Source organism: Bombina bombina, chromosome 4 (genome assembly GCF_027579735.1).
Source record: "Bombina bombina isolate aBomBom1 chromosome 4, aBomBom1.pri, whole genome shotgun sequence".
Lineage (NCBI taxonomy): Eukaryota > Metazoa > Chordata > Amphibia > Anura > Bombinatoridae > Bombina > Bombina bombina.
In genome coordinates this window covers 964,423,780-964,495,868 of record NC_069502.1, presented here as the reverse complement: position 1 = coordinate 964,495,868, position 72,089 = coordinate 964,423,780, and positions in this window count along the sequence as shown.

The window sequence follows — 72,089 nt, the reverse complement described above, 5'->3', positions numbered from 1 at the left end:
TAAATTAATCCAACCAAAAAAAACAAGTTCTGTCCAGAGTACTGAAGCAAATAAATTATCTATTTAATGCCTTATTTTTAAATTAATGATAGCAACATCACAAAGAACATTGATAATATGAGACAATTTTTAAAGTTGCTTAAAATAGAATACTCATTCAGAATGTATAAATCATTAATTTTTTAACTGTCTCCCTTTAAGTATATTTTGAGTTCATGTCCATTTAAAGAGAAATTTCACAATAATGCTTGAAAAATCTGAAACCTAGGCACCTTCCTTTTGCTAAATTAGTATAACATATGAGTAAAGCATATTTAGATTAACTTCTGGATTGTTTTACACACTGACTGAAATATGTATTTTAAAGGATGTATTTCGGAGTCTTCAGCTTAGAGGGACATTAAGCTATATGTTATGTATGCATTTTGGATAAGATTATAATATTTGAACAACTTAATATGTTTTGGTATTCAATCATTAGATTGTAATTATATATATTCTTGGATTAAATACATATCTACATAGGCTATTTTGATGCTGATTGTTGGTTGCACATAGATGCCTTATGTAATTGACTAAGATATGTGCATTGATGTATCTTTTTCAAAGTATATTTAAAGACTGAATGTAATTCTATAGTACTTTCTAAATATGTTTAAATTCTTTTATGAATTTTTAAAAAATCAATACACAATATACTTTGTGAATGTCCCTTTAAGGACCAAAACATTTTGAATGTTGATTTAACATTGTCAAAATAAACTAAAGGGGAATGAAAATTATATATAGATATGTGATGTCTAACTCAAGAGGTAAGATTTTAAAAACTACATAATATTAATAACTATAGTTAAATCACTCCACTAGAAAATTAAATCTATTAACCTGGCATCCAATAACTCGCTTGTGAAAAATATGAAGTTAAATGACCTACCATTTTTAAATGTAAAAATTAAAAAAGTTTTGAAAATAATGTTTTGAGATACCTAAGGAAGATACAAGATCTTATAAAATTAATTTTACATTCAACAACACTGTCACTTTAATGTAATTGAACCACTTCCCCTTCTTAAAAGTGAAACAAAATAATTCTTTAAAAATTTTGACTACATATCCTAAATTTTTTTAACATCTAAGGATTTCAAAAGAAAAGCATCGATGGATCTCACTCCCCAATTAATTTAAAAAATATATTTTAATTTAATATTCTCTGAATCAGTGGATTTTCTAAAATTAATGCATTATTTGATCTTATGCATGTGCTTGTCAAATAGACAACTACCAGTCATGGGAGTCAAATTGTTTTTTATTGACAGATTATATGGATATTTATTATAATCTGTTCAAAAGAGTGTATTTAATAATAAAATGTTTATCATTACCATTTAAAAAATTAAAAGTTTCTTGAAAAAAAATAAAAAAAATATATTCCTGGAAGTCATCAGATGACAATCTGAAATTAAAAAAGAAAATTTTAACAAAGTTAATACACACATTGTCAAATATTCATAAAATACATTTACAATCATCTTGTGTCTATGCTCTAACTTTGTTCAACATTTTATCCAGATATTTATTAATTAAATTTAAAAATAAAGAAAATAAACATAAACCATTATATTGGGTAAGAAAAATTAAATTGAAATATCTGAATTTCTAATTATACATAATAATATATATCACATTTCAATAATATATATGTATGCTGAACATAAATGTAATATTTCATGTCCATTCAAATACCTCTATATCAACTATAATATGTATTCCTTTTTTCAGATTGTAATCCCTAAATATCTAATTATGAATTAAATATGACTAATGTATGTAAGTTACTAATATTCAACATTCTTCCTGTGATTCTTAACTAGCATGCATTGGTACACCAACCTGGATAATGCATGGTCTTTGAAAGTCAATTCAGGGGTAAACAGTTGATCTTCAATAGGTGTCTTATTCATCAGTTCATAAAATAGAGGACTGAAATACCATCTAAAAAAGTAAAATCATCTAAGTGTCTGATTGTGATCCCTAAATATCTAATTATGAATTAAATATGACTAAGGTATGTAAGCTACTAATATTCAACATTCTTCCTGTGATTCTTAACTAGCATGCATTGGTACACCAACCTGGATAATGCATGGTCTTTGAAAGTCAATTCAGGGGTAAACAGTTGATCTTTAATAGGTGTCTTATTCATCAGTTCATAAAATAGAGGACTGAAATACCATCTAAAAAAGTAAAATCATCTAAGTGTCTGATTGTGATCCCTAAATATCTAATTATGAATTAAATATGACTAATGTATGTAAGCTACTAATATTCAACATTCTTCCTGTGATTCTTAACTAGCATGCATTGGTACACCAACCTGGATAATGCATGGTCTTTGAAAGTCAATTCAGGGGTAAACAGTTGATCTTCAATAGGTGTCTTATTCATCATTTCAAAAATAGAGGACTGTGAAATACCATCTAAAAATTAGAAAATAATCTAAGTGTCTCCAATAGGATGCCTCCACAGCCTTATTCTATCAAATAGTTGGCACTTACCATGTGAACATGTCTTTGTATGGTTTTCAAGGTCAGCAGATTTGAAAGATAATGCCAGACATGATCCCATTGGTATACTTCAATTTCAATCTTGGCTTTTTCCACTGTCAGTCTGGGCAATCTTCACTGTCAGGCTTCTTATTCTTCCCTTTCAGTCTTTAGATTAAGTCAGCTCCCTAATGGCAGAAAAAGTTTAATAAAAATTACTACAAGTGTGTGAATCAGTTCTGTACCCCTCTACCACCCCCCATTTCATAATAAATTTCTGTCACTAGCTTACTAAGCATGTGTAGCATCTTGTGTTATGTTCTATCAAGTGTGAAGATGAGTCATATTGAGCATAACGAACCTCTAATGTGTGACATTGAACCATAGTCATGCTAGAGGATAGTTATGCTAGAGGATCCCTTTCTGAGTATTTACATTTTAAGTAATGTGTAAACTAAATACTAGTTTACAAAATGTATGCCATATGATGTATTTGTGTACAATTCATGCCAGCAACAGTCCATACATTTATACTTACCAGCTGAAGTCCTCTTTAAAAACCATGTGGCAAAGACTCGCTACAGGACCCAATGCCCAGAGCATCACCTAAATTAATAAATGAAACACATTTTTAGCATTTGATGAACAATCCTAACATGTTTGCACAATTCTCTACTTGTAATTTCCCTAGAGTTCACATCTATTGACAATACTCCAGTCTAACTTCTATTATTTACCGTCTAAAGTGGCGGTTGATGATGTCTGCTCTGACATTGAGCCCCTCGTCCCGGAATGGCCCCTCTAGAACAGGATCATCCTCCTCATCTCTGAGGAGGTTTCGGTGCGCCGGGACGTCCTGCAGCATCCCAGCCCGCTGTGCAATATTATGCAGGACGCTACAGGCTACAACGATCTTAGCCACCTTCTTTGGGTTGTACTGGAGGGCTCCTCCCGACCTGTCCAGGCACCTGAACCTCATCTTCAGGAGCCCGAACATCCGTTCAACCACCGCCCTGGTTCTCTTATGAGCCCTATTGTAGCACTCCTCAGACACATCAGTCGGGCTACGCAAGGGGGTAATGAGCCAAGGCCTGCTCATGTACCCAGAATCACCTATAAATTATGAACAGAACATAATTCAAACAGAATCCTCAAAATAGTATTTGGAGTCCAATAAAAATTTTTTTACACGATAATCCACTAACAAATGTTTAATTTGTAAAAGAATAATCTAGTTCAATATTATTCTCTATCTTCCCATTTCAGCTAAGACATGCTACATATGCATATTTCTCCTTAACCAGACCTTGTGTAAAATGGCAACTAAATGGTTACATTGCATTCTGTATCTGAGCATTTAAGGTAAGACATGCTACATATCTGCATTGAACTAAAAGTAGACATTAGCGGAAAGAGACAATGACATGGTTAAATTGCATTAGCTAATATCTTGCCATTTCAGCTAAGACATGCTACATATGCGTATTTCTCCTAAACCAGACCTTGTGTAAAATGGCAACTAAATGGTTACATTGCATTCTGTATCTGAGCATTTAAGGTAAGACATGCTACATATCTGCATTGAACTAAAAGTAGACATTAGCGGAAAGAGACAATGACATGGTTAAATTGCATTAGCTAATATCTTCCAATTTCAGCTAAGACATGCTACATATGCGTATTTCTCCTAAACCAAACCTTGTGTAAAATGGCAACTAAATGGTTACATTGCATTCTGTATCTGAGCATTTAAGGTAAGACATGCTACATATCTGCATTGAACTAAAAGTAGACATTAGCGGAAAGAGACAATGACATGGTTAAATTGCATTAGCTAATATCTTGCCATTTCAGCTAAGACATGCTACATATGCGTATTTCTCCTAAACCAAATCTTGTGTAAAATGCAAACTAAATGGTTACATTGCATTCTCTATCTGAGCATTTAAGGTAAGACATGCTACATATCTGCATTGAACTAAAAGTAGACATTAGCGGAAAGAGACAATGACATGGTTAAATTGCATTAGCTAATATCTTGCCATTTCAGCTAAGACATGCTACATATGCTTATTTCTCCTAAACCAAATCTTGTGTAAAATGCAAACTAAATGGTTACATTGCATTCTCTATCTGCGCATTTAAGGTAAGACATGCTACATATCTGCATTGAACTAAAAGTAGACATTAGCGGAAAGAGACAATGACATGGTTAAATTGCATTAGCTAATATCTTGCCATTTCAGCTAAGACATGCTACATATGCGTATTTCTCCTAAACCAAATCTTGTGTAAAATGCAAACTAAATGGTTACATTGCATTCTCTATCTGAGCATTTAAGGTAAGACATGCTACATATCTGCATTGAACTAAAAGTAGACATTAGCGGAAAGAGACAATGACATGGTTAAATTGCATTAGCTAATATCTTGCCATTTCAGCTAAGACATGCTACATATGCGTATTTCTCCTAAACCAAACCTTGTGTAAAATGCAAACTAAATGGTTACATTGCATTCTCTGAGCATTTAAGGTAAGACATGCTACATATCTGCATTGAACTAAAAGTAGACATTAGCGGGAAAATAAAATAAATGGTTAAATTGCATCCGATAGCTGAACATTACGCTAACATTTTAAAACTACAGTGGCAATTGTCAAACTAATTAACCATGTTGTGCACAAATACTCACCAACGAGATAACCAGGGGGCATTTGTCTTTCCTCAAACGGTCTCCACAGGGACGACAGAGAGAGGATGCGGGCATCATGACTAGCCCCTCCAAAATTCGCACACACATGCATAATCCTCATCCGTGCGTCACAAACATACTGCACGTTGAGGCTATGAAAATGTTTGCGATTTCTGAAGGGCAAGTCATCAATTGGAGCATGCAGCGCAATGTGGGTACAATCAATGGCTCCCAAGACATTGGGCAATTCAGCAATATCAAAGAATTCCCGCTTCAGGCGCCTCCAATCACCATCATTCTGTGGGAATCCTATGTATTGCTTACTGATACGTACCATGGCGTCCAGAAAGTTATCAAACACCACAGAGAATGTACCTTGAGCCAGGCCATGCATGTACATTTCTCCGGATTGAAAACTCCCGGAGGCCAGGACGTATAGACAACTTAGCATCTTACTCATGGCGGGAACAGCAGTCCTTATTCTTATACGTGGCTCCAAATGAGGTTTAAGAAGATCGTAAAGGCCAATGAGTTGTTCGCGATTGAGCCGATACTTATCATAAACCTCAAAGTCGCTCATGTTTTCCAAGGTGGGTCTCACCCTGTAGAAACGAGGACTGCGAACCAGATGACCCCTTCGTCTCAGTCTGAGCCGCCGAGGCTGCCTGATTCGATCAACAGCTAGTTCACCAATAGCAGCACCAGCAGTGTCTACCATGTCATCGTCATCCATCTTTCAAAACAGCGTAACAAGGTATGCACTTGATCTGATGTGGATCACAAGTGATGCTTTGGCCATGTTGTTTGGGGGATTTATAGTACAATTAGTCCAATGGTAGTGAGTTTGTAATGATTGCTAATTGTATTCACTTGTTTGTATGTGAGCGGCGCGAATGCTTTCACAGTGGGCGTTTTTTTGTTGTTTGCTGAAATGTTGTTTTCCAACAATGAATCTCAATGTGAAAGTGTCAAATATCACACATACAGTGCATGTTTGTAATGTTTGATCATATGCGTAATCAATATTTCTTAAACGCGATCTTATAGTAACAAACACACGTCCAGGCTAACATGAATGAAAGTGCATAGTTGTGTATAATGTGCATCGAATGTGATCGATCAATGTTGCTGCAATATTGTTTGTAAACAATAAAGTAACATCTGCCATCTGTAGTATTGTATATATAAGTGATTGCCGAGCAGTCAATATTGTACGCGTCCATTTAAAATTGCAATAATAATTCAGAACTTCCCGTCTGCCATCTGTAGTATTGTATATATAAGTGATTGCCGAGATGTCAATATTGTATGCGTCCCATTCAAATGGCACTAATACTGAATAACTTCCGGCTGTCATCTGTAGTATTGTATATATAAGTGATTGCCGAGCTGTCAATATTGTATGCGTCCCTTTCAAATCGCAATAATAATTCAGAACTTCCCGTCTGCCATCTGTAGTATTGTATATATAAGTGATTTCCGAGCTGTCAATATTGTATGCGTCCCTTTCAAATCGCAATAATAATTCAGAACTTCCCATCTGCCATCTGTAGTATTGTATATATAAGTGATTTCCGAGCTGTCAATATTGTATGCGTCCCTTTAAAATCGCAATAATAATTCAGAACTTCCCGTCTGCCATCTGTAGTATTGTATATATAAGTGATTGCCGAGCTGTCAATATTGTATGCGTCCCATTCAAATGGCACTAATACTGAATAACTTCCGGCTGTCATCTGTAGTATTGTATATATAAGTGATTTCCGAGCTGTCAATATTGTATGCGTCCCTTTCAAATCGCAATAATAATTCAGAACTTCCCGTCTGCCATCTGTAGTATTGTATATATAAGTGATTTCCGAGCTGTCAATATTGTATGCGTCCCTTTAAAATTGCAATAATAATTCAGAACTTCCCGTCTGCCATCTGTAGTATTGTATATATAAGTGATTGCCGAGATGTCAATATTGTATGCGTCCCATTCAAATGGCACTAATACTGAATAACTTCCGGCTGTCATCTGTAGTATTGTATATATAAGTGATTGCCGAGCTGTCAATATTGTATGCGTCCCTTTAAAATCGCAATAATAATTCAGAACTTCCCGTCTGCCATCTGTAGTATTGTGTATATAAGTGATTGCCGAGCTGTCAATATTGTATGCGTCCCATTCAAATGGCACTAATCCTGAATAACTTCCGGCTGTCATCTGTAGTATTATATATATATAAGTGATTTGCGATCTGACAATATTTATTGATTGTCCCATTCAAAGCTCCCTAATAATGCTGTTCCAAACTGTTATTTACGTATATGTTGTATTGTAGTATTGAGTGGTAAATTTCTGAAAGGGGCGTAACAGTCGTGAATCTGTGATGTGTATGGTTGAATCTTCTAATGACGTCATGATATTATTAACCTGCCTATGTAGTTCTGAAATCCTCATTGTGTTGTTGTATTGTGCTACATTGTTATTGTGTGCTGAATAAAATCTAAATGTGTGCTTTGTGGTTGCGTGATGGGTGATGCGTGTTATGTACATATACGTATATATTGTGATTGTGTCCCACATATGCTGACTTCTATATAGTGGTGTGGCATTGTTGTTCCTTCCCATAAAGTGACATCTGTAATCTGGTGTAATGATGTTCTTGTTGTACGTAATTCCTAATGGTTTCTGGTGATGGAATCATGATGTTAAAAGTACAGTAAAATCCATATGTTGTGTTTTGTGATTCCTAGAGAGAATGTAATGTGTTTTCCCCCCATCATTTGAATGCACATGTATGAGTGAATGTTAAAAGTAATGTATGTGCATCCATGACTGATCATGTGTTAAGCCTATGTAGATATGCTGTTGCTGCAAGCATATGAGTTGAATAAATGAAATGCAATAATAAAGGTAAATGAGAATTGTTTCCCATTGTGTAGTGTTTGTGAATCCTGAAAAGTTTAAATTATTTTTGTGTCCGTTTAAATGTAATATTTTGATAAAGAAAAGTTTGTTACTAGTGATTGTAGTTAATGTAATATAAAAGTCTGAAACAATTTAATGGTGTTGTGAATATTCAATAAGTACAATCCATAAATCCACCATAGGGAAATAGTCATCTCTTGATCTATTTATCATAGCTGGGTCTAACGCATAAAAGCATGTATTTTCTAGCGCTGGTATTTGGAGTTTTTCGGTCTACGCTATTTGCGTGCGTTAGGGAAATGTGGGTTTCGCGTGCACAAGCACATCTTCCCAATAGAAGTCAATGGAGGCTCTAAAATTTGGTAATTTTTTTTTTCAAAGACTGGTTTTCCTCGTAAAGTGAGTGACGTCATGAGCTTGTGTGAAAAAGTAACTAAATCGTGTTCTTTTTGTAATAAATAAATATTTTTTGTATGTCATGTGGTGTATATTGTTTGTATGCATTGATGAGTGTATATTTGTGATAATCTTATTAGTTAGATGTAGGTATATGAGGGTCTTTTCCCGTGTGTCAATGTAAGTCAATGGGAAAATGGATTTGTGTAGTTTTTTTTCTAACACCCGAGATCTAGCAACTTTGATCCTTTGTATTTTGATGAAAAATTATTAAATCATAAAAATAAATATAGTGTAGTGTTTGTATGAGTGTAAGTGTAGTTTGTGTAATATTTGTTTTGTGATTCGTGGATGTTTATTTTGTCGGTATATGTTTACTACTGGGTCTGAGGTGTCTGTAGAAATTTGAGCGTTGGGTGATTTTTGAGTGTCGGTAACTGAACTCTAAATACCAGAGTCCGTAAGAAACCAGCGTTAGGGGCCTCTAACGCTGGTTTTCACGGCTAACGCCAAACTCCAAATCTAGGCCAAAGTGAGCAATAGATTGTATTATCAAATTGAATTTGTTCTCTTGGTATCCTTTATTGAAGAGTTGAACTAAATAGACTCATAAGAAGCAATGCATGGCTAAGTGTTAGCTGGTAATTGGTGGCATATGCCTTTTGCCATTGACTCACCAGTTGTGTTCAGCTAGCTCACAGAAATACACTGCTGCTCCTAAGCCTACCTAGATTTACTCTTTAACAAATTATTAAAAGTGAACAAAGAAAATGTAATAAAATGTTTAATTTTGACTTTACTGTTCCTTTAAGCATATTCATTTCATATATATGAAGCATGTAGGATAGAACAATATGAATTAAATTAATATGTTCATCACAAATTCTACTAAAATAGGCTTGATATATTTCAACACAAACAGTAAAAATGTGTTTAGAACAAACTTTTTAGTAAATTTGTGTATATTGCTTATATTTCTGGCTAAAAGTCTAAGGCCTAGATTTAGAGTTCGGCGTTAGCCGTGAAAACCAGCGTTAGAGGCTCCTAACGCTGGTTTTAGGCTACCGCCGGTATTTGGAGTCAGTGATTAAAGGGTCTAACGCTCACTTTTCAGCCGCGACTTTTCCATACCGCAGATCCCCTTACGTCAATTGCGTATCCTATCTTTTCAATGGGATCTTCCTAACGCCGGTATTTAGAGTCGTTTCTGAAGTGAGCGTTAGAGCTCTAACAACAAAACTCCAGCCGCAGGAAAATAGCAGGAGTTAAGAGCTTTCTGGGCTAACGCCGGTTCATAAAGCTCTTAACTACTGTACCCTAAAGTACACTAACACCCATAAACTACCTATGCACCCCTAAACCGAGGTCCCCCCACATCGCCGCAACTCGATTACATTTTTTTAACCCCTAATCTGCCGACCGCCACCTACGTTATACTTATGTACCCCTAATCTGTTGCCCCTAACACCGCCGACCCCTGTATTATATTTATTAACCCCTAACCTGCCCCCCTCAACGTCGCCGCCAGCTACTTACAATAATTAACCCCTAATCTGCCGACCGCAAAGCGCCGCCACCTACGTTATCCTTATGTACCCCTAATCTGCTGCCCCTAACACCGCCGACCCCTATATTATATTTATTAACCCCTAACCTGCCCCCCACAATGTCGCCGACACCTGCCTACACTTATTAACCCCTAATCTGCCGAGAGGACCTGAGCGCTACTATAATAAAGTTATTAACCCCTTATCCGCCTCACTAACCCTATCATAAATAGTATTAACCCCTAATCTGCCCTCCCTAACATCGCCGACACCTAACTTCAAATATTAACCCCTAATCTGACGACCGGAGCTCACCGCTATTCTAATAAATGTATTAACCTCTAAAGCTAAGTCTAACCCTAACACTAACACCCCCCTAAGTTAAATATAATTTTAATCTAACGAAATTAATTAACTCTTATTAAATAAATTATTCCTATTTAAAGCTAAATACTTACCTGTAAAAAAAAATCCTAATATAGCTACAATATAAATAATAATTACATTGTAGCTATTTTAGGATTAATATTTATTTTACAGGCAACTTGGTAATTATTTTAACTAGGTACAATAGCTATTAAATAGTTAAGAACTATTTAATAGTTACCTAGTTAAAATAATAACAAAATTACCTGTAAAATAAGTCCTAACCTAAGTTATAATTAAACCTAACACTACCCTATCAATAAATTAATTAAATAAAATACCTACAATTACCTACAATTAACCTAACACTACACTATCAATAAATAAATTAAATACAATTGCTACAAATAACTACAATTACATAAACTAACTAAAGTACAAAAAATAAAAAAGAACTAAGTTACAAAAAATAAAAAAATATTTACAAACATAAGAAAAATATTACAACAATTTTAAACTAATTACACCTACTCTAAGCCCCCTAATAAAATAACAAAGACCCCCAAAATAAAAAAATGCCCTACCCTATTCTAAATTAATAGAGTTAAAAGCTCTTTTACCTTACCAGCCCTGAACAGGGCCCTTTGCGGGGCATGCCCCAAGAAAATCAGCTCTTTTGCCTGTAAAAAAAAACATACAATACCCCCCCCAACATTACAACCCACCACCCACATACCCCTAATCTAACCCAAACCCCCCTTAAATAAACCTAACACTAAGCCCCTGAAGATCTTCCTACCTTGTCTTCACCATCCAGGTATCACCGATCCGTCCTGGCATCCGGTGCTGAAGAGGTCCAGAAGAGGCTCCAAAGTCTTCCTCCTATCCGGCAAGAAGAGGACATCCGGACCGGCAAACATCTTCTCCAAGCGGCATCTTCGATCTTCTTCCATCCGGTGCGGAGCGGGTCCATCTTGAAGCAGCCGACGCGGATCCATCCTCTTCTTCCGGCGTCTCCCGACGAATGACGGTTCCTTTAAGGGACGTCATCCAAGATGGCGTACCTCGAATTCCGATTGGCTGATAGGATTCTATCAGCCAATCGGAATTAAGGTAGGAAAATTCTGATTGGCTGATGGAATCAGCCAATCAGAATCAAGTTCAATCCTATTGGCTGATCCAATCAGCCAATCAGATTGAGCTCGAATTCTATTGGCTGTTCCGATCTTGGATGACGTCCCTTAAAGGAACCGTCATTCGTCGGGAGACGCCGGAAGAAGAGGATGGATCCGCGTCGGCTGCTTCAAGATGGACCCGCTCCGCACCGGATGCCAGGACGGATCGGTGATACCTGGATGGTGAAGACAAGGTAGGAAGATCTTCAGGGGCTTAGTGTTAGGTTTATTTAAGGGGGGTTTGGGTTAGATTAGGGGTATGTGGGTGGTGGGTTGTAATGTTGGGGGGGTATTGTATGTTTTTTTTTACAGGCAAAAGAGCTGATTTTCTTGGGGCATGCCCCGCAAAGGGCCCTGTTCAGGGCTGGTAAGGTAAAAGAGCTTTTAACTCTATTAATTTAGAATAGGGTAGGGCATTTTTTTATTTTGGGGGTCTTTGTTATTTTATTAGGGGGCTTAGAGTAGGTGTAATTGGTTTAAAATTGTTGTAATATTTTTCTTATGTTTGTAAATATTTTTTTATTTTTTGTAACTTAGTTCTTTTTTATTTTTTGTACTTTAGTTAGTTTATGTAATTGTAGTTATTTGTAGCAATTGTATTTAATTTATTTATTGATAGTGTAGTGTTAGGTTAATTGTAGGTAATTGTAGGTATTTTATTTAATTAATTTATTGATAGGGTAGTGTTAGGTTTAATTATAACTTAGGTTAGGACTTATTTTACAGGTAATTTTGTTATTATTTTAACTAGGTAACTATTAAATAGTTCTTAACTATTTAATAGCTATTGTACCTAGTTAAAATAATTACCAAGTTGCCTGTAAAATAAATATTAATCCTAAAATAGCTACAATGTAATTATTATTTATATTGTAGCTATATTAGGATTTTTTTTTACAGGTAAGTATTTAGCTTTAAATAGGAATAATTTATTTAATAAGAGTTAATTAATTTCGTTAGATTAAAATTATATTTAATTTAGGGGGGTGTTAGTGTTAGGGTTAGACTTAGCTTTAGGGGTTAATACATTTATTAGAATAGCGGTGAGCTCCGGTCATCAGATTAGGGGTTAATAATTGAAGTTAGGTGTCGGCGATGTTAGGGAGGGCAGATTAGGGGTTAATACTATTTATGATAGGGTTAGTGAGGCGGATTAGGGGTTAATAACTTTATTATAGTAGCGCTCAGGTCCTCTCGGCAGATTAGGGGTTAATAAGTGTAGGCAGGTGTCGGCGACGTTGTGGGGGGCAGGTTAGGGGTTAATAAATATAATATAGGGGTCGGCGGTGTTAGGGGCAGCAGATTAGGGGTACATAGGGATAATGTAAGTTGCGGCGGTTTACGGAGCGGAAGATTAGGGGTTAATAATATAATGCAGGGGTCAGCGATAGCGGGGGCGGCAGATTAGGGGTTAATAAGTGTAAGGGTAGGGGTGTTTAGACTCGGGGTACATGTTAGAGTGTTAGGTGCAGACGTAGGAAGTGTTTCCCCATAGGAAACAATGGGGCTGCGTTAGGAGCTGAACGCTGCTTTTTTGCAGGTGTTAGGTTTTTTTTCAGCTCAAACAGCCCCATTGTTTCCTATGGGAGAATCGTGCACGAGCACGTTTTTGAGGCTGGCCGCGTCCGTAAGCAACTCTGGTATCGAGAGTTGCATTTGCGGTAAAAATGCTCTACGCTCCTTTTTTGGAGCCTAACGCAGCATTTTTTGGGACTCTCGATACCAGAGTTAATTTTATGGTGCGGCCAGAAAAAAGCCCGCATAGCGTTAACAGCCCATCTACCGCCAAACTCCAAATCTAGGCCTAAATGTATTAAATGTTATAAATATTTAGTAGCCCTTAATCCCATTTTATGGTTCTTTATACAGCTGTAATATTATTAACCAGGATTATTTGGTACGTGTGCCTATAGATGGCAGAATCGCACCACCAGCTCTAGTTTAGCTTGCTAATATAAAAATTCCTAAGGAATCACAAAGCCAAAATTGCTAGTGAGCTTAATAAAATAAGTTTCCATAACAACAAGATTTGAATAATACCATAAAATGCCACATTTTTCTTATCCCAAATGTAAAATTAATTGATTAATTGTAGAAGTAATAAAGTTCATATTACAGCAGTATGCTTTTGCGTTTTCCATTAGGCCACTTCTATGTAGGACAGAGACTTGTAATTTGTTGTATTTACAAGAAAATCTGCAAACTTTCTAAATCTAAATATTATTGTTAAAAGCAATTTTCTGGCAATTTAAATATGTCATCCTTATTTTTATCACTCAAGTATAAGCAATTTTTGTTATATATTGTTATATATGTTATCATATCATCTATTGATAAACAATATATTAATTTAAAGGGACATAGATTCATTTAAAGGGACACTGAATCCAATTTTTTTCTTTTGTGATTCAGATAGAGCACGCAATTTTAAGCAACTTTACTCCTATTATCAAATTTTCTTCCTTCTCTTGGAATCTTTATTTGAAAAGAAAGAATGTAAGTTTAGATGCTGGCCCATTTTTGGTGAACAACCTGGGTTGTTCTTGCTGATTGGTGGATTAATTTAACCGACCAATAAACAAGTGCTGTTCAGGGTTCTGATCCAAAAAAATAGCTTAGATGCCTTCTTTTTCAAATAAAGATAGCAAGAGAACGAAGAAAAATTGATAATAGGAGTAAATTAGAAAGTTGCTTAAAATTGCATGCTCTATCTGAATCACACAATATTTTTTTGGGGTTCAGTGTCCCTTTAAATAATTTAAGCACCATCTGCAATTGAGATGTGCATTTGTTTTTGTACGAATGCACATTTTTGACAAAATGTGGATTTTCATCATTAAAACGAAACAAATATCCAAATGAATGCATGAGGAAAATGAAAGCAAACAACAACAAAAAAAAAGGACGAACATCGTCAGTATTCCTTCGTTTGCTTTATTTTTTTTTTAAGGGGTTAATACTTACCTTAGCGTGCTTTTCACCTGTAACTTTGAAACAATTAAATTTGTTTTAACAAAAACAAATCTAAATGTTTAACTAAAATTCAGTTTTTGTTTAGTTTTAAACTAAACAAATACAGAATAGTGCAGCCAACAAATATTCAGGGAAACTAATTTCCTCGACTATTTGGAATGAAAATTTCATCCAAAATGAAAATTTCTTGGCTGCACATCTCTAATCAGCAATGTTGATCAAAAAATCTAAATCTGTGTCAAATGAAGAATGTTAAGCAAACAATCACTAGGGGGTGCTCACACTGTGTTGTTAATAAGGTGTTGGATCAAAAAGCACTTATAAAATAAATGGTAGATGACTGAAATTATATAAGCACAGGTTATGTATAATATTCAAACTCCATAATAAAAAATTCAGATTATCCTAGTTTTGTGAAGGAATAATCTAGATTTTATTAAAGAGACAGAGAAGATAATTTTGCATAACCTTTTCCTTTACTGCTCAACAGCCATTCAAAGCAACAGTAAATAATTTAAATATATTACATAGAAACAAAATAAATGAAGAAAGTGACCAATGAAAAACAACCCTGAATGGTGTGATCTAAAACAGACCAATCAGAAAAGTTTATCTAGGTACAAACTGTCTACAAAGTATCCCAACTGCCTCTTTGATGCTTGAGAAGAAGAAGTTGTTATGATCCTCATGAATTAATCCAAAAACTGAGGGGAAAAACATGAACAGGAAAAAGAAAAAAATACAGAAAAAAAAATTGTAACAATGTCCATCAAACAAAACTTGAAATGAAGAATGCAGTCCTGGAGACGAAGAAGAAATTCCACAAAACAAATCTTGATCTCGCAGAAAAACACCTGAATGAGTCGAAATTTCAGAATCCAGAATAGGACGGTGCTGGAGCTAAAAAATATAAAATAATTCATAAAATATATAAATATGAACAGGGTAAGGGTATAGGGAGGGAAAATAATCGTCTATATCTCTTTAATAAAATCTAGATTATTCCTTCACAAAGCTAGGATAATTGGAATTTTATTACAAGGACAGAGAGTCATATTTTGCAATTTTAAAGCTAAATAAGATCAGTCTAATAATAGATAAGGGATAGAATGAATAGATTTAAAATAAAATTGTCTAGAAACTGAATCTGAAGACCAATCAGCAACATTTAGAATTTCCTGAAGAGAAGCTGATTTACAAAAAACTTTTAAAGCAGCCACTCCTGATAAAGTGAGAGGAAAAAAAATGATCCACACCAGCCTCATTCATTACCCTTTAAACCCATCTACTAATAGTAGTAGAAGAGACAGGAAGATGAGGAGGCGAAAAATAAATTAAAAGTTTATTAGAGGAAGAAGAATTTCTAAAATATATAGTTCTACGTTCATATTCTTTGAGACAAAGAACCACACATAAAAGAGGACATTCAGAAAAATAAGGATAAAATATACAGGGAGTGCAGAATTATTAGGCAAATGAGTATTTTGACCACATCATCCTCTTTATGCATGTTGTCTTACTCCAAGCTGTATAGGCTCGAAAGCCTACTACCAATTAAGCATATTAGGTGATGTGCATCTCTGTAATGAGAAGGGGTGTGGTCTAATGACATCAACACCCTATATCAGGTGTGCATAATTATTAGGCAACTTCCTTTCCTTTGGCAGAATGGGTCAAAAGAAGGACTTGACAGGCTCAGAAAAGTCAAAAATAGTGAGATATCTTGCAGAGGGATGCAGCACTCTTAAAATTGCAAAGCTTTTGAAGCGTGATCATCGAACAATCAAGCGTTTCATTCAAAACAGTCAACAGGGTCGCAAGAAGCGTGTGGAAAAACCAAGGCGCAAAATAACTGCCCATGAACTGAGAAAAGTCAAGCGTGCAGCTGCCAAGATGCCACTTGCCACCAGTTTGGCCATATTTCAGAGCTGCAACATCACTGGAGTGCCCAAAAGCACAAGGTGTGCAATACTCAGAGACATGGCCAAGGTAAGAAAGGCTGAAAGACGACCACCACTGAACAAGACACACAAGCTGAAACGTCAAGACTGGGCCAAGAAATATCTCAAGACTGATTTTTCTAAGGTTTTATGGACTGATGAAATGAGAGTGAGTCTTGATGGGCCAGATGGATGGGCCCGTGGCTGGATTGGTAAAGGGCAGAGAGCTCCAGTCTGACTCAGATGCCAGCAAGGTGGAGGTGGAGTACTGGTTTGGGCTGGTATCATCAAAGATGAGCTTGTGGGGCTTTTTCGGGTTGAGGATGGAGTCAAGCTCAACTCCCAGTCCTACTGCCAGTTTCTGGAAGACACCTTCTTCAAGCAGTGGTACAGGAAGAAGTCTGCATCCTTCAAGAAAAACATGATTTTCATGCAGGACAATGCTCCATCACACGCGTCCAAGTACTCCACAGCGTGGCTGGCAAGAAAGGGTATAAAAGAAGAAAATCTAATGACATGGTCTCCTTGTTCACCTGATCTGAACCCCATTGAGAACCTGTTGTCCATCATCAAATGTGAGATTTACAAGGAGGGAAAACAGTACACCTCTCTGAACAGTGTCTGGGAGGCTGTGGTTGCTGCTGCATGCAATGTTGATGGTGAACAGATCAAAACACTGACAGAATCCATGGATGGCAGGCTTTTGAGTGTCCTTGCAAAGAAAGGTGGCTATATTGGTCACTGATTTGTTTTTGTTTTGTTTTTGAATGTCAGAAATGTATATTTGTGAATGTTGAGATGTTATATTGGTTTCACTGGTAAAAATAAATAATTGAAGTGGGTATATATTTGTTTTTTGTTAAGTTGCCTAATAATTATGCACAGTAATAGTCACCTGCACACACATATATCCCCCTAAAATAGCTATAACTAAAAACTACTTCCAAAACTATTCAGCTTTGATATTAATGAGTTTTTTGGGTTCATTGAGAACATGGTTGTTGTTCAATAATAAAATTAATCCTCAAAAATACAACTTTCCTAATAATTCTGCACTCCCTGTAGAAGAATACATAGATTTAGTTCTTCTAGAAATATTAAAAAATAACTCCTTAAGGAGAAAACATTTTAGATAAAAATTAAAATGGCCTTAACGTCAGAGACTCTTCAGCAAGATAATAGACACAGAAGAGTAGCCAGTTTACAAGAGAGCTGTTTGAGAGAAAGAGAATCGTTAGAAGGCAACAATTAAAAAAGAGAGAAAATTAACATCCCAAAAGAAAGATTGCTTTGCAGAAGGAGGTCTTTTAAGTTTAATAGACTTCATAAGTCTACAGACTGAAATATGCTGACCTATATTAGAATTATTAAGCAATTCATGACCAGCCGAAATAGTTGATCTATACACATTAATAAATCTATAGGTTAATCCTGACTAAAATAAAGAAGTAAGAAAATTTAAGATTTCCCTTAAAGGGGCTGAAAAGGGATTAAATTAAAATATTTTGGCAGCACCAGCTAGACCATTTAGACCATGAGGATAAGTAACATTTCCTAGTTCCTGGAGCACAGGAATCTTGTAATAATTTTTTAGCGGATGATAAAAGACCTTCAGAAGCCCAGGATCCCCTGAAATTGTCCATGCAATAAGTTGAAGAGAACCTTGAAGTACTAGGTCGTGAAAATCTCTGTTTGGGTTGGACAGTAGGTAAGACACTTTAGTAGTATAAGAGACAGGAAGATGAGGAGGCGAAAAATAAATACAATTTAAAAAAAAAAAAAAAAGGTTCCAATTTACTTCTTTTATCAAATCTGTTTTGTTCCCATGATATTCTTTGTTGAAGAGATAACTAGGTAGGTCAAAAAATATCGGGAGAGAAAAAGAGGTATTGATTATGGCACACTCATGTACAAGAGCCTACTAAATCGGAAAGGGTGTGGGAGGACTAATTCAAAATAAAATATAACTTTTAATAATACATTGTAAAAAACATAATATTGGTGTAATATATGCAATCTAATTATATACAACAGAGCAAGTAGAGAGGGGGGAAATACAAATATGTTCAAATAATGTATTTAATTAAGCAGGCAAATACTAGAGCTATTATCCATACTCCAACTACTTGTTAGGGTATAAATAAAGATCATAAAAAAAATCATCCAATAAGTTTTATAAGTAAGAAGAAAAAAGAAGAAGAATATAAAAACATGTGTTTGAAAAACACTTGGCGCACACTTCTCCTATGTTGGGATAAATCGAATATATTGAGGATTTTGAGCATATCCCTTTAAGACTTTAAAGCCACCTATCATGTAGTCTAGAGATCTACAGTGTAAGAACGAGGAGTAGCAGATGTAATGCTGCACTGTGTTACGTATTGCAACTGCCGGGGATAGTATATATCAATATATCACAGGGATGTTTAGCAGGCAGTCCCCACTAAGCAGCAGAGGCTTTTTCCAATCCGTAACTGTTCTATAGGTTTTAGGACTGTGATGTCGATTAAGGCCAGCAAAGTTAATCTACATAAGCAGAAGGATTTTGAGTATATCCGTCTCAAATAGCTTACAGCCTACCTAGTGTGTAGTCTAGAGATCTACAATATAAGAACAAGGAGCGGTAGGAGTTACACTGCGTTATATGTGGCATCTGCCAGAGATAAAATATATCAACAAGTTACAGCAATGTTTAGCAGAAAAATACTCCTACTAGGTAGTTAAGGCTTATTACGATCCGTAACTGTTCTATAGGTGCTAAGATGCCAATTAAGGCCAACAGAATTATACACAGATATGCTCTAAATTAGACTAAAAATGCATAGGAGAAGCAGTGTGAACTCCTGACGCACGTTCACACTGCCAATCAGCCAATCAGATTGAGCTCGCATTCTATTGGCTGATCGGAACAGCCAATAGAATGCGAGCTCAATCTGATTGGCTGATTGGATCAGCCAATCGGATTGAACTTGATTCTGATTGTCTGATTCCATCAGCCAATCAGAATATTCCTACCTTAATTCCGATTGGCTGATAGAATCCTATCAGCCAATCGGAATTCGAGGGACGCCATCTTGGATGACGTCCCTTAAAGGAACCGTCATTCTTCAGTTGGACGTCGCCGGAAGAAGATGGGTCTGCGGTGGAGGTCTTCAGGATGGAGCCGGTCGTCATCGGATGAAGATAGAAGATGCCGCTTGGATCAAGATGGTTGCCGGTCAGGATCGCCTCTTCTTCCCGGATAGGATGAAGACTTTGGAGCCTCTTCTGGACCTCTTCAGCCACCGGATGATGGATCGCCAACCCCCGCTTGGGTTGGATGAAGATTTTGGAGCCAGGACGGATCGGTGATACCTGGTGAGGTGAAGACAAGGTAGGATGATCTTCAGGGGCTTAGTGTTAGGTTTATTTAAGGGGGGTTTGAGTTAGATTAGGGGTATGTGGGTGGTGGGTTGTAATGTTGGGGGGGGGGTATTGTATGTTTTTTTTTTTACAGGCAAAAGAGCTGAATTTCTTGGGGCATGCCCCGCAAAGGGCCCTGTTCAGGGCTGGTAAGGTAAAAGAGCTTTTAACTTTAGTAATTTACAATAGGGTAGGGCATTTTTTATTTTGGGGGGCTTTGTTGTTTTGTTAGGGGGCTTAGAGTAGGTGTAATTAGTTTAAAATTGTTGTAATATTTTTCTTATGTTTGTAAATATTTTTTTATTTTTTGTAACTTAGTTCTTTTTTATTTTTTGTACTTTAGCTAGTTTATTTAATTGTATTTATTTGTAGGAATTGTATTTAATTAATTTATTGATAGTGTAGTGTTAGGTTAATTGTAGGTAATTGTAGGTAGTTTATTTAATTAATTTATTGATAGTTTAATTGTAACTTAGGTTAGTATTTATTTTACAGGTAATTTTGTAATTATTTTAACTATTTTAGCTATTAAATAGTTCTTAACTATTTAATAGCTATTGTACCTGGTTAAAATAAATACAAAGTTACCTGTAAAATAAATATAAATCCTAAAATAGCTATAATATAATTATAATTTATATTGTAGCTATATTAGGATTTATTTTACAGGTAAGTATTTAGCTTTAAATAGGAATAATTTATTTAATAAGAGTTAATTAATTTAGTTAGATGTAAATTATATTTAACTTAGGGGGGTGTTAGTGTTAGGGTTAGACTTAGCTTTAGGGGTTAATACATTTATTAGAGTAGCGGTGAGCTCCAGTCGGCAGATTAGGGGTTAATAATTGAAGTTAGGTGTCGGCGATGTTAGGGAGGGCAGATTAGGGGTTAATACTATTTATTATAGGGTTAGTGATGCGGATTAGGGGTTAATAACTTTATTATAGTAGCGCTCAGGTCCGCTCGGCAGATTAGGGGTTAATAAGTGTAGGCAGGTGGAGGCGACGTTGAGGGGGGCAGATTAGGGGTTAATAAATATAATACAGGGGTCGGCGGTGTTAGGGGGAGCAGATTAGGGGTACATAGGGATAACGTAGGTGGCGGTCGGCAGATTAGGGGTTAAAAAATTTTATTCAAGTGTCGGCGATGTGGGGGGACCTCGGTTTAGGGGTACATAGGTAGTTTATGGGTGTTAGTGTACTTTAGAGTACAGTAGTTAAGAGTTTTAGAAACCGGCGTTAGCCCAGAAAGCTCTTAACTACTGACTTTTTTCCTGCGGCTGGAGTTTTGTCGTTAGATGTCTAACGCTCACTTCAGCCACGACTCAAAATACCGGAGTTAGAAAAATCCCATTGAAAAGATAGGATACGCAATTGACGTAAGGGGATCTGCGGTATGGAAAAGTCGCGGCTGAAAAGTGAGTGACTCCAAATACCGGCGGTAGCCTAAAACCAGCGTTAGGAGCCTCTAACGCTGGTTTTCATGGCTACCGCCAAACTCCAAATCTAGGCCTATGTGAGACAGAATGACACACTGTTTTGAGTGTCTTCTCCAGATCACACTATGGGTAATAATTTTCACACTGTGAAAGGTAGTCACAAATGGGTTGTAGGGTGGCTATACAGCAACATTCTGACATTTTTTTTAATAATAAAATCATATAAACTAATTGTGAAAAAAATATTGGGAGGAGTATTTAAGTAATCCCATTGATATAAATGGGGCGTGTGCATTCTACGGACTCCATGGAAAATAGTGCTGGTCTTCAAATTTTTCCAGGGCTGCTTTTTATGCCCAGTCTGGCCCTGGCTTACAAAAAAATATACAAAGAAAATAAAGAAAGAAAATTTTATAATAGAAGTAAAGAAGTCGTTTAAAATGTCATGCTCTGTCTGCCTGAATCTTGAAAGAAAATGTTTCATGTTCCTTTAACTATGTGTTTAACTTCGCTACAGGGGTTAACCACATATGTATAGACAAGCAATAGTGTAATGAGAAATGGCTCTTTCACATTAGTGCACTTTCTTTTTGTGGTTTTATGTCCCAAAAATACAGCTTATTATATAGGTTTTAACCCTATGGGGCCGAATTATCAATTACTGTCCGACATGATACGATGCAGCTAGGGATGGGCGAATGTTTCGCAACATTCGAAAAACGGCACGAATTTTAACACATTCGTTCGTTCGAATAGAATTTCGAATGTTTTTCGATTTTAGAATATTCGGTTTCGAATTTTACGATTACATTCGAAAATATTCGAATTCGAAAAATTCGAATTTAGATTGTAATAGTATTTCTAATGCTTTTTCTTTAAATGTAATATTCGAATTATGCAATACGTGTATTCGAATTCGAAAAATTCGAATTTAGATTGTAATAGTATTTCTAATGCTTTTTCTTTAAATGTAATATTCGAATTATGCAATACGTGTATTCGAATTTGAAAAATTCGAATTTAGATTGTAATAGTATTTCTAATGCTTTTTCTTTAAAATGTAATATTCGAATTATGCAATATTCGAATTTGAAAAATTCGAATTTAGATTGTAATAGTATATCTAATGCTTTTTCTTTAAATGTAATATTCGAATTATGCAATATTCAAATTCGAAAAATTCGAATTTAGATTGTAATAGTATTTCTAATGCTTTTTCTTTAAATGTAATATTCGAATTATGCAATATTCGAATTCGAAAAATTCGAATTTAGATTGTAATAGTATTTCTAATGCTTTTTCTTTAAATGTAATATTCGAATTATGCAATACGTGTATTCGAATTCGAAAAATTCGAATTTAGATTGTAATAGTATTTCTAATACTTTTTCTTTAAATGTAATATTCGAATTATGCAATATTCGAATTCGAAAAATTCGAATTTAGATTGTAATAGTATTTCTAATGCTTTTTCTTTAAATGTAATATTCGAATTATGCAATACGTGTATTCGAATTCGAAAAATTCGAATTTAGATTGTAATAATATTTCTAATGCTTTTTCTTTAAATGTAATATTCGAATTATGCAATATTCGAATTCGAAAAATTCGAATTTAGATTGTAATAGTATTTCTAATGCTTTTTCTTTAAATGTAATATTCGAATTATGCAATACGTGTATTCGAATTCGAAAAATTCGAAATTAGATTGTAATAGTATTTCTAATGCTTTTTCTTTAAATGTAATATTCGAATTATGCAATACGTGTATTCGAATTTGAAAAATTCAAATTTAGATTGTAATAGTATTTCTAATGCTTTTAAATGTAATATTCGAATTATGCAATATTCGAATTAGAAAAATTCGAATTTATATTCGAATTTGAAAAATTCTAATTTATATTCAAATTCGAAAAATTTGAATTTCAAATGTAGACATTCGATATAATTATAAACATTCGAATTCGAAAGTGACATTCAAAAACTGTAAATAACATTCGATTTTCGAATTTTTAAGAATATTCGTTCTTATCGAAATTCGAATTTCGGTAATAACATTCGTTCTACATTCGAAATTCGAAAATTTGCACAATCGCCCATCCCTAGATGCAGCGTATCATGTCCGACAGACATCGCTGAATGCCGACAGAATATGATGTCAGCATTTAACATTGCACAAGCAGTTCTAGTGAACTGCCGCCCCCTGCAAATTCGCGGCCAATCTAGCAGGGGGTGTCAATCAGCCCGATCGTATAGGATATGCCTCAGAGCAGGCGGACCAGTTATGGAGCAGCGGTCTTAAGACCGATGCTTCATAACTGCTGTTTCCAGCGAGCCTTGATAAATCGGCCCCTATGTTTTTACTTAATAGGCAATTAATAAACAATCTATGAGGGTTATTTATCAAGCCGTCAACTGCAAATACGCTTATGTTCGATGCTGGCAGATATCCCATTGATTTCTATGGTTGAAAACAAGTAACGTTTACACCTAACACCCTAACATAAGCCCCGAGTCTAAACACCCCTAATCTGCCACCCCCGACATCGCCGCCACCTAAATAAAATGTATTAACTCCTATTCCGCCTCTCCCGGACCCCTCCGCAACTAAATAAATATATTAACCCCTATCCCGCTGCACCCGTACCCCGCCGCAACTGTAATAAAATTATTAACCCCTAAACCCCTATCCTCCAACATCACTACCACTAACTAAACTGATTAACCCCTAAACCGCCAACCCCCCCACATCGCCAAAAACTAAATGAAGCTATTAACCCCTAAACCTAACAAGCCGCTAACTTATTATAATTACCTCATCCCTATCTTATAATAAATTAAAACTTACCTTTAGAATTAAAATAAACTATATTAAACTATTAATCAACCTAGATGAAGACTTCTGCCCGCTTGGATGAAGACTTCGGCCCGCTTGGATGAAGACTTCTGCCGGCTTCGGTGAGGACTTCTGCCGCTTGTATGAGGATGGATGTCTGGTCTTCGAAAAGTGGATCGTCGGTGGTTAGTGTTAGGTTTTTTTAAGGGTTTATTGGGTGGGTTTTATTTTAGGTTAGGGACTTTGGGCAGAAAAAGAGCTAAATGCCCTTTTAAGGGCAATGCCTATACAAATGCCCTTTTCAGGGCAATGGAGAGCTTAGGTTTTTTAGATACGTTTTTATTTGGGGGGTTTGGATGTGTGGGTGGTGGGTTTTACTGTTGGGTGGTGTTTGTATTTTTTTTTACATGTAAAAGAGCTGATTTCTTTGGGGCAATGCCCCGCAAAAGGACCTTTTAAGGGCCATTGGTAGTTTATTGTAGGCTAGGGTTTTTTTTTTATTTGGGGGGGGGGGCTTTTTAATTTGATAGGTCTATTAGATTAGGTGTAATTCTTTTTTTTATTTTTGATACTGTGGTTTTTTATTTTTTGTAACTTGGTGTATTTTATTTTTTGTAACTTAGTTGTTATTTTTTTGTAACTTAGTAATTTTTTATAGTAGATTTAAATAACTTGAGCAGGGTTAGGTTTTTAAATATGTAATATAGTTCATTTAATTGTTAGTTTAATTTAGTTTTAGTATAATAGTTAGGGTAGGTTAATTAATAGTTTAATATAGTTTATTTTAATTCTAAAGGTAAGTTTTAATTTATTTTAAGATATGGATTTTGTAATTATAATGTAAAGTTAGCGGCTTGTTAGGTTTAGGGGTTTATAGCTTAATTTAGTTTATGGCAATGTGGGGGGCTGGCGGTTTAGGGGTTAATCGTTTTAGTTAGTGGTAGTGATGTTGGAGGCCAGGGGTTTAGGGGTTAATAATTTTATTACAGTTGCGGCGGGGTCCGGGAGCGGCGGGATAGAGGTTAATACTTTTATTTAGTTGCGGTGGGTTCCGGGGGCGGCGGGATAGGGGTTAATACATTTATTTAGTGGTGGTGGGGTTCAGGAGCAGCGGTATAGGGGTTAATACATTTAGTTAGTGGCGGTGGGGTCCGAGAGTGGCGGGATAGAGGTTAATAAATTTATTTAGTTGTGGCAGGGTCAGGGAGCGGCGGGATAGGGGTTAAACATTTTAGTATAGTGGCGGTGTTTAGTGACAGGGTATAAATAAAGTTGGGAAAAAGCCAAATAGCAGCGAGATCGATGACTGCTTAGTTAAAGGGACATGAAACCCAAATTTTTTCTTTCATGATTTAAAACGAACATGACATTTTAAACAACTTTCTAATTTACTTCTATTATCTAATTTGCTTCATTCTCTTGATATTCTTTGCTGAAAAGCATATCTAGATAGGCTCAGTAGCTGCTGATTGGTGGCTTTACATAGATGCCTCGTGTGATTGGTTCGCCCATGTGCATTGCTATTTCTTGAATAAAAGATATCAAAAGAATGAAGCAAATTAGATAATAGAAGTAATATTGTTTAAAATTGTATTCTCTATATCAATCATGAAAGAAAAATTATGGGTTTAATGTCCCTTTCACAACAGTCCGCTGCTCATTGCCCCGTACTTGGTGCGTGGCTTTTTGACAACTTTTTTTATAAATATGGAGATCGTATTCAAGTCCGCAGCTGCGATGTTAGGCAAGCATATTGGTGCCGGCGAATGCAGCATAGTTGACAGCTTGATAATTCGGCCTCTGTATATGCTACAGATTAAATTATGCAACAAATCAACATTGAAGCTTCTAATGTACAATGCACTTATTTTTTAAAGATTTTCATGTCATTCTCTTCTCTGATATATAGATATCCCATTTTAATCATGTTTCAGAGAGAAAGCTGTTCATATATGTACACATTTGTACAAATTAAAAAAATAATCTATCACAAGCTTTATAAAAGTATATTAAACACTTTGAGATTTTGGGCTAGATTACAAGTAAGGCAGAAACTTTTCGCAGTGGCGTAGCGTGGGTTGTCAGCGCCCAGGGCAAGGCAAGTATTGCGCCCTCTCAACCCCATTTTAGATATGCTGCTTCTTCTTACATTTGGGACAAACCAAGCAAAGACCCAAGCCTGGTAGATCACATAAAGCAAGGGACACTGTCTCCTCTCCCACAAAATGCTCCCTTAACCATCTTTACTGGATAACTAACAATTATTGCTGATGCTACCCATATCCCCAAAATATGTCCCTAGTCATAAGCAGCTGCTAATCAGTAGCACCTTACAAACAAAGCCAAGAAAATAATATATTGGCAATACAAGAGGGAGTGGGTGAAGCCTGCAAGCATTATGTGCTATCCCCCTGTGATCAAACCCTGTCTGCAGCTCTTCAGAGCTAGGCAAATAAATACAATATTACATTTTAAGATTTATTCTAGTTTTACACATGGGGGAAAGCCCCCCTTAACCCCCATCTGGTGGTGACATGTCCTGATCTGTAAAACTTCATGGTACAAATACTGCAGACCACAGGGTGCAATAGGTTTTTGGTAAGTCGATAAAAAGAGGAAAAGGGGACACACAGGTTGGCAGCTGTTACATAAGGTTGTCCCTGCTGGGCAGACTGTCTTTTGGGTGCCAGTGACATATAAAAGTGGGGTATATATTCTACCTTAATAAATATAACAATTGTAAGTAATCAATATAAAAGGGGCATGGGACAGACAATCCAGCATTACATACATATATGGGGGGAGGGTGTATGGTATTTAGGGGGGTGCTGTTAACACAAATTATAGTTATTTTTTTACTTTAAATGCAGTAAGGTTGGGTTTAATGTATATAAAAAAGGCAATGAGCACCCACACCCTAAAAATTGGTAAAAGTCCACACCTCAGAAGTCCAGCAAGAAATAGATTCAAGATGGTGAATTCATAGGACTTCTATGATAGGAGACAAACACAGTGAAATGCCTGGTAAGAAGCACAATCCTGGTGCCAGACAGCACACAAATCCCTAAATCTACTTCTGCCCTAGGAAGATCATGGAGGGGAAAAATCAAATACAGGAAACAAGGTCTCATTTTTGTCAACTGTCACAAATATACTTTTTTTGTGCAAGGACAAGATGGCGTAAGTTGTAATCAGAATCTGGTCAAACCTGAAAGTATGGTCTCTGATCACCCCACCATCCCACTAACTAGGTAACTGGGGTTAACAGAAAGGCAGAGCCCAGCCATGCTGCCACCAGTGCCACGGGTTTGAAAGAGATTTATTGCACTTTTTAAGGATTCCTCCCCCCCCACACCTCTGCTTAGAGAACCTTAAAAAGTGCCCCGGGCAATGCATGGAATTCTGGCTCTGGGTCCTTTGTTGGAAGGGAACTTACTTGTTGGGTAATAATAGAACCATAATTAAGCTGCATTTTGCGCGTTGCTAGTATCAGGCAAAAACAGGGCTATAAGTAAGTCTGGTCCTGACACCTTACCTTAGTCGCGGCACGCTAGACAATCTGACTCTGCTGCTCTTCTTCATCTTCTTCCCTCCTGACCTGTGCACTGGGAATGGGATGGACGAAGTTACGTAGCAGGTAACGGTCCAGATAACACTTCAGTTCACACTTCACAGTCACTTCAAGTTCCTCAGTCTCTCGAGACATCAAAATCTGCGACCCGACGGAATGTACGACCGTGACATCACCACATTCCTGACGGGTCGCAGAACAGAGCTGGGCACCTGTCAGAATCTGGGCGGCGGCGCCTGTCAGAATTTTTAGCCTCCCTTCTTCCCTTTGCTAAGTTGAGGCTGGAAGCGCCCCTCAGAATTATGAGCCCGGGGCAACCGCCCCTGTGGCCCCCCCCACGCTACACCACTGACTTTTCGTGAGCCTTTTTCATTGCGCAGATATTACTAGTTGAGCGAAATCGCATTGCAGCTAACATGTAATACGAGCTCACATTATTGTGTGCTGGTATTACAAAGTAGAACGCTAATATCGCTTTTATGAAAGCGATATATAGCGCTCCAATTGTAATCTAGCCCTTAGTTTTTAATGTCCCTTTAAAGATATTTGCTTTTACAATTACATTCTTCTCCCTACTATAATTAACGTTTTTTTGTATTTTCTTTTTTATAAACTTTATTATTGTAATGTAACATTAAAACTGATTGGACAATGTACATTCCATTTGGGAGTGCAGTATGTGCAGATCACAAAAAGTTATAATTGCATAGAACAATGACATTTCAATTGCAAATATTTTAATAAACATAGGTGGGAGTTTTGCATTCAATTCATGTGATATTCAGATCACAAGTAAAGAAAACAAATTTAATTATCATTATAATTTTAACTTGTTTTTAATAAGGTCTTTTGGTATTTCTAGTTTCTAGCTTATGAAGGGAAAGGATAGAAGGGCGGCTCCTAGTGCAAATCAATAAGGTTTTTCTGACCCAATACAATCCCCAGGAAATAAGGGTACTCACGTTATCCAAAGCACCCAATGGTACAAATAATACCTACTGGACTATTATAGTGGCCCAGTGCACAAACCCCTTGGCGTCCCTGGTAAATTTGTTCCAAGTAATCACTGGTTCTTTATGAGCGGCTAAGTCAAGCAAGGAGACTCCACAAAAAATACTTAGTAAAGATAAAAAATGTATATTTAAAAAGTGCACATATTTTTCTCCACCTCTGGGTCTGTTTAGGTATAGACCCAGAGGTGGAGAAGTGGTAAATAGCAGACACTTTCTTAACACACTAGATAGGACCCAGGACCAGATCACTAGGTGATATGAGGGTATTAACACAGTTCAGGGAAATACTGAAAAATAGTCAGAAATAACCTGAGGTAAAACCTACTTGCAGATGAAATCCAAATCCAGGAAGAGAAGTCAGGCAGGCCAGATGTCAGCAGCAGACGGGAAGACAACAAATCAGAATCAGCAGGCAAAAGCGAAGTCTCAGGAACAGGCAGAGTTCAGTTAAAGCAAAATAAAATCAGAGCAAAGGAATCCAAAGAAAAGTCAGGTAACAAAGCCAAGGTCAAAGTTCCAAAATTTAGCAGAAATACAGCCACAGCTAGCACACCCAAGAACAAAGTTCACTGGAAGGGTGCAGCCTTTTATAGACAGCTAATTAGGCAACTGCCTGTAGCTGACAGACAGGTGGAGCCAAAGAGCCAGCCTGTGCGTTACAACAACAGACTGATGCTTAATCCTCCAGTGGCTCAGGAGAGAAGAGCAGCAATTGGTGGTTCCAGGTTCAAAACCAGGCACAGGCATGACATAACCAGTGGATGCTGCATTGCAGACAGAAACCTTGTCCACCCACACCTTCTTAACTCCTTTGATGTGCAGGAAGAGCTATGCTCGTCAGGCATATTGAGGCCTGTAGGAACCTGAAGAGCCCTTTTTGTCATGCAGAGAGATTGCAGATCAAATATTATTTTCAGTGATCCTGCAATACAGGCTGGGGATAGTTGGTGGTCTTGTGGTGACATCACAATGGGGTTGAACCAGGATGCACAGGGAGCTGGATGGGGGGGAGGTTCTTCAAACCGCTTGATCTCAGCTCCCTTAGCAGCTAAAAATTTGGAGCAGTACTAGAAATCAGATGTTTTAAAAATAAGGGAAAAAAACACATGGGAATTTGCTTAGGGATGTTAAATTTTATGCACAATAAAAAAAAGTTCAAAATTGGCTCAGCACTGGGGTGAAAAAGGGCCCATATTTTTTAAATTTGCCCAAAGTACCAGATAATTTTTACTATTTTTTGCCATCACTCCATTTAAACAGAAATAAAGCCTTGTTTTTTATATACCTACCAAAACTATATATTTCATTGTAGTAGACAACTCAAGGTATTGATCTAGGCCCATTTTGGTATGTTTCATAAGGCCATATCACACACTTTGGGTTTCTCACTGAAATTATTTATATTTGTGCAGACATAACACAAATGGTTGTAAAGAATCTCTGGAATTCCCTTTGTTGAGAAATAGCAGACATGAATGGCTTTGCCCTTGCTTTTTGGTAAAAAGAAGGCTGCTTATTGCAGCAGCGCACTATACTTCTAAAATTACCGGCACTGAAGGGATTAATTAGTTAGCTGGCAAGCGTAATAATATTCTAGTGTAAAGATTACCTGACCTGATACCTCCTACCTCCCTGATCCCTACCTGATTCCTTCCAAACAGTTCTCCCCCCACCAGTGTTCCCTCTAAGGCCACATTTTGTGAGCGTCCCAGCAGTTAAACAGTTAATAAGGGAACCATACCTTGCAGTCTGCATTGTGTAGCTTTTGCTATCTGCAGGGTGCATTTCCCTAATTAACTGCTTCACTGCTGGCCCGCTCACAAAATGAGGTCTTAAAAGGAACACTGCTCCTGACCAACACTTTTAACCACCATTTTAGGTACTGGCAGACAGTCTGTCAGTATTAAGTTAAGGATTTTTTAAAATTTTAAAAATTTTTAAAATTTTAATTTTTGCATTGTAGGATCCCCCTTACCCTCCCACCTCACTGATCCCTCCCAAACAGCTCTCTAACCATCCCCCCTCCCAATGGTCTCCACCATCTTTGGCACTGACAACTGTATTCCATTACCCAGTTAGTTGTATTTATTTTTAGCAATCCACCTCCCCCTTCTCCTACATGTGTAGGGTCCCCTTCCCCCCCTTATAAGTTCCTTTGCTGCATCCTTCCCTCTCTCTTCCAGGGCCACCACTAGAAATTTTGGGGCCCCTGACTTAACCATTGATCAGGTACCCCCCTCCTTTGACATGTGCAATTTTTGACCAAGTGACTAAAACGTATATGCACTTTATTCTTAAGTGTCTATTTAAACTTGGAAATGTTGTAAAGGTAGTAACATACAAACACACAGACACACTCATACACTGAAACACACACACACACACTCACACATAAGGATTCACATATAGACACTCTAGCAGACACGTAAAGAAACACACTCAGACACAGACACCCAAACAGACACTCAGCACTTGTTTACATTGACCTGACAAGTAATGAGGTAGACTACAGTTTTGTTAAAAAAAAAAAGAAAAAGGAAATTTAGAAAACAAAATATGGAGTTCTGATTATCTTTTTGTAAAGGAAGATGCCAACTAAATGATGACAACAGCATGTAGTGGCTGAAAGGAAGGGCCCTGAACTGCCTAAACAATAATTTAAAGGTTAAATGGTAGATTGGTGACTTCCAGAAAGGTCTCATTAGTCTCAAAGTCTGTAGAAAGATGTGAATAATCAGTAGTAAGGTCAAAATGTCCTGAAAAGGAACAGACAATGGACACACACACACACACACACAAACTCAAACTTGCACATACACCCAAGGAAACACCAACAGAGACAGCCTCAGAAAACACACAAAGACATACACACACACACAGACACCCACAGAAAACACAGAAAGACATACATACACACCCTCACTGAGACATCCACAGAAAACACAGACATACATACACACACCCTCACAGAGACACCCACAGAAAATAAACACCCTCACAGAGCCATCCACAGAAAACACAGACATACATACATACACACACACACACACACCCTCACAGAGACATCCACAGAAAACACAGACACACACCCACCCTCACAGAGGAATCCAGAGAAAATACACCAAGACAAACACACGCCCACCCTCACAGAGACACCCATAGAAAAAGCTCAAAGACATATGCACACACCCTCACAGACATCCACAGAAAATGCACAAAGACATACACACCCACCCTCACAGAGATACCAACAGAAAAAAATACATACACACTCATAGAGACTCAAACCAAAGCACAAAGAGATAAACACAGACACCCACAGAAACACTCACAGGAGGAAACAGTTATGCACCTTGCATCCCCTAAATGAACAGTGTGTGACATGCATGATAAAAAAATGCAGAAATTAAGAGATCACTTTTTAAAGAATCATATTTGTAAATGTGCAAACAAAAATAATTCTGTGAATTCAATATTGTACATTAATGATCTGAGTAGATGAAGAAAAGTACTTTTAAAATGTTGACATATGTTTGTTTGATATTTTCCCCATTTTCCCCAACCAAGAGCACCACTTCAAATATAGTGTACAAATGTTCCCATCTGTCAGCTGTACTTGTGGATTTTGAAAATGCTGTACTCTATATGGTCTTGGTGGAACCATAAGCTGTGGTACTCATACCATTAGATCTGGTTAAATGCAGGATTTAAGCTTGTTGGTATGCATTTCAAAATTAAGTCAGCTGTAGAGTAAACTGAACAGTTTTAAGTTAACCTGTCTCATTTCCAACACTGAGCAATCTTAGTCTGAGAGTATAACATGTTATGCAGATGTAAAAATCTTAGATAAAATGCCTCCTTGTATCTGGAAAGTCCTTGCATAAAGGCGCAGTAAACTGGAATGTAATATATATCATTTGTGTATTGAGGATGAAACATTTTTGCATGGTTTTAAATATAGAATTTCTACAGCATTGTCAAATAATCATAAATACACTGCTGCTAAAAAATGTGTTTTTATGGACCCCTGGCCCCACCATACAACTACTACCACACTGAAGTTACAATCTTAAATTGCACAAAGAAATAAAAAAACATTTGCTAAGTAATTCCTACCTCCTCTGCAAATGAAAGTGATCAGCCGTCTGACTCAGGCACACACTCTACAAACAAAGTGCCAAGTCTGTCTCACGCTGTGCATAGTGGTTTAGTGCACACTCAGAAATCCTCTCAAATGCTAATACTTTACTCATTGTAATGATATTTCCCAAGCTCAATTAGCACTCTGCTGTAGTACCCACTGGTGGCTGCCAAAATTAGTTCTTGCCTCATGGGGCCCCCCTAGCCCATTGGGCCCCTGACAGGAGTCACCCCTGTCACCCCCTGATGGCGGCCCTGCTCTCTTCTTTTTTGTTTCATAGAGAACCTACCTCTTCGCCACTCCCGCCCACCTTTCAGCAATGGGCCACCCACCTGCCTCCCTTCTATCCTCTCACACACCATGCCTACTGCCCCCGGCTGCAGTCTTGACTCTCTAAGCTGACATCTAGGACAGCAGCATGCAATACAGTGCTGGACGTAGATATAGTGTGAATACGATATGCTGGGAAAAGTACTGTGCGACGTAGTACCTACATCCATATGTCGCAAGGGGTAACTACAACAAAGGGCATAAATACATAATTAAACTTAGTTCCAGATAAGCAATGTGCTACTTTTCCCGAGCTGAACAGAGCTGCTACACTAATCAGGGGAAGTATATATGTGTAAGTTCCAATCACAGTCCGTATTCAGCTCAGAAAACTGTGCTAACTTTAAAGGGAAATAAAACGCAAACATTTTCTTTCATGATTCAGATAGAGCATACACTGTTTTAACAACTTTCAAATTTACTTCTTCTATTGTCTAATTTGCTTTGTGCGCTTGGCCTCCATTGTTGAAAAGCATACCTAGGTAGGCTCAGGAGCTGGGTGCTAGCTTATGATTAGTGGCTGCATATATACGCCTCTCGTCACTGTGTCCCATTGTGTTTATCTAGTACCCAGTAGTGCATTGCTGCCCCTTCAATAAAGGATACCAAGAGAATAAAACAAAATTGATAATAGAAGTAAATAAAAAAGTTGCTTAAAACATATATGCTCTGTCTGAATTATGAAATAAATTTTTGGGGATTTATGTCCCTTTAAGTGTGTTTAACCCCTTTGTGTGAGTTAATCTAATAGTTCTGCTCCAACAATGGTGCAATAATAACATGCTATAGTACATATAACATTTTCTTTTATGGCTACTTTATGTCTATTTAAGTTAATGTTCATAATGTTCACAGCGACAAGCTTCACAAAAAGCTAATGGCTAAGTGTTGGTCCTTTTCCCGGTTTAGGAATAATGCAATAAAACAAAAAATAGAAGCAGCACTGAGGTTTCAAAGCTCCAAAGCTTCCACTTTTGTATAATTATTTTAACTGCAAGTTCTTGATACTGAGCTTTTTCACTTAACCAAGCTCATTTCAATGACTGCATCATTCAAATGACTTTATCGACAGAGTGACCCTGTTAGTGCAAGCAGGAACAGCAAAACCTTATAAACTCAGCATTACTACTCAATAAAGTTGAATGGTTCAGTAACCCAGAGCTGATTTGCAAAGTAGGAAGGAATCTGAATAGTGGTGTCAGGAAATTACAAGTTTTGCAAGTAAAGTAGCTTCTTTTTTTAATGAAACGCTTGTTTGTTTGGTTTTTTTAATGTTCATGAATTGAACTTGATCAGGACAATAAAAATCACTATTCTTAACTTCTAAATGGACATTCTAATATAATAATTTATGCTCTAATTTGTTAAAACATTTGGTTATTACACATATACTTATTGGTAACGTGTTTAATCCATGCAAATTTGTGTTTAACTCTATTCTGGTCCTGCACCAGATATCGGGGCCTAGTTATCAAGCCGTCAACCTCAAATACGCTGGAATTCCGCAGCGTATTTGTGGCGAGGCTGATACGCCTTAGTTATCAAAGGCTCGAGACCGGCAAAAGTAGAATTTTGTGACGTAAGCTTCGATCCGCCGGACTCAGTCAGACACAGATCGATTCTTACGTCACTCCAGATGTTCCGCACACAAGTGCGGCACATTCTCACTACTTTTGCTAGTTATCAAAAAACTAGCAGGTACGCTCGGCACTTTTACGGCCCAGCGTACCTGGTTTTCAAACCGCCACCCCTGGAGGCGGCGGATCCCATAGGAATCAATGGGAGTCTGACCATAGCGAAAGTACAAGTTCGCTGCTGCCCGACATCCCATTGATTTCTATGGGAGCTGTCTACACCCAACACCCTAACATGTACCCCGAGTCTAAACACCACTAATCTGTCCCCCCTACACCGCCGCAACTAAATAAAGTTATTACCCCCTAAACCGCCGCTCCCGGAGCCCACCGCAAGCTACTCTATACATATTAACCCCTAAACCGCCGCTCCCAGAGCCCACCGCAACTATAATAAATGTATTAACCCCTAAACCGCCGCTCCCTGAACCCGCCGCAACCTATATTAAATGTATTAACCCCTATCCTGCCCCCCCTACACCGTCGCCACCTATAATAAATTTAATAACCCCTAATCTGCCCCCCCTACACCGTCGCCACCTATAATAAATTTATTAACCCCTATCCTGCCCCCCACTACACAGCCGCCACTGTAATAAAATTATTAACCCCTAAACCTAAGTCTAACCCTAACCCTAACGCCCCCCTAACTTAAATATTAATTAAATAAATCTAAATAAATTAACTCTTATTAACTAAATGAATCCTATTTAAAACTAAATACTTACCTTTAAAATAAACCCTAATATAGCTACAATATAAATAATAATTATATTGTAGCTATCTTAGGATTTATTTTTATTTTACAGGTACCTTTCAATTTATTTTAACGAGGTACAATAGCTATTAAATAGTTATTAACTATTTAATAGCTTACCTAGCTAAAATAAAGAGAAATTTACCTGTAAAATAAAAACTAACCTAAGTTACAATTACACCTAACACTACACTATACTTTAATAAATTATTCCTATTTAAAAATAAATACTTACCTGTAAAATAAACCCTAAGATAGCTACAATATAATTAATAATTATATTGTAGCTCTCTTAGGATTTATATTTATTTTACAGGTAACTTTGTATTTATTTTAGCTAGTTAGAATAGTTATTAAATAGTTATTAACTATTTAATAACTTCCTAGCTAAAAGAAATACAAAATTACCTGTAAAATAAATCCTAACTTAAGTTACAATTAAACCTAATACTACACTATCATTAAATTAATTAAATAAACTACCTACAAATAACTACAATTAAATACAATTACATAAACTAACTAAAGTACAAAAAATAAAAAAAGCTAAGTTACAAAAAATAAAAAAATAAGTTACAAACATGTTAAAAATATTACAACAATTTTAAGCTACTTACACCTAATCTAAGCCCCCTAATAAAATAACAAAGCCCCCCAAAATAAAAAAATGCCCTACCCTATTCTAAATTAAATAAAGTTCAAAGCTCTTTTACCTTACCAGCCCTTAAAAGGGCCATTTGTGGGGGCATGCCCCAAAGAAAACAGCTCTTTTGCCTGTAAAAGAAAAATACAACCCCCCCCAACATTAAAACCCACCACCCACATACCCCTAATCTAACCCAAACCCCCCTTACAAAAACCTAACACTAATCCCCTGAAGATCATCCTACCTTGTCTTCACTCAGCCGAGCAGTGATGGAACCGAAGTGGACATCCGGAGCGGAAGAAGTTAATCCTGCAAGCGGTGCTGAAGAAATCTTCCATCCGATGAAGTCATCATCCAGGCGGCGCTGAAGAAAAGTCTTCGATCCGGCCGATGTCATCTTCAAAGAGGCGCTGAAGAGGTCTTCTATCTGGGCAATGTCATCTTCCAAGCCGGGTCTTGAATCTTCCTTCCGCCGACGCGGAACCTCCTTCTTCACCGACGGACTACGACGAATGAAGGCTCCTTTAAGGGACGTCATCCAAGATGGCGTCCCCTCAATTCCGATTGGCTGATAGGATTCTATCAGCCAATCGGAATTAAGGTAGGAAAAATCTGATTGGCTGATGAAATTCCGATTGGCTGATAGAATCCTATCAGCCAATCGGAATTGAGGGGACGCCATCTTGGATGACGTCCCTTAAAGGAGCCTTCATTCGTCGTAGTCCGTCGGTGAAAAAGGAGGTTCCGCGTCGGCGGAAGGAAGATTCAAGACCCGGCTTGGAAGATGACTTCGCCCGGATAGAAGACCTCTTCAGCGCCTCTTTGAAGATGACATCGGCCGGATCGAAGACTTTTCTTCAGCGCCACCTGGATGATGACTTCATCGGATGGAAGATTTCTTCAGCGCCGCTTGGAGGATTAACTTCTTCCGCTCCGGATGTCCACTTCGGTTCCATCGCTGCTCGGCTGAGTGAAGACAAGGTAGGATGATCTTCAGGGGATTAGTGTTAGGTTTTTGTAAGGGGGGTTTGGGTTAGATTAGGGGTATGTGGGTGGTGGGTTTTAATGTTGGGGGGGTTGTATTTTTCTTTTACAGGCAAAAGAACTGTTTTCTTTGGGGCATGCCCCCACAAATGTCCCTTTTAAGGGCTGGTAAGGTAAAAGAGCTTTGAACTTTATTTAATTTAGAATAGGGTAGGGCATTTTTTTATTTTGGGGGGGTTTGTTATTTTATTAGGGGGCTTAGATTAGGTGTAAGTAGCTTAATATTGTTGCAATATTTTTAACATGTTTGTAACTTATTTTTAAATTTTTTGTAACTTAGCTTTTTTTATTTTTTGTACTTTAGTTAGTTTATGTAATTGTATTTAATTGTAGTTATTTGTAGGTAGTTTATTTAATTAACTTTATTTCTAGCATTCCATTTTTTTTGTTTTGTTTTGTTTTTCTGTCTGTGTGGGTAATTAGGGGTGGGATTATTTTCACCTGTTTGGGCCTTGGAAGCCTATAAATTTAGCACATTTACTCTGTGAGCTTGCTCTTTTAGGCTTGCTGTATTGATTCTCTGTTAAAGTAACATTGTCTGTTTAAGTATAATAGCTAACCAAGCTATTTTCTAAATTATTTGCTTTGCAAGGGTTGCATTTTTATTTTAAAAAAAGGAAATAACTAAATAACTTTATTTCTAGCATTCCATTTTTTTTTTGTTTTTCTGTCTGTGTGGGTAATTAGGGGTGGGATTATTTTCACCTGTTTGGGCCTTGGAAGCCTATAAATTTAGCACATTTACTCTGTGAGCTTGCTCTTTTAGGCTTGCTGTATTGATTCTCTGTTAAAGTAACATTGTCTGTTTAAGTATAATAGCTAACCAAGCTATTTTCTAAATTATTTGCTTTGCAAGGGTTGCATTTTTATTTTAAAAAAGGAAATAACTAAATAACTTTATTTCTAGCATTCCATTTTTTTTTTGTTTTTCTGTCTGTGTGGGTAATTAGGGGTGGGATTATTTTCACCTGTTTGGGCCTTGGAAGCCTATAAATTTAGCACATTTACTCTGTGAGCTTGCTCTTTTAGGCTTGCTGTATTGATTCTCTGTTAAAGTAACATTGTCTGTTTAAGTATAATAGCTAACCAAGCTATTTTCTAAATTATTTGCTTTGCAAGGGTTGCATTTTTATTTTAAAAAAAGGAAATAACTAAATAACTTTATTTCTAGCATTCCATTTTTTTTTGTTTTTCTGTATGTGTGGGTAATTAGGGGTGGGATTATTTTCACCTGTTTGGGCCTTGGAAGCCTATAAATTTAGCACATTTACTCTGTGAGCTTGCTCTTTTAGGCTTGCTGTATTGATTCTCTGTTAAAGTAACATTGTCTAAGTATAATAGCTAACCAAGCTATTTTCTAAATTATTTGCTTTGCAAGGGTTGCATTTTTATTTTAAAAAAAGGAAATAACTAAATAACTTTATTTCTAGCATTCCATTTTGTTTTTTTTTGTTTTTCTGTCTGTGTGGGTAATTAGGGGTGGGATTATTTTCACCTGTTTGGGCCTTGGAAGCCTATAAATTTAGCACATTTACTCTGTGAGCTTGCTCTTTTAGGCTTGCTGTATTGATTCTCTGTTAAAGTAACATTGTCTGTTTAAGTATAATAGCTAACCAAGCTATTTTCTAAATTATTTGCTTTGCAAGGGTTGCATTTTTATTTTAAAAAAAGGAAATAACTAAATAACTTTATTTCTAGCATTCCATTTTTTTTTGTTTTTCTGTCTGTGTGGGTAATTAGGGGTGGGATTATTTTCACCTGTTTGGGCCTTGGAAGCCTATAAATTTAGCACATTTACTCTGTGAGCTTGCTCTTTTAGGCTTGCTGTATTGATAATCTGTTAAAGTAACATTGTCTGTTTAAGTATAATAGCTAACCAAGCTATTTTCTAAATTATTTGCTTTGCAAGGGTTGCATTTTTATTTAAAAAAAAAGGAAATAACTAAATAACTTTATTTCTAGCATTCCATTTTTTGTTTTTGTTTTTCTGTCTGTGTGGGTAATTAGGGGTGGGATTATTTTCACCTGTTTGGGCCTTGGAAGCCTATAAATTTAGCACATTTACTCTGTGAGCTTGCTCTTTTAGGCTTGCTGTATTGATTTTCTGTTAAAGTAACATTGTCTGTTTAAGTATAATAGCTAACCAAGCTATTTTCTAAATTATTTGCTTTGCAAGGGTTGCATTTTTATTTTAAAAAAAGGAAATAACTAAATAACTTTATTTCTAGCATTCCATTTTGTTTTTTTTTTTGTTTTTCTGTCTGTGTGGGTAATTAGGGGTGGGATTATTTTCACCTGTTTGGGCCTTGGAAGCCTATAAATTTAGCACATTTACTCTGTGAGCTTGCTCTTTTAGGCTTGCTGTATTGATTCTCTGTTAAAATAACATTGTCTGTTTAAGTATAATAGCTAACCAAGCTATTTTCTAAATTATTTGCTTTGCAAGGGTTGCATTTTTATTTTAAAAAAAGGAAATAACTAAATAACTTTATTTCTAGCATTCCATTTTTTTTTTTTTGTTTTTCTGTCTGTGTGGGTAATTAGGGGTGGGATTATTTTCACCTGTTTGGGCCTTGGAAGCCTATAAATTTAGCACATTTACTCTGTGAGCTTGCTCTTTTAGGCTTGCTGTATTGATTCTCTGTTAAAGTAACATTGTCTGTTAAGTATAATAGCTAACCAAGCTATTTTCTAAATTATTTGCTTTGCAAGGGTTGCATTTTTATTTTAAAAAAAGGAAATAACTAAATAACTTTATTTCTAGCATTCCATTTTGTTTTTTTTTGTTTTTCTGTCTGTGTGGGTAATTAGGGGTGGGATTATTTTCACCTGTTTGGGCCTTGGAAGCCTATAAATTTAGCACATTTACTCTGTGAGCTTGCTCTTTTAGGCTTGCTGTATTGATTCTCTGTTAAAGTAACATTGTCTGTTTAAGTATAATAGCTAACCAAGCTATTTTCTAAATTATTTGCTTTGCAAGGGTTGCATTTTTATTTTAAAAAAAGGAAATAACTAAACTTTATTTCTAGCATTCCATTTTGTTTTTTTTTTGTTTTTCTGTCTGTGTGGGTAATTAGGGGTGGGATTATTTTCACCTGTTTGGGCCTTGGAAGCCTATAAATTTAGCACATTTACTCTGTGAGCTTGCTCTTTTAGGCTTGCTGTATTGATTCTCTGTTAAAATAACATTGTCTGTTTAAGTATAATAGTTAGCTAACCAAGGTAGTTAGGCAAACAAGGTTTTGGGGTAACCAAGGGGAAATATATTTATTTAATACTTTTAAGTTAAACCTTTTATTAAGAATGTGTGAGAATCTCATTCAGTGTACAGTTTGCCACATGTTTGCATCACTGGAGCAGCCGCTTCTGGGATTATATGTTTGTGGCAAGTGCGAGCATATTGTCTCTTTAGAAACTCGTATTGGGGATCTGGAGGAACGAATTGCAACACTACATGAAATTCAGACACTTGAAAGGGAAATGGATAGGACTGAGCTGGTTGTTAATGGTTCCAGCAGTGGGAATGGGGAGGATTCAGATGAGGAGACTCCAGGATGTAGCTGGGTCACAGTTAGAGGGCGAAGTAAGCGGAAGAGACAGGCCAGTTCTGAGTTGGTACACCCCAATAGATTTGCAAGATTAAGTGAAGATGTTGGGGATATCAGTTCAGGGGTGGCAGTGTCAGAGAGGGCCGTGTTGCCTAGTATAGTGAACAGTCCTTTAGCTGTGGAAGAGGAGCATACTATGGTGGGCAGTCCTTCAGTCATGGAAGAGGGGCATACAAGTCAGGGCCAGAGGCAGATGTTGGTGGTAGGAGACTCTATTATAAGGAAGGTTGATAGGGTAATTTGTCATCCAGACCCTTTACATAGAACAGTTTGCTGTCTTCCAGGGGCTCGTGTTAGACATATTGTGGAGCGTATTGATAGATTGTTAGAGGGATGCGGGTCTGATCCTGCAGTCATGGTGCATATTGGTACTAATGAAGAAATCAGTGGGAGATGGAGAGTCCTAAAAAATGACTTCAGGGAGTTAGGTAGCAAGCTTAAAGCAAGGACATCCAAAGTAATATTTTCTGAGATATTACCAGTGCCGTGTGTTAACTCAGTAAGGCAGAAGGAGCTAAGGTCTGTTAATTCATGGCTAAAAACATGGTGTAAAAATGAGGGGTTTGACTTTTTAGAACACTGGGCTGATTTTTCACTAGGGTACAAATTGTACAGTAAGGATGGATTGCACCTGAATGACATGGGTGCAGGTGTGTTGGGGGAAAGGATGGTAGCACGTTTAGAGAACCTTTTAAACTAGGCAAAGGGGGGGAGGGTCAATTTGAACAAAATAGAACAGAGAGATCAGTGTCTGAATATGTCTCTCCATTAATATCTCAAGGAAGGGATGACTTAAGAAATGTCACATTAGAAAGTATAGAGGAAAGTACACCAAGTAGCAGCAGAAAGCACATGAAAATTAAATGTATGACAACAAATGCAAGAAGCATGACAGGTAAAATGGGGGAGCTGACGCTCTTAGTTGCAGAAGAGGACTATGATGTTATCAGTATAACTGAAACTTGGTGGGATGATTCACATGACTGGGCAGTTAACTTAGAGGGGTATACATTATTTAGGAGGGACAGGAATAATAAAAGGGGTGGAGGAATCTGCATGTATATTAAACCTGACCTTAAACCTACAATAAGGGAAGATATTTATGATACAAGTGACAATGTAGAGACCCTGTGGGTTGAAATAAAGAGTGGGGGGAAAAATCCTAAAAAAATATTACTAGGAACATGCTACAAGCCTCCCAACATTAGTGACCCAGAGGAAACTCAACTACTAATGCAAATAGGTAAGGCTGCTAATAACAGTGCTGTAATTATGGGAGATTTTAACTACCCTGATATAAACTGGGCCAATGAAACTAGTAATTCAGCTAAGGGGGATAGATTTTTAAATGTTCTCAGGGATAACTTCTTGTCACAATTAATAGAAGAGCCAACTAGGAGTAAAGCTATATTGGATTTAGTGCTATCAAACAATACAGATATAATATCAAACATAGAAGTCAAAGAACATTTGGGTAACAGTGATCATAACATGGTCACATTTGAAATCTCTTTTCATATGCAGTGTTTTAAAGGCTTAACTAAGACTTTTAATTTCAAGAAAGCAAAATTCAACGATTTAAGGAAATCATTAAATAATATAAATTGGGACAATGTATTTTCTAATAAAAATACAGAGGATAAATGGATAATATTTAAAAATTTGTTAAATAAATATACATATCAATACATACCATATGGTTATAAAAATAAAAATAAAAAAAATAAGCCGTTATGGCTAAATATAAATGTGTTAAAAGAAATTAGGAAAAAACGTAGGGCATTTAAATTATTAAAAGAAAATAGTACAGACTCAGCATACAATATTTATAAGGAATGTAACAAAGCATGCAAAAAAGCAATCAAATTAGCCAAAATTGAATATGAAAAATTAATTGCCAAGGATTCTAAGTCTAACCCTAAAAGGTTCTTTAAGTACATAAATAGCAAAAAATCTAAGAAGGATAATATAGGTACATTAAAATGTGTGGAGGGTAGCATGATAAATAATGACAGGGAGAAGGCTGAGGTACTAAACCAGTTTTTTTTCTTCAGTATACACAAGAGAGGAACCATTGAATGATACTTTGGAACAGAATAGAACATGCAAGTCCATACCACTAACTGGGTTTTGTTTAGAGGATATCAGGAAAAAACTAAAAAATATTAAGGTAAATAAAACTACAGGCCCAGATGGAATACACCCAAGGGTGTTAAGTGAACTTAGCACTGTTATAGACAAACCTTTACTCTTAATTTTTCAAGACTCATTATCCTCAGGCATGGTACCCCAGGATTGGCGTAAAGCTGATGTGGTGCCACTCTTCAAAAAGGGAAGCAGGGATGATCCAGGAAGCTATAGACCAGTTAGTCTGACATCAATAGTGGGGAAGATATTTGAAGGGATTATAAGGGATTATATTGATGAGCATATTCGTGTAAACAAGATTATGAGTTCTAATCAGCATGGCTTTAGGAGAAATAGATCATGTCAAACTAATCTAATTAGATTCTACGAGGAAGGAAGTAAAAATATAGATAAAGGGGAATCAGTTGATGTGATATACTTAGATTTTGCAAAGGCATTTGATACAGTGCCACATGAGAGATTAATGCACAAAATTAAGGGACTGGGAATAGCTGAAAATGTTAGCTCATGGATAAATAACTGGATAAAAGATAGGGAGCAACGAGTAGCAGTAAATGGATCATACTCAGATTGGACAAAGGTAATCAGTGGCGTCCCCCAGGGATCAGTACTGGGCCCTGTTCTTTTTAATATTTTTATAAATGACTTGGAGCAAGGATTAAATAGCGACATCTCTATTTTTGCAGATGATACTAAGTTAAGTAAGGTCATTAGGTCAGAGCAGGATGAACTCTCTTTGCAAAGGGATTTGCTAAAATTAGAACTATGGGCAAGTGAATGGAAAATGAGATTTAATACGGAAAAATGTAAGGTTCTACATTTTGGAAGTAAAAATAAGCAGGCTATGTATTTTTTAAATGGGACAAGACTTAGCCAAACACAGGAGGAAAGGGATTTGGGAGTAGTAATAGATAACAAGCTAAAGATGAGTGCACAATGCAGGGCAGCGGCTTCAAAGGCTAATAAGATACTAGCATGTATTAAAAGAGGCATTGATTCAAGGGAGGAAAGCATAATTCTGTCATTATATAAAGCCCTGGTAAGACCTCACCTTGAGTTTGGAGTGCAGTTCTGGGGACCGATTGCTAAAAAAGATATTGCAGAACTAGAAAAAGTTCAGAGAAGGGCCACAAAGCTAATAAGGGGATTGGAGAAATTATCCTATGAGGAGAGGCTAGCCAAACTGGGTCTGTTCTCTTTAGAAAAAAGGCGCTTGAGAGGTGACATGATTACTTTATATAAATATATTCAAGGCCCATATACAGAGATGGCAGAAGCTCTTTTTATTCCAAGAAAATTGGTTCTGACAAGAGGTCATAATTTAAGGTTGGAGGAAAGGAGATTTAATCTCCTGCAACGGAAACGTTTTTTCACTGTAAGAGCAATAAAATTGTGGAACTCATTACCAAAGGAGGTAGTGAATGCCAATACCATAGATACATTTAAAAATAGTCTGGATAAATTTCTGTATATAAACAAAATTCATGGATATGATTGCTAGTATTAAATGGGTCACATTTTAATGGGGTTATTTAAGCTTAACTGGAGCTTTTTGTAAGTATTTTAGATTTGTATAGGTTGAACTCGATGGACTTCAGTCTTTTTTCAACCTTATCTACTATGTTACTATGTTACTATGTAATTTAATGATAGTGTAGTGTTAGGTTTTATTGTAACTTAGGTTAGGATTTATTTTACAGGTAATTTTGTATTTCTTTTAGCTAGGTAGTTATTAAATAGTTAATAACTATTTAATAACTATTCTAACTAGCTGAAATAAATACAAAGTTACCTGTAAAATAAATATAAATCCTAAGATAGCTACAATATAATTATTAATTATATTGTAGCTATCTTAGGGTTTATTTTACAGGTAAGTATTTAGTTTTAAATAGGAATAATTTATTAAAGTATAGTGTAGTGTTAGGTGTAATTGTAACTTAGGTTAGTTTTTATTTTACAGGTAAATTTCTCTTTATTTTAGCTAGGTAAGCTATTAAATAGTTAATAACTATTTAATAGCTATTGTACCTAGTTAAAATAAATTGAAAGATGCCTGTAAAATAAAAATAAATCCTAAGATAGCTAGAATATAATTATTATTTATATTGTAGCTATATTAGGGTTTATTTTATAGGTAAGTATTTAGTTTTAAATAGGATTCATTTAGTTAATAATAAAAATATTATTTAGATTTATTTAATTAATATTTAAGTTAGGGGGGCGTTAGGGTTAGACTTAGGTTTAGGGGTTAATAATTTTATTACAGTGGCGGCGGCGTAGTGGGGGGCAGGATAGGGGTTAATAAATTTATTATAGGGGGCGACGGTGTAGGGGAGGCAGATTAGGGGTTAATAAATTTATTATAGGTGACAACGGTGTAGGGGGGCAGGATAGGGGTTAATAGGTTTAATATAGGTTGCGGCGGGTTCAGGGAGCAGCGGTTTAGGGGTTAAACTATTTATTTAGTTGCGGAGAGGTGCGGGATCAGCAGCATAGGGGTTAATAACTTTATAATAGAGGGCGACGGTATAGGGGGGGCAGGATAGGGGTAACTAGGTGTCCGGGAGCGGCTGTTTAGGGGTTAATACATTTATAAGAGTTGCGGCAGGGTCTAGGAGTGGCGGTTTAGGGGTTAATACATTTATAAGAGTTGCGGCAGGGTCTAGGAGCGGCGGTTTAGGGGTTAGTAACTTTAGTGAGTTGTGGGGGCTCCGGGGGCGCCGGTATAGGGGGTAGAATAGTGTAGTTTAGTGTGAGTGCTTAGTGACAGGCTAGCAATAAAGCTGGGAAAAAGCCGAAGGGCAGCAAGATCGGATGAGTGATAACTGTCACAGTCAGCTGCTCATCGCCCCGCGGCTTTTTGACAGCTTTATTTGATAACTTAGGCGTATTTTTTCAGGTCCGCGGCGGCGATGTGAGGTGAGCTTAGGCGGGCGTATTGGGCCGGCGAAGCCAGAAAAGTAGACGGCTTGATAACTACCACCCATCGCCGGCAATTTAGTGTGTTGGTGTGTATGCAGCTCCTTTTTAGCTCAATATTTTTTCCTGATTTAAGTTTGCGCTATTGCGTTCGTAAAATCGTGCTAACAAATAGACTTTGATAAGTTACGATCACAAAATTGCATTTCCCCACTAACTTCAATGAAGCCGAAAAAGTTTTTTTTAAAAAAAAACTAATACCCACAAGTTGCACAAACACAATTGCGTTTATTTAAAAGCACAATATAAGGAGATAATATTGCATATTTCATAATCCAATGTTCTGCACATAGCTATTTATTATTATACTAGTCCTAAAGGCTGTGTACACAGGACAATTTTTTTAAGTTCCGTGGTTCCAACCTTTGCTCCCTCTCTCTCCCCCCTCTCTTTTGCGCTCTCTCTTCTCCCCTCTTCTGCTCTCTCCCCCTCTTCTGCTCTCTCCCCCCTCTTTTGCTCTCTCTCACTCCCCCTCTTTTGCTCTCCCCCTCTTTTGCTCTCCCCCTCTTTTGCTCTCCCCCTCTTTTGCTCTCCCCCTCTTTTGCTCTCCCCCTCTTTTGCTCTCCCCCTCTTTTGCTCTCCCCCCCTTTTGCTCTCCCCCCCTTTTGCTCTCCCCCCCTTTTGCTCTCCCCCCCTTTTGCTCTCCCCCCCTTTTGCTCTCCCCCCCTTTTGCTCTCCCCCCCCTTTTGCTCTCCCCCCCCTTTTGCTCTCCCCCCCTTTTGCTCTCCCCCCCTTTTGCTCTCCCCCCCTTTTGCTCTCCCCCCCTTTTGCTCTCCCTCTCTCTCCCCCCACTTTTGCTCTCTCTCTCCCCCACTTTTGCTCTCTCTCTCCCACCTCTTTTGCTCTCTCTCTCACCCTTTTTTGCACTCTCTCCCCCTTCTCTTTTGCGCTCTCTCTCCCCCTCTTTTGCTCTCTCCCCCTCTTTTGCTCTCTCTCCCCCTCTTTTGCTCTCTCTCCCCCTCTTTTGCTCTCTCTCCCCCTCTTTTGCTCTCTCTCCCCCTCTTTTGCTCTCTCTCCCCCTCTTTTGCTCTCTCTCCCCCTCTTTTGCTCTCTCTCCCCCTCTTTTGCTCTCTCTCCCCCTCTTTTGCTCTCTCTCCCCCTCTTTTGCTCTCTCTCCCCCTCTTTTGCTCTCTCTCCCCCTCTTTTGCTCTCTCTCCCCCTCTTTTGCTCTCTCTCCCCCTCTTTTGCTCTCTCTCCCCCTCTTTTGCTCTCTCTCCCCCTCTTTTGCTCTCTCTCCCCCTCTTTTGCTCTCTCTCCCCCTCTTTTGCTCTCTCTCCCCCTCTTTTGCTCTCTCTCCCCCTCTTTTGCTCTCTCTCCCCCTCTTTTGCTCTCGCTCTCTCCTCTTTTGCTCTCGCTCTCTCCTCTCTCTTTTGCTGTCTCTCTTCCCTTTCTTTTGCTCTCTCTTCCACCTCTCTTTTGATCTCTCTCTCCCTCTTCTGCTCTCTCTCCTCTCATTTTTGCTGTCTCTCTTCCCCCCTTTCTTTTGCTCTCTCTCTTCCCCCCTCTCTTTTGCTGTCTCTCTCCCTCTCTTTTGCTGTCTCTCTCCCTCTCTTTTGCTGTCTCTCTCCCTCTCTTTATCCCCCCTTTTCTGCTCTCTATCCCCCCTCTTTAGAGCTCTCTGTCTCTCACGGCCAGTCAGCCACGGCACCTGGTCCTACCCACGCCCTGCCCGTGTCACACCCGGCCCTGCTCACACCACACCAGGCCCCGCCCACACCCACTTCACCCCAGATGCCAGGTGAGGTCAGTTAGATTAAGACCGGGTGTGTTTGTCCTCGCGCACAGTCTCTACTGCGCATGACAGCTTCGGACAAACACACTTGGCCTTTTTTACATAGGATATAAATATCTCTTTCGAAATACATAGAACATATTCCCCTATGTGCAGAACATTGAAATGTGATATATTTACTTTAAATAATCAGTATAACAGTTTATTAAAAGCGCTCCACTTGTAATATAGCCCTAAGAGTGGAAATACACTGTGATTTCTGAGCTAAAGTTAAACTGTAAATATGACCCTTTTGCAGGGTTTAAACCTTTAGAGGTCGATTACAATCCTATATTTTGGCTTGATACTGATATTTGAAGTTCTGGACGATATTCTCATCATGGTTTTAGAAAGATCACAATCTAAAATAGATTCAGCCACTGAGCTTAGTTTTATATTAAAAAAGCTTCCTATGAGATGCCTCACCTGATGCTTTTAACAAGACAATGAGGCTGATTTACTAAAGTGCGAGCGGACATGATATGATGTAGGGGAGGCAGATTAGGGGTTAATACATTTATTATAGGTGACAACGGTGTAGGGGGGCAGGATAGGGGTTAATAGGTTTAATATAGGTTGCGGCGGGTTCAGGGAGCAGCGGTTTAGGGGTTAAACTATTTATTTAGTTGCGGAGAGGTGCGGGATCAGCAGCATAGGGGTTAATAACTTTATAATAGAGGGCGACGGTATAGGGGGGGCAGGATAGGGGTAACTAGGTGTCCGGGAGCGGCTGTTTAGGGGTTAATACATTTATAAGAGTTGCGGCAGGGTCTAGGAGTGGCGGTTTAGGGGTTAATACATTTATAAGAGTTGCGGCAGGGTCTAGGAGCGGCGGTTTAGGGGTTAGTAACTTTAGTGAGTTGTGGGGGCTCCGGGGGCGCCGGTATAGGGGGTAGAATAGTGTAGTTTAGTGTGAGTGCTTAGTGACAGGCTAGCAATAAAGCTGGGAAAAAGCCGAAGGGCAGCAAGATCGGATGAGTGATAACTGTCACAGTCAGCTGCTCATCGCCCCGCGGCTTTTTGACAGCTTTATTTGATAACTTAGGCGTATTTTTTCAGGTCCGCGGCGGCGATGTGAGGCGAGCTTAGGCGGGCGTATTGGGCCGGCGAAGCCAGAAAAGTAGACGGCTTGATAACTACCACCCATCGCCGGCAATTTAGTGTGTTGGTGTGTATGCAGCTCCTTTTTAGCTCAATATTTTTTCCTGATTTAAGTTTGCGCTATTGCGTTCGTAAAATCGTGCTAACAAATAGACTTTGATAAGTTACGATCACAAAATTGCATTTCCCCACTAACTTCAATGAAGCCGAAAAAGTTTTTTTTAAAAAAAAAACTAATACCCACAAGTTGCACAAACACAATTGCGTTTATTTAAAAGCACAATATAAGGAGATAATATTGCATATTTCATAATCCAATGTTCTGCACATAGCTATTTATTATTATACTAGTCCTAAAGGCTGTGTACACAGGACAATTTTTTTAAGTTCCGTGGTTCCAACCTTTGCTCCCTCTCTCTCCCCCCTCTCTTTTGCGCTCTCTCTTCTCCCCTCTTCTGCTCTCTCCCCCTCTTCTGCTCTCTCCCCCCTCTTTTGCTCTCTCTCACTCCCCCTCTTTTGCTCTCCCCCTCTTTTGCTCTCCCCCTCTTTTGCTCTCCCCCTCTTTTGCTCTCCCCCCCTTTTGCTCTCCCCCCCTTTTGCTCTCCCCCCCTTTTGCTCTCCCCCCCTTTTGCTCTCCCCCCCTTTTGCTCTCCCCCCCTTTTGCTCTCCCCCCCTTTTGCTCTCTCTCTCCCCCACTTTTGCTCTCTCTCTCCCCCACTTTTGCTCTCTCTCTCCCACCTCTTTTGCTCTCTCTCTCCCACCTCTTTTGCTCTCTATCTCCCACCTCTTTTGCTCTCTATCTCACCCTTTTTTGCACTCTCTCCCCCTTCTCTTTTGCGCTCTCTCTCCCCCTCTTTTGCTCTCTCTCCCCCTCTTTTGCTCTCTCTCCCCCTCTTTTGCTCTCTCTCCCCCTCTTTTGCTCTCTCTCCCCCTCTTTTGCTCTCTCTCCCCCTCTTTTGCTCTCTCTCCCCCTCTTTTGCTCTCTCTCCCCCTCTTTTGCTCTCTCTCCCCCTCTTTTGCTCTCTCTCCCCCTCTTTTGCTCTCTCTCCCCCTCTTTTGCTCTCTCTCCCCCTCTTTTGCTCTCTCTCCCCCTCTTTCGCTCTCTCTCCCCCTCTTTTGCTCTCTCTCCCCCTCTTTTGCTCTCTCTCCCCCTCTTTTGCTCTCTCTCCCCCTCTTTTGCTCTCTCTCCCCCTCTTTTGCTCTCTCTCCCCCTCTTTTGCTCTCTCTCCCCCTCTTTTGCTCTCTCTCCCCCTCTTTTGCTCTCTCTCCCCCTCTTTTGCTCTCTCTCCCCCTCTTTTGCTCTCGCTCTCTCCTCTCTCTTTTGCTGTCTCTCTTCCCTTTCTTTTGCTCTCTCTCTCCCTCTTCTGCTCTCTCTCTCCCTCTTCTGCTCTCTCTCCTCTCATTTTTGCTGTCTCTCTTCCTATCGTTTGCTCTCTCTCTTCGCCCCTTTCCTTTGCTCTCTCTCTTCCCCCCTCTCTTTTGCTGTCTCTCTCCCTCTCTTTTGCTGTCTCTCTCCCTCTCTTTATCCCCCCTTTTCTGCTCTCTATCCCCCCTCTTTAGAGCTCTCTGTCTCTCACGGCCAGTCAGCCACGGCACCTGGTCCTACCCACGCCCTGCCCGTGTCACACCCGGCCCTGCTCACACCACACCAGGCCCCGCCCACACCCACTTCACCCCAGATGCCAGGTGAGGTCAGTTAGATTAAGACCGGGTGTGTTTGTCCTCGCGCGCAGTCTCTACTGCGCATGACAGCTTCGGACAAACACACTTGGCCTTTTTTACATAGGATATAAATATCTCTTTCGAAATACATAGAACATATTCCCCTATGTGCAGAACATTGAAATGTGATATATTTACATTAAATAATCAGTATAACAGTTTATTAAAAGCGCTCCACTTGTAATTTAGCCCTAAGAGTGGAAATACACTGTGATTTCTGAGCTAAAGTTAAACTGTAAATATGACCCTTTTGCAGGGTTTAAACCTTTAGAGGTCGATTACAATCCTATATTTTGGCTTGATACTGATATTTGAAGTTCTGGACGATATTCTCATCATGGTTTTAGAAAGATCGCAATCTAAAATAGATTCAGCCACTGAGCTTAGTTTTATATTAAAAAAGCTTCCTATGAGATGCCTCACCTGATGCTTTTAACAAGACAATGAGGCTGATTTACTAAAGTGCGAGCGGACATGATATGATGTAGCGTATCATGTCCGCCGCACATCGATAAATGCCGACAGCATACGATGTCAGCATTTATCATTGCACAAGCAGTGTTTGTGAACTGCTTGTGCAATTCTGCCCCCTGTACTACTGGGAGCTAGATGAGCCAATGACAAGAAGCATATGTGTGTAGCTAGTCCACCAATCACCAGCTAGCTCTCAGTAGTGCATTGTTGCTTCTTACATTTCAACAAAGAACATCTTTGATAGAAGTAAACTGAAAATACTGTTAAAACTGCATGCTCTTTCTGAATCATTAAAGGGACATGAAGCTCAGTTTTTTTCTTTCATGATTCAGAAAGAGCATACAGTTTTAAATAACTTTACAATTTATTTCTGTGATCTATTTTGTTTCTTCTCTTTGTATCCTTTGTTGAAAATTATACCTAGGTAGGCTCAGAAGCTGCTGATTGTTGGCTGCACATATATTCCTCTTCTCATTGGCTTTCAGCTATTTACCAGTGGTTTATTACTGCTCCTTCAACAAAGGATACTAAAATGATGAAGCAAACTAGTAAATTGGAAAATAGTATTATCTATCTGAGTTATAGGGATGGGTGAATGTTTTGCAATAATTCGAAAAATGAAATTAATTTTAACACATTCATTTGTTTCAAATTTCGAATGTTTGTACAACATGCTAACATTCATTTAATGCATTCGAATTATGCAATATTTGAATTCGAAAAATTCAAATTTATATATTTGTAATAGTATTTCTAATGCTTTTTTAAAAAGTAATATTCAAATTATGCAATATTCAAAATAGAAAAATTTGAATTGATATATTTGTATCTATTATGTTTCAATTGACTAAATTCCCAACCACATGAACTATTGAACTTCTGAATAGTATTTGTTAAATCGAATGTTACATTCGAAATTTCGAATGTGGACATTTGATCTAATTCTGAACATTCAAATTCTAAAGTGACATTCGAAAACTGTAAATAGCATTCGATCATAGAATTTTTAAGAATATTTTAAGAATATTCATTCAACATTCTATTATGTAAATTTAATTTCTACAATATTTGTTCTACCATTCAAATTCGAATATAAACACATTCGCCCATCCCTACTGAGTTATCAAAGAAAATGTTTGTGTTTCATGTACCTTTAACATTTTATTTTAACTTTATTTCCCTTTAGAAAAGTTTTATTTTTTTCTTATCTACATATCTGCTTTTAAGAGGATTAAATGTGTATGTGCCTGTATGTGTATGTATGTGTATGTATGTGTATAAATGTGTATGTGTGTGTGTAAATGTGTGTATAAATGTATGTGGTTGTGTGTGTGTATGTATAAATGTGTGTGTGCAGGTACATTTTGTTACCTAAGCATGAGTAAGGGCTTAATGTCACCCCGAAATGTTGCTGTTTTTCTGTGGACCCTGTGTGATATATAAAGGTATTTTCAAATATATCACAGCTAGAGAGATTCTTTCTTTTGCGGACATTTTGACAGGCAGGGTAATCCTTCTCCGTGTTCTGTGAACTGTGGTTGCTGTTTCCTATTCTCTTACAGCATTTAGTTACCTGCTATGTTGTGCAGAGCTTTGGCACATTATGTAATACTGAAATTAAACATTATTGCTATTACAGTAATAATACATCAGATTGATGAGATAACAGATACCAATTTCCTCTATCATTTTAGATAAATCAGATTAATAAAATAACAGATATCAATTCCCTCTATAAATCCTAGCACTGGCCCAGAAAAGTGATATAGCCATTTGAACAAGGGCATTATGGCTATAGCTGCCAAGTGTGGTGGATGGCGATGAAAACAAAAAACACAAATCCAGCGAGCTCTCATTCAAGAAATGAGGATTTAATGCATGAGGTACTGTAAGGAATACCGTTTCTCTCATACTGTCCCTTTAAGAACACTCCTCCTCTTCACTATAAATTAGCATAACTTGCATAGTTAGTTGCTGGATTATTGAAGCAGACTTCTCTACTAGAAGCTTCGTTACTACTAGCCATCTAACTTGGATATCCCCACTGACAAAATTAGCAAACTTATACCTTTTCCTTCAGCTCAGTTTGTTCCTGTCAGCTCCTGCTCTCACACCTTGGGACACAGACGCCGGAGCTGTGGTTACGTCATCAGCTACCGCCCGCTCCTGTCAGCAGCGTCTCTCTCCCCCTGAGAAGCGGTTGATGCGGTTTGCCGTTAAGTGTTACTTACCTGCTCCAACAAACCCCCGGTAACACTAACTCTTTCCATCTCCACCTAAGGAAGGTATGAACTTTGTATTCCATAACTTGAGCCACTAATAACCACTCTGAACTCCTAGCATTCCGGAGTACAGCGGGTTAATCTCTGGCAATATTAATTCATTTTGTTAACTTAGGAAACTCCTATTTCGGGTTAGCATTGTGAAACATCACATTTATTTCTAAATAAAATACTTAGTTACTAATTTCCAAGTACCAAACTGACACATCTTGTAAACTTATCAAGAGCTGAAATTGATACATTACAGGTACACACAAAAAACAAGGTAAATAAGGGGTAAAAATATTAAGAAAATAAATAAAATAAATCGCTATGGCTCAAAGCTCCTGCCGGTCTTACCTGTTCCGACTGTATAGAAAAGCCTTAATCATAGACCATACTGCAATATCCAGTAAACACCATTTTAAAAGCCATCAAGGCCCCATAAGGGTTAGCAGCTGTGAGTAATAGGGTATCAATACACCACTGAAAAGTCTGACATAACACCAACCGGAGAATAACAATTCTTACATATATACACAAAGAAATAAAGAATAGCTAACTATGTGCGAATACTCTGAATGACATATATATCCCTATGGAAGCAGTAGACTATAATCCTGTAGGGAGCTAATCATATTCCCCTAGATAGGAAACAACAATAACCTGAGTCCTATACACTTTTAATTTTTAAGAAAAAAGTGTTATATGTTCATTTTAAGTCTAATCTTATAAGCTATCATAATAGACAATTGGTAAATTTGAAGTACTCTGCATATAATCCACAGGGTAGTGATAGAGAACTCTATTCAGTAAAGGAGAACCCTTAATAGGTGTAGATTGTTATTATGTAATATAAATCCTATGTTTCCATATACCTATTATTTGGACAGTGCAAACTCTGATATATTCTAAACTCGCATTTAGTCATATAATACTAAACATTCATGTTGGAATGATTGAGCTAGCCCTCCAAGCACCAAGAGTAATCAGAAATTGCAGTCCAAATGTAATGCATTAGAGTTGCCAGTGATTGATAATATGAACAGATGCATTGAAGCCTTTTGGATGTCTAGTCCGTAGGGTAAAAATCCAAAAGGCCTCTCTGTGAAAAAGTTTTAGGGTTTTATCTCCTCCCCTTGGGGGCTTTCGTAATGGTTTTAATCACTTGTCATTTGAATGTTTTAACCATTTTATTGTGAACCGTTAAGAAATGGTGTACCAAATCAGAGACATCAATATCTTTGTCTATATTGTTGAGATGTTCTCTGATTTGTGAACGCACCTCGCGTGTGGTACATCCTACATACTGCTTATTGCAGTCTGTACATTCTACTAAATAGATAGCATTACTGGTCCAACAATTAGTATAGCCTGACAAAAGAAACACCCTTTAGGGTAATTTTGATTGGAACCTGTTAGTGACACTAGTATGGCTGCAAGCAATGCAGCCAGAGAAGTGGCACCTAAAGTGACCCTTAACTGTTAGCCAACTGATTCCACTCGAAGTGGCTTTCTTTAGCATACTGGGTGCCAAAATGTTACCCAGAGTATGGCCTTTTCTAGAGACATAATTGCAGCCTTCTGAAACTAAGTTTTTGAGGCTGTCTTCTCCTGTCAAAACCGGAAGATGTTTACCTATAATGCTACAAATTTCTGTAAACTGAGGACTAAAAGTAGTGATAAAATTGGGTTTAAGGCTATCAAAGTTTCTATTTGGATAAACCTTGATTTGTTGAAGCATTGTCTTCCTATCCATTCTTTCCACTTCTAAAAAATCTCTCTTAATTATCTTAAAGTGATAACCTCTGTCTTGGAGTTGTTTCTTAAGTGTATTTGCTTTTTTCTGGAAATCATTGTCTGATGAACAGTTTCTCTTAAGCCGTATGAATTGGCCTTTGGCCACCTCAAAACCAGTATGTTTGGGATGGCTCGATCTGGCATGCAAGATCGTGTTGGATGTAATGGACTTTCTATATAATGTAGTCTCCACCCTAAGATTGTAAGGATCACCTCTCAAATAGAGATAAAGGTATGGTACCTTTACTTTGTCATAGCTTGATGTAAATTGGAGATTAAGGTCATTAATATTAAGGTAAGTAATGAAGGCTTCAGCCTCTAATTCTGTTCCTGTGGATGACATTATTATTATTATTATATTGATATATATTATTATATTGATTAAACTTTAAAAAAGCTTAATATACTTTTTAAATCTTACTGATAGAGAAGAAAGCATTCTGATCTACAATCAAGAAGATCTGTTATGAGGGGGGCGGAGCCTAAAGCCATACTGAGCGGTTGCATGAAGCAGGAGCTCTCCCTTCATATTCTCCTATAACCGCTTTAAATTGAGATTAATACCCCTAATTTACTTATCTCATTACCCCTATTGTCTCACCTAACAAACATAGCCTGAAATAGAAGCCTTACACCCCTCAGGAGCGCCTTTAATGACGGATACCTTACATCACTCAGCTACTACGCAGCCGGCAGCTTCAACAGCGTGATCTCCCGCTCCGGTCTAACAGGCACCCACATCAACCTACCTCCAGGTCTGGGGATCTGTCAGATGCCGCTCGCTTGGTCATCGGTAAAGGTGAGAGCCAGCCACAGACCCTACGCTAGGTCTCCTAACTATACCAATCGACACAATTTACGGAGCTACATACAGCCCCACAAACCTTCCCTCTAACATAAGGAGCCTTCTGCTACTTACCCACCTACAGATTACCATTCATCAGCATAGCGGAAGGCTGGGATACCATCACACGATGTGAGCTCAGTCCAGACTCAGAGCTTTATTTTTGGTGCCAACAGATGCCATATTTAGTGCTGCAAGGGAGCTCTGGGATATTCCTGACCAAGTATTCAACACCACAATAGGGGAAAGAGTTATCAAGCTCCCCCTTCCAGAACCTCACTGCTATCACTACATTATAGCACCATCTTCATAATCTGCAAGGGAAACTTCATAGGGACAACTGGTTTATTAAGATAGAGCCTGCATCATTTTCTAATCTCATATCCTCCTAACACTCAACAGCAGTACAACTGACAAATACCACTGCAGAAGGGTATAACTTAATAAGAGGACTAACAGGTCATCCAAAGACGTCACTTCAGGAGACAGTTTGGACACTTTAATATTCCTCTCCCATTACCCTAACGGAGGCACAAAACATCCCCCTAACCTGCCAATAATAAGGGGGCCGCAGTTTATTCACATAGGTGGCTTACCCACACGCCACTCTCTCAACCGATAAACTAAACCTCTCAAGTTCAACACCATATACCTGCTACGCAGAGGTCCCTCTCCTCCCTTTCCCGCAGTCCCCCTGGTCTGTGGATCATACCCTCACTCCTTTTCCAAAGCTCACCCAGAGGTGGCACATCCCCTGAAGAGGGGTTACTCTTAAACGGCTCACACCCCAGAGTAAACGCACATTAACGTGCCTGACTGCAGACCTCATCTCAAGACCTTTAATTTAAACCCTGTACACTTAACCCCAACTGATAGCTGCTGACCCTGGCTACTTCTTCATAAAAGTTGGAGGAGAGAATGGAGGGCTAAGGCCCAAATGGTAGAGGTGTCGGCTTGATCCCCCCAGCTCTCAATTCTTAGAAGAAAGCCGTTTATTCTACCAGGTCCTAGAGGTCCCGAGAATAATCCCCCAAAATATGGCACACTCTGTGAAGAGAAAACCTAAAGACCAGGAGAACCCTAAAAGGACTCTAACTGACCATTTCCATAGTAAGAATTTATCTGACCCAGACCTGTCAAAAGAGGATTCCAGAGACTCCACTGCCTTCATCACCGGAAAACCTAAAGTAGATAACCCACGTAAAGACAGAGCTGCACTCTCACAATCTACCTTCCTAGACTCCATCAAAATCCTATCTGATAAGATGGACACCCACTACACATCCTTGCGGCAATACCTCCGTCAATTTGTTAGCGAACTCAAACAAGACATCTCCTCACTAGGGGAATGGACTGAGACACTAGAGAGGGAACATGAGGACCTAGCAATAGATCACTCCAATCTACTCTCCTATTCCCAGAATCTCACGGAACAAATCTCAGACTTAGAAACCAAGCTGGCAGATCTAGAAGATAGATCCCGCCAGAATAACCTTCGGATTAGATGCATATTTGAGGAAGTCTCTCTAGCAGAACGCCATAATTATTTGACTACCCTCTTCAAAGATCTCCTAGGCACAGCTACGGAACAAGACCTTTTTGATTGACAGAGTCCATAGGGCACAGCGGCCTCACAACTCTATCACCGACACCCGAGAGATGTAATTCTCCATCTTCACTGCTATACAACTAAAGAGAAGATACTGAGAGCATCCTTCAACAAAAAGCCACTCAAAGAATCCTATCACAAATTACAAATCTTCCCGGATTTGTCTCCGCACACCTTAGCCAAAAGGAGAACATTCCAACAAGTCACACATGCTCTGAGACATCACAAAGTAAAATACAGATGGGGGTTCCTGGTGAAGATTCTCCTACAGCATCAAGACCATCCATATATAATCTCATCCCTGGATCAAGGTTTGAAACTACTCCACACTCTGGGACTTACTGTCCCTCCTGATCCTAAGAGGTATAAAGAAAACTCCAAAGGACTCAACACGACAGCCCCAGATTGGTGACGACCGAATCCTCCATCAGGAGGATGAAGACTAACGATGATCAGAGGCCAGATACTTCTAGAGACTTCTAGCGATGTTGCTTCCCACTCATTAGAACAGGACTCTTAAATACCTAGCTGAGCTGACATACTGGTACATACCTTACTCCTACACTGCTCCATAGCTACCGGCCCCTATGGGGAAGACTCCCTTGATGGAAGATCATCACTCAGGTAAGCCTAGAGCTCACATACGGGTGCATACCTTACCCTCCATCAGCTCTTGGCTCTTTTCTCTCTCTTTTCTTTTTTTTTTACCCCTTGCCTATATGTAGTTCTGTTATCACACATCACACTCACCCAGGGAAACATCCCCATCTCCTTGTTGTATGATGCTGGACAATCATCATGAAAGACATCTAATGGACTCTAGCTAAGACCCATATAGGCAATATCACTTAGTGACACTATTTATCCAGACCTACATATATATGTTTCAAAATGTTGTGTTACATTTAGCTAACACTTTTTCTATGACTAGTTATGCACGGCTCAGTTTTTATATTGTTAACTTGGTTTCACACACATCTTATCTGTATTCTTGCTCAATGTGTCCACCATACAGCTCTATGACCAATCATCCCCCTGACTAGACTCTTCATAGACCTCACCTGATCCCCCCCCTAAACAAACCCCCTCTTTCTCAAAGGTGATATGCCCTGCACCCATGTTCCAATTTGAACCGATCCCTTTCATTTAGATATGCATCCAACACCCAGCTCCCTCCCATGTACCCATATCTGAAGCAACACACAACTCTCTCCCTACCCTGTCCCCCCTGGCCCACAACGAATAGAACCCGTCAGAACCCCAAACCATCCTAATTCCCCTGCAGATTCATCTAGAACCCCTACACTTCCAACCTTCCTGACATACCCACTCCACCTTACATGAGCTGGGAGGTGCCTCATGTCCGAACACCTTTCCATCCCCTCCCTACACTTCTTACCTTTAATATTTGGCCCTCCCCCACACTTCTGCATAACCTTACCCTCAACTTTCATCTCACCAGATACCCTCCTGTCATACCGCTCAAATATAATATAAAATATACAATATATGCTGAAACTTTTGACCTACTATAGATTAGACATATCTTTCTCCGCTCCCCCTTTTCCCCCTCCCCTTTTTTTTTAATCAAAGCGGCTCCTGGCCGCTGAACACCCATACCCCCTTAAAATATTTATGACTTAGTTATATCTAGCTATACCTCTGGACTCTACTTTACATAAACTTAGTTGACCATGACCACGCTCTCTTATAGCTTAGCGACCCAGGAAACCACCCTCCTATAGATCTTCCGCCCCCTTTTTTTCTCTTTGCGTGTTTCCCTTCTCCCTCTCTTTTCTTCCCTCCCCCTCCCTTATTCTTCTCCCTTACACCGACCTTCCTCCCTATAACTATGGAAGGACTATGCTTACTCACACTAAATACCCAGGTACTCAACTCCCCAACCAAGCGCAGTCTACTCCTCACTTACCTACACAAAAGTAGAACGGACATCGCTCTTATCCAGGAGACCCACTGGACTCTGACCCCCGCGACCATACGCACCTCTCGCTGGTTTCCCACACTTATCGAAGCCACGTTCCCTTTCAAATCTATAGGTGTGGCCATATATATTAGCAAAAATGTCTCCTATGACCCTATTTATGTAGAGACTGACTCCCAAGCCAGATTCATCATCGTGATATGCACAATTAATAAACATTTAGTTACATTACTTAATATATATGCACCTAACTAAAAACAGTTAAAATTCCTCAGGACACTCCTTAGCTCGCTGTCAGTGGTGAAACAAGGGGAACTAATTTTAGGGGGTGAGTTCAATCTAATTTGGGACGCAACACTCGACAGAATGGGACCCCCACTCTCTCGACACAATAGAGCCACTCACTCCCTCTCCAAGGCCTTTCAATCACTCATTTCCCAATATGATTTATACGATGCCTGGTGGGCGTTTCATCCATAGGAGAGAGACTACACATTCTATTCTTCCCCACACAAGTCACACACTCGCATTGACTATTTCTTCACCAGTGCTAAACTCTTAGACAACATATCCTACATCAAAATCCCCCCAATTTCCTGGTCTGACCATGACGCCCTACATCTCCATTTAGGCCCCTACTTAAAGGGACAGTCTAGTCCAAAATAAACTTTCATGATTCAGATAGGGCATGAGATTATAAACAATTTTCCAATTTACTTTTATCAACAGTTTTGCTTTGTTTTCTTGGTATTCTTAGTTGAAAGCTAAACCTAGGAGGTTCATATGCTAATTTCTTAGACCTTGAAGGCCACCTCTAACCTAAATGCATTTTGACAATTTTTCACCACTAGATGGTGTTAGTTCATGTGAATCATATAGATAACACTGTGCTCACGCACGTGGAGTTACTTAGGAGTAAGAACTGATTGACTAAAATGCAAGTCTGTCAAAAGAACTGAAATAAGGGGGCAGTCTGTAGAGGCTTGGCTACAAGGTAATCACAGAGGTAAAAAGTATATTAATATAACCATATTGGCTGTGCAAAACTAGGGAATGGGTAATAAAGGGATTATCTATCTTTTAAAACAATAACAATTCTGGTGTAGACTGTCCTTTTAACATCCAATTGCCCTCCCCCGTGGCGCCTGCAAGATTGGACTGTCACAGATCCCATTCTTAAGACTGAACTTTAAACTAAGATCATCAACTTCCTCAGCTTAAATGATGACAACCAGATCACGACACAATCTATGGGCCACCCTCAAGGCTGTAATGAGGGGACACCTTATTCAGACAGAAGCAGAGGTACATTTACGAAGTAGAGTTACTTTGGCGGCCCTAGTTATTCAATTAAGGAAATTAAAAACTAAACTCACCCTCGCGTATTCTATCGCAGTAAATGATGAAATCATTGAAATATCTAAACAAATTCAAGTCCTAGAAATTAAAAAGGTACATAACATGCTAGAAAAATTCAAAAGGATTTATTATCACCAAGGTAATAATGCCTCTACTCTCTTGGCATCGAAACTCAAACATCGCACTGTCCAATCCCGAATAATGTCCTTACAAAACTCAAATGGGAAACTAGTCTACACCCCCGCAGACGTCGGAGACACTTTTAAGCAGTATTACCAAACCCTATACAACATTGAAGTTGGCTTAGAATCCCCCCCTAATACCTTAGAGGAAATTTCCTCTTTCCTTAACTCCCTATCTCTCCCCATGCTGAACCCATAGAATGCTTCCATACTAACAGCCCCAGTAACGATAGAAGAAATTATGAAAATCATTCAATCCATGAAACTAGGGAAATCACCGACTCTGATTGCTTTACAGCTAGATTCTACAAAACTTTTCATCACTTCCTAGCTCCCATTCTCTGTCTTTCAAGAGATAATTTCTGGAGGCTCTCTCAATGCGGAATTCTTGAAGGCCATGGTAGTCAATCCTAAAACCAGGTAAACCCCCAGATCTCTGCAGCAGCTACCGCCCTATCTCATTACTCAACCTCGACACCAAGATCTATGCCAAGCTTTTGGCTAACAGACTCTCAAGAATTATCTCACCTGTTATAGTAAATGACCAAGTAAGTTTTATCCCAGATAGAGAAGGCCCTGATGCGACCAGGCAAATACTTGATCTCCTTAGTTTTGCATCCAGGAAAGATGCCCCACTTCTGGCCCTGTCTCTAGATGCTGAAAAGGCGTTTGACAGGGTCAGATGGGACTATTTATGGGAGACTATGAGGACTTTCAGAATCCCTAACGATTTTATCCTTGCAGTCAGAGCCCTCTATGTGTCCCCCTCTGCTAGAGTGCGGGGAGTTGGATTTCAGTCACCTATGTTTAGTATAGCTAACGATACCAGACATGGTTGCCCATTGTCACCTCTTCTGTTCGCTCTAGCTATCAAACCCCTAGCCCAATGTATCAGACACAATCCATGGACTAAAGGCCTCACTCTTGGGATTTTACCCATAAAATCTCCTTATACGCAGATGATATCACCCTCTTCTTGACGTCGCCCAAAGAGTCAATACCTGTAGTTTACACAATACTAAAGAACTTAGTAATCTGAGTTTCTATAAACTTAATATTTCAAAAACTGAGGCCCTCCCTATAAACATCTCAGCCAAAGACCTCAATCTCTTGCAGAGAACATACCACTTCCAGTGGAACGTGACCTCCATTAAGGTACTAGGAGTCTTCCTTAGCCGGAATCCCTCCATCACAGTAGCAAAGAACTATGTGGACAGACTCTCAGAGTTTGGGAAACTACTCGAATCATGGGAGTTTAGGGAAATTTCCTGGATAGGACGTATTACTGCGATTAAGATGTCCTTCCTCCCCAAGGTGTCGTATCTGTTCAGATCCATTCCATATAACATCCCCAGACCTGTTCTAAACAGACTGCAAAGTCTGATCACCACCTATTTGTGGAAAGATAATAGACCCAGAACCTCCGGACGTACTTTGGAGAGACCTATTGCACAGGGTGTACTTGCTCTGCCAAATCTCATCTCATACTATAACGTGGCTAGACTCTCGCATTTAATGAGATGGAACAACAAGGAATGACAACCAGGATGTTTCTTAGTAGAATCATCAATACTACCCCCTACCATAACCCTCTCTGACCTTCTCTGGATCCCTAACCATCACAGACGAGACCTGAGTTGTATACACCCAATACTCAAACACGGCTTTCAGTTCTGGGATCAGATAAGATATAACCCAACAATATCTTCTCACCCATCACGGGCACCCACTATTTCTGTTGCACTCTTTTGTTTGCCTGACTCCCACCCTGACAAATGGTCTCAGCAACAGATCCTTTTAGTGACAGATCTCTATGAAAATGATACATGGCTTTCTCATCCCGACCTATGCGCAAAATTTCGGCTCCCCCCGAGACTCACATTTGAGGCATATTGAATGAGCACACAAATACGCACATGGGGCTACCCCAAAAAGTCTCTCAGGTTGTTATCGGCCTGGGAGAACGCTTGGTGAAATGCTCATAACATTAAACATCTCCTTTCCTTCCATTACAACCTCCTCATCAACACACACTCCTCACACAAAATCCCACAACACTGTGCTTGGGAGAGAGAAATGTGTTTTACTGCTGACATCGACACTTGGTACACTAGGATTCTGATAACCAAAAAACTACTACATTGCGCCACCTTATGGGAATTACACTATAAAATCCTAGTTCGATGGCATCTTGTACCGACCGCATTACACAAGATTTTCAACACAATCCCCCAACTGTTGGAGGAAATGTGGCGTTAATGGCACGGCACTGCACATCTGGTGGTCCTGCCCGAATATCCAACCACTTTTGAGGAAAGTATATACACTCCTACGCTCACTCGGACTCACCCCACTATACTCCCCAGAAGTATCTCTTCTCCACATGCAGATGTCCAATCTTAACCCTCCCAATGAAGCCCTCACAATTTACATCTTCATGGCCGCGTAACTAGCGATGGCTAGATCCTGGAAAGAAGAGAGACCACCACCCCTCTCGCAGTTACTATCTATTGCCCATTACATAGGACAAATGGAATAATATTCATACAAGGTTCTAGACAAGGTCGATTCCTTTTATGAGATTTGGTCTCCCTGGCTTTCTAAATTCCCAAGCTGGGAACTGACTCCCAATCTCAAACCTCCCTCTTAGATCTTCCTCCTCCTACCGAGTACTCTTTCCTTTCCCCTTCGTATACCTCCCACCCTCCCCATTACTGAAACCCACCCTCCCTCCTTTTTTTTTCTCTCCTCCGTTTCCTGGGCCCCGCCTCCCTCTTCATTATATAGGTCCACTAGCAAAACTATCTACACTGATTCCTATAGCAGATATAACTACCCATTAGCCATCCATAATCTATGCATCCCCTTAAAAAGAGGCTCTTTTATTTCACCTTATAGCCCACTGTCTAACTTCATTTAGGCTGGTCGGGTGTAGGTGCTTACACCCGGTCCAACTTTGTACTATCCTTTACCTACCCTTTTCAAAATTGTTTGCATATTGTTTGTATTTACCAACTATCACACCATATGTTCTTAAGGGTTTTGTTTTTGTTATTCTCCTACTTTCCTCAATAAAAAATTTTACTTAAAAAAAAAAAAAGATCTGTTATGAAAAGTTTGTTATTGTTCCACTAAAACAATGGGGCTACTATAATTTCACCAAAAGTTTACACTGTAGAGAATAGGGTTCTACTCAGCTCGTTCATAGCAGTTTCTCGCAAGCTAGTTCCTAAAATGTTGTAACTTTTCCCTCACTGGTGAACAGACAGCCCCATTTTGCTTAACCTGTGGCAGCAAAGTCGCTAAAATGATAGTATCACATCTACCATTGGGTGTAACTCTGCCCCCTCCCTTTCTAAGCTTTCCTAAAAGCTTCCGTGATAGGGGATAGCCAGGCTCTCTTTCTTCACACATCCTCCCTCCGTCTCAATTCCCACGTGCGGTGCTGAGCAAGCTACAACAAACCCCTCACTGAGCTTAGTTTTATATTAAAAAAAAACTTCCTATGAGGTGCCTCATCTGATGCTTTTAACAAGACAATGGGGCCAATTTACTAAAGTTTGAGCAGACATGATACAATGTAAAGTATCATGTCTGTCGCACATACGCTGTCAGCATTTGTCATTGCACAAACAGTTCTTGTAAACTGCTTGTGCAATGCCGACCCTGTAAATCCACAGCCAATCGCCCGCTAGCAGGGGGTGTCAATCAGCCCGATCGTATGGGATCAGGCAGATTGATGTCTGCAGTCTCAGAGCAGGCAGACAAGTTATGGAGCAGCAGTCTTTAGACCGCTGCTTCATAACTGCTGTTTCCGGTGAGCCTGAAGGCTCGCACGGAAACAGGGACATCAAGCTCCATTCAGAGCATGATAATTCGGCCCCATAGTCTTTTAAATCTATTGGGCAGGCACTAGGGGTCTGAACTGTCCAATTTCACTATTATTGACTCCTGCATCTCTAATTCTTATTTAATAGCAAGCTGTTACATACAGTGACCTGCATACACCCATCGACTCAGCTCCTTACTCTTTAATCATACTCTGCAAAGAATGAAAACTTGCTTGTCCTCATATAATTTCCCTCCTGCTCTTATAGTCTATAAAGGGCTGCAGTTCATTGCAGAGCAATGTATTGTAGCCCACTCCTGCAGCCAAAGGGTTAATCCACCCATACCTCCTTTTCCAATCCTCACAAAAATGTAAACAATTAAAGACAAACAAAGTGGCGATATTGTGGGTTTATTGATTAAAGGATGAATGGCATGTGTGTTGATTGTTATTTTAAAACTGTGTAGAGATGCTAATAGATAACAAGTGTGAAATTAACCTGTTGTATGCCAAAACCATAGAGATGTATTTATGTCTCTCTGAGGGATTTGGACAGAGGCCGTATCGGTATGTGTATTTGTTGCGTTATTGATTTTCCTAACTCTTATTAGAGTAAAGGTGCTTCTTATTAATTTTTAACTTTAATTGATTGAGTAGGTAGCATGGGGCTAGATTACGAGTGGAGCGCAATCCTTTTTTACGCGAGCAATATCCGGTTTTCACGCCCATTTGCACGCAAGTTAAATTTCACTCGTATTACAAGTTGAAAGCAATTGCGAATGCGTGAGCAAAAACTGCAATTTATGCTAGAATGAGAACCGTGACTTCAGAGCTCTGTTTAATCATTACGCATGGAGCACTTGTCAGAATAGAAGGAATAATGGATGGGGCAAAATACTGTCAAATTCTTAAGGAAAATCTGCTGCCCTCTGCCAGGAAGTTGTCAATGGGAAGAAAGTTTACCTTCCAACATGACAGTGACCCAAAGCACACAGCAAAAATGACCACACAGTGGTTGAAGGAGAAAAAGGTGAATGTCCTTGCATGGCCTAGCCAGAGCCCAGACATAAACCCCATTGAATATCTGTGGCATGACTTGATGACAGTCCACAAATGGTCACCATCAAATGTAACGGAACTGAAGCAGTTCTGCAAAGAAGAGTGGATGAATATTGCAAAGTCTAGATGTATAAAGTTAGTAGAGACATATCCCAACAGACTAAAGGCTGTAATTAAAGCAAAAGGTGGTTCAACAAAATACTGACACAAAGGGATGATCCTTTTTTCCAACTCAGTGAGTCTGTTTTTGTATTTTCTTTATTTTTGCCTGATATGTTGGTGTTATAGCTTTCACTTGGATGTTATAAGTTGCACTGAGTAATTACAACTGGATAAACAAAAACTGTATCTGTCTTTATTTCAGGCTGCAAAGCATTAAAATGTGATTATTTTTAAGGAGGGTGATAATTTTCAATGCCCACTTCCTATATATACTGTATATATATAAATATACATATATATCTGTATATATCTATACCTTTATATAATCAAGTATATACAGGTATAAATACATATCCATCAGATATATATTTAAATATATCTTTAACAATAAATAGAACATATTCTGATATGTGCAGAACATTGGATTATAAAGTATGCAATATTATCTTCTTATGTTGTGCTTTTAAATAACCGCAATTGTGTTTGCACGACTTGTGTTTTTTTTTCAACTTTTCGGCTTTTATGAAGTCTGTGGGACAATTTTGCGTTTGCGAATTCAACAAACTGATAATGTAAAAAGTGCTGCCAATGAACAATGAAAATAGCTGATTAGGAATCTAGGATCAGGTTAACATTGAAAAAGGGCTCATCTGCAGCCACTAATGTACCAATAATTATCAGACAAAAGGTTGGGATCAACCTCTATATGTTTAGCTCCTGCAAGAGGGGTTAAGCACAAATGTAAAGTCTCCCTTTGGAGCCACAGAACACACAGCTGAAGAGCCAAAAAAAATAAAAAAAATAAGCAGCAGCAACACATAGCCACAAATCACTGGAGATTCACTGCTCATTTACATGAGTTAAAGGGACAGTAAAGTCCAAATTAAACTTTTGATAGGGCATGTCATTTTAAACAACTTTCCAATTTACTTTTCTCATCAAATGTGCTTTGTTTTCTTGGTATTCATAGTTGAAAGTTAAACCTAGGTAGGCTTGTATGCTAATTTCTAAGCCCTTGAAGGCTGCCTCATATCTGAAAGCATTTGACAGGTTTTTACAGCTAGAGGGTATTAGTTCATGTGTGCCATATAGATAACATTTTGCTCATGCTGGTGAAGTTATTTAGGAGTCAAAAGATCTGTGATAAGGGGGAAGACTGTAGAAGCTTAGATACAAGGTATTTACAGAGGTAAAACGTGTATTAATATAACAGTGTTGGTTATGTAAAACTGGGCAATGGGTAATAAAGGGATTATCTATTTTTTCACACAATATCATCTTTGGTGTTTACTGTCCCTTTAAATGCACAGTAAGATGAGTATATTAATATAAAAATGATATGGGGGCCGATTTATCATCGGTCTGTCCTACATGATCCGCTCAGCAGATCATGTCCAACAGACATCAATGAATGCCAACAGCATACGCTGTCAGCATTTATCATTGCACAAGCAGTTCTTGTAAACTGCTTGTGCAATGCCGCCCCTTGCAGATTTGTGGCTAACCGGCCGCTAGCAGGGGCTGTCAATCAGCCCAATCGTATAGGATCGGGCAAATTGATGTCTGCAGCCTCAGAGAAGGCAGACCAGTTATGGAGCAGCGGTCTTAAGACAGCTGCTTCATAACTGCTGTTTCCGCAGAAACAAGGGCATCAAGCTCCATTCGGAGCTTGATAATTCAGCCCCATGGTCTTAAGAACTGGAACATGTAACTTTTTCAATTGAATGTCCCTTTAAAAATGGACAGAAACTGCATTTGTATTCTCTCTCTGAAGTTACAAGGATAAATTATACATTTATAGAAACGTAGATGTTGTTTTGTTTGTGCTGCTATTAATAGATACACTATTAACTCTTTTTTTGTTGTTTTCAATTTCACTAATGTAACTGTGGGACAGGTCCTTGACATTCATAGGGATCATAGCATAGATCTGCTCATCACACAAAAAATGACAGCTCAGAATCAAGCTTCTAATTAATTCTGTCTGTGCAATGCCTGATCTTTGTGCCTCTGTCGTAAACTAATCATTGATGGAAACAAGCAGAGAAAAAGGATGTGGAATATAATAGTATAGGTGCTGAGATTATCACTTACTCCTCTCGTGGCCTGATGCTGCAGGGTAGAAAGCAGAGGACATTTCATTGACTCATTTCACTTTTGGTTCAAAGTGATCATTAAATATTAATTTACACGTGTCTGTCTTATAATTTAATGTTTTGCCTCTGGTTGCAGCATGAAGTGTCCCTCAGAATCTGTCTTATTTAGTTTTTTGGCTTACAGCTATATTATATATATCATTATACCATTTTATTTTTGTGTTTACTGCTGGAGTGTCAGTTCTTTAAAGGGGCATTCCAGACAAAACTGGAATGCAAATTCCAGAGTTACCATTTTTTAAAAGAAGCATTTTTACAATAAACATGCAGGCATCCCAAGTCTCCCTAAAGTTCAGGGAGTCTCCCTGATTGTAATAGCGGCTCCCTGATGCCAGCAAATGGAGTGCAATCTCCCTGAAACTCCAAGTACTATGATCCAATGTGGCCCAAATCCGGAAAAGTGTTTCTTTAAGAAATGCCTTTAGTTGCTGGGACGTTATAGAACCCTCAAAGCAATGAAAGCATGCATCAGTAACCAAAATACCCCTACTGATTTTAATAAAATAAAACACAAATACTACCTTATTTACTGCACGTATTCTAAAATATTTAGCCATTCAACAAGCGTACGATCACTGGAAAATAGGTTTGTTGTATGTAGTTTTGAAATAAAGCTACTTTTTTAAATTTGACTTTAGTGGGAAGCTACTTTAATGATAAGTCTCGATCTTATTTAGGGTTTCAAGGTGTCCAATATATAACTGGGAGGGGAAGGGGGGGAGCGGCACAGTAGCGGGAGAAGCCACCTCCCTGAAATTAGTTTTTGCAGGTTGGGATGTCTGAACATGTATTTGCAAAAATTCATCTAATAAAATGCATCACTGTCTCAGTGACAGCTTTTACTGTGCACAGACACATGGTGCATATTTAGGTATGCCTCACACACCTGCATTTTAAACAATGTAAGCCTTTTCGGTGCACAGGCAGGTGGTGCATATCTAGGTATGCCATGTGCACCTGCATTTTAAGCAATCAGAGAGCTATTGATGCCTGATATCATACTGGCAAAGACTAAACTGACATCACAGAGTGATGCCAGGAACTCTTTTAAAGGTATATGCTACTATTACTTATAGGGGTTAATTTGTAGTTTTGTAGGTAACAAAAGCTGATTATTTTTAGATTAGGGGTATTTTTCTTTTGGGGTGGCTTTTATGTTTTTATAGGGGTATTAGATTAGGCTTCATTTTTTTTTCTGTAGTTTTAGACTTTTTTATTTTTTGTAATATTAGATTTTTTTTAATTTAATTTAATCTTAGGTTTTTTTATGCAATGTTAGGGTTTTTTTATTTTACTTTTAAGTTAGAATTTTATTATTTTGGTAATTTATATTAAATTTATTAGTAAGATACGGCTAGATTACGAGTTTTGCGTTATGAGCGGCTCGGTGCCAACTTGCAAGTTATTGCCACCGCTCACCTCCCTATAGCGCTGCTATTACAGGTTTTCATAAACCCGGCGTTAGCAGGCAATATGTGAGCATTGAGCAAAATTGAGCTCCATACCGCACTCAAATACCAGCGCTGCTTTGAGCTGGTTTTACGTGCAGGTGTACGATTTCCCCATAGACATCAATGGGGAGAGCCGGCTGAAAAAAAGCCTAACACCTGCAATAAAGGAGCGTAAAGCTCTGTAACGCAGCCCCATTGATTCCTATGGGGAAACAAAATTTATGTTTACAACTAACACCCTAACATAAACCCCGAGTCTAAACACCCCTAATCTGCCGCCCCGACATCGCTGACACCTACATTACACTTATTAACCCCTAATCTGCTGCCCCCGACATCGCCGCCACCTACCTACACTTATCAACCCCTAATCTGCCGCCCCTAACATCGCCGCCACCTACCTACATTTATTTACCCCTAATCTGCCGCCCCCAATGTTGCCGCCACTATACTAAAGTTTTTAACCCCTAAACCTAACCCTGAGTCTAACCCTAACACCCACTAACTTGAACATAATTAAATAAATCTAAATAAAAATTAAAATTAATAACTAAATAATACCTATTTAAGACTAAATACTTACCTGTAAAATAAACCCTAAGATAGCTACAATATAACTAATAGTTACATTGCATCTATCTTAGGTTTTATTTTTATTTTACAGGTAACTTTGTATTTATTTTAACTAGGTAGACTAGTTAGTAAATAGTTATTAACTATTTACTAGCTACCTAGTTAAAATAAATACAAAGTTACCTGTAAAATAAAACCTAACCTGAGTTACACTAACACCTAACCTTACACTAAAATTAAATAAATTTCATTAATTAAATACAATTAACTAAATTACAAAAAACAAACATTAAATTATACAAAATAAAAAAGAAATGATCAAATATTTAAACTAATTCCACTTAATCCAATAGCCCTATCAAAACAACCCCCCCCAAAAAAAAACCCTAGCCTAAACTACAAATAGCCCTTAAAAGGGTCATTTGCAGGGCATTGCCCCAAAGAAATCAGCTCTTTTACCTGTAAAAAAAAAATACAAACAACCCCCCAACAGTAAAACCCACTACCCACACAACCAAACCCCCCAAATAAAATCCTATCTAAAAAAACCTAACCTCCCAATTGCCCTGAAAAGGGCATTTGGATGGGCATTGCCCTTAAAAGGGCATTTAGCGCTTTTTCAGCCCAAACCCTAAGATAAAAATAAAACCCACCCAATAAACCCTTAAAAAACCCTAACACTAACCCCCGAAGATCAACTTACAGTTTTTGAAGACCGGACATCCCTCCTCAACGAAGCGGCAGAAGTCCTCGGCGAAGCCGGCAGAATTCTTCATCCAAGCGGGCCGAAGTCTTCATACAAGCCGGCAGAATTCTTCATCCAGACGGCATCTTCTATCTCATCCATCCGACGTGGAGCGGCTCCAACTTCAAGACATCCGATGCAGCGCATCCTCTTCTGACGACGACTAACGAAGAATGAAGGTTCCTTTAAGGGACGTCATCCAAGATGGCGTCCCTTGAATTCCAATTGGCTGATAGAATTCTATCAGCCAATCGGAATTAAAGGTGAAAAAATCTTATTGGGTGATGCAATCAGCCAATAGGATTGAGCTTCAATCCTATTGGCTGATCCAATCAGTCAATAGGATTGAGCTTGCATTCTATTGGCTGATTGGAACAGCCAATAGAAAGCAAGCTCAATCCTATTGGCTGATTGGATCAGCCAATAGGATTGAAGCTCAATCCTATTGGCTGATTGCAACAGCCAATAGAATGCAAGCTCAATCCTATTGTCTGATTGTATCAGCCAATAGGATTTTTTCACCTTTAATTCTGATTGGCTGATAGAATTCTATCAGCCAATCAGAATTCAAGGGACGCTATCTTGGATGATGTCCCTTAAGGGAGCCTTCATTCCTTGTTAGCCATCGTCAGAAGAGGATGCTCTGCGCCGGATGTCTTGAAGATGGAACCGCTCCGCGCCAGATGGATGAAGATAGAAGATGCCGTCTGGATGAAGACTTCTGCCGGCTTGGATGAAGACTTCGGCCCGCTTAGATGAAGACTTCTGCTGGCCTCGCTGTGGACTTCTGCCACTTTGTTGAGCATGGATGTCCGGTCTTCAAAAACTGTAAGTGGATCTTCGGGGGTTAGTGCTAGGTTTTTATAAGGGTTTATTGGGTGGGTTTTATTTTTAGCTTAGGGTTTGGGCTGCAAAAGAGCTAAATGCCCTTTTAAGGGCAATGCCCAT